We start from the raw sequence: 72,089 nt of genomic DNA on the forward strand, positions 1-72,089 counted from the left end.
TCTCCTGTTCAATATTTCCCAAAAGGATAAAATTAGGTAACTATATGACAATGTTTTGTCACCCACAGATGAAGAATCACTTCTTGCTTCCTAATCACTCCGTGCTTCCTTTGTACAACTGTTTTCTTCAAACATTTTCTGTGAATCAAATTCAGATTTAAAAGTCCTGGGGATGCTCACAACTTAAGGAAATCTCATGGTGAAGAATTTTGTCAAAGGCAGACCTAAAAAGAATCACTCATGACTTTTCTGAGCCTCCACATTGGGTTAACTTAGATGATGATGTCAAACATCATGAAACCAATCTTGTTTCATTTAATAGTTTATGGGTTTTCAAGCCACTTTCACACACCTGTCATGTGATGCCCATAACCATGACCAGGAGTTCGTGGTCAGACACGATTGTCCTCAGTTGCCAAGAGAAGAAGCTGAGGCACAGGGAGTTAATGATACACAGTTAACGGATCTGTGTTGAAGGTTTGGATGGTGTCAAAGCTCTTTCCCTAACCTGTGCAAAACAGCTCGAGGACAAAAAAGCAGGAATCATCTGTGTTCTGCAGACATGGAAATAATTTTCTGTAAGCATTCATGCCCTCAAACCCTTAAAATTCAAAAGTCAAAATCTCCAAAACATAAAATTCTAAATGAATAGAGGAGACTGCTGACATCTTCAAGGCTGAAAGGCAACAAATGCAGTATCACCATGATAAAAAATGATTAAGTGCTAATCATACCAGCTGGGATATCATCAAATTTTGCATTAGCAGCATAGTAGAGTTATTAAGTACATTATGTTAAAAGTGCATCCTGCCAGAATCTTTGCATTTTTCCACCAAAAATAAAAAGGACCTTAAATCAACGTTAAAAGGATAGAAAGTAAAAAGATAAAATGATGTCATTTACACACAGAGTTGGGGAAGTGGCCTCAATGAACAGGCAGTTGAGGCCTGCAGTTTCCAAATGTCAATTTGGAGAATGTATTAGGCAGAGGTGGGGCGGCGGCCAAGAGGAGCAACCCAACATCCAAGGAGCAGTGGCTGCATGGGTGCAGGAGGGCTGAGAGGAGCTACTCCACATTCAAGGTCAGCAGGGGTGGCGGTGAGGAGATACCCCTCGTCCAAGGTAAGAGAAACCCAAGTAAGATGGTAGGTGTTGCAAGAGGGCATCAGAGGGCAGACACATTGAAACCATACTCACAGAAAACTAGTCAATCTGATCACACAGACCACAGCCTTGTCTAACTCAATGAAACTAAGCCATGCCATGTGTGGCCACCCTAGATGGACGGGTCATGGTGGAGAGGTCTGATAGAATGTAGTCCACTGGAGGAGAGACTGGCAAACCATCTCAATATTCTTGCTTTGAGAACCCCATGAACAGTATGAAAAGACAAAATGATAGGATACTTAAAGGGGAACTCCCCGGGTTGGAGGTGCCCAATATGCTCCGGGAGATTAGTGGAGAAATGACTCCACAAAGAATGAAGGGATGGAGCCAAAGAAAAAACAATACCCAGCTGTAGATGTGACTGGTGATAGAAGCAAGGTCCAATGCTGTAAAGAGCAATATTGCATACAAACCTGGAATGTCAGGTCCATGAATCAAGGCAAATCGGAAGTGGTCAAACAGGAGATGGCAAGAGTGAAGGTCGACATTCTAGGAATCAGTGAACTAAAACGGACTGGAATGGGTGAATTTAACTCAGATGACCATTATATCTACTACTGTGGGCAGGAATCCCTTAGAAGAAATGGGGTAGCCATCATGGTGAACAAAAGAGAACGAAATGCAGTACTTGGATGCAATCTCAAAAATGACAGAATATTCTCTGTTCGTTTCCAAGGCAAACCATTCAATATCACAGTAATCCAAGTCTATGCCCCAACCAGTAATGCTGAAGAAGTTGAAGTTGAATGGTTCTATCAAGACCTCCAAGACCTTTTAGAACTAACACCCAAAAAAGGTGTCCTTTCCATTATAAGGGACTAGAATCCAAAAGTAGGAAGTCAAGAAACACCTGGAGTAACAGGCAAATTTGGCCTAGGAGTACGGAATGAAGCAGGGCAAAGACTAATAGAGTTTTGCCAAGAGAACACACTGGTCATAGCAAACACTCTCTTCCAACAACACAAGAGAAGAGTCTACATATGGACATCACCAGATGGTCAACACCGAAATCAGATTGATTATATTCTTTGCAGCCAAAGATGGAGAAGCTCTATACAGTCAGCAAAAACAAGATTGGGAGCTGACTCCCAGTCATGAACTCCCAGATCATGAACTCCTTATTGCCAAATTCAGACTTAAATTGAAGAAAGTGGGGAAAACCATTACAGCATTCTGGTATGACATAAATCAAATCCCTTATGATTATACAGTGGAAGTGAGAAATAGATTTAAGGGACTAGATCTGATAGACAGAGTGCCTGATGAACTATGGACGGAGGTTTGTGACATTGTACAGGAGACAGGGATCAAGACCATCCCCATGGAAAGAAAATGCAAAAAAGCAAAATGGCTGTCTGAGGAGGCCTTACAAATAGCTGTGAAAAGAAGAGAAGTGAAAAGCAGAGGAGAAAAGGAAAGATATAAGCATCTGAATGCAGAGTTCCAAAGAAGAGCAAGGAGAGATAAGAAAGCCTTCCTCAGCGATCAATGCAAAGAAATAGAGGAAAATAACAGAATGGGAAAGACTAGAGATCTCTTCAAGAAAATTAGAGATACCAAGGGAACATTTCATGTAAAGATGGGCTCGATAAAGGACAGAAATGGGATGGACCTAACAGAAGCAGAAGATATTAAGAAGAGGTGGCAAGAATACACAGAAGAACTGTACAAATAAGATCTTCATGACCCAGATAATCACGATGGTGTGATCACTCACCTAGGGCCAGATATCCTGGAATGTGAAGTCAAGTGGGCCTTAAAAAACATCACTACGAACAAAGCTAGTGGAGATGGTAGAATTCCAGTTGAGCTCTTTCAAATCCTGAAAGATGATGCTGTGAAAGTGCTGTACTCAATATGCCAGCAAATTTGGAAAACTCAGCAGTGGCCACAGGACTGGAAAAGGGCAGTTTTCATTCCAATCCCAAAGAAAGGCAATGCCAAAGAAGGCTCAAACTACCACACAATTGCACTCATCTCACACGCTAGTAAAGTAATGCTCAAAATTCTCCAAGCCAGGCTTAAGCAGTACATGAACCGTGAACTTCCAAATGTTCAAGCTGCTTTTAGAAAAGGCAGAGGAACCAGAGATCAAATTGCCAACATTTGTTGGATCATAGAACAAGAGAATTCCTGAAAAACATCTGTTTCATTGACTATGGCAAAGATTTTGACTGTGTGGATCACAAGAAACTGTGGAAAATTCTGAAAGGGATGGGAATACCAGACCACCGGACCTGCCTCTTGAGAAACCTATATGCAGGTCAGGAAGCAACAGTTAGAACTGGACATGAAACAACACACTGGTTCCAAATAGGAAAAGGAGTACGTCAAGGCTATATATTGTCACCCTGCTTATTGAATTTATATGCAGAGTACATCATGAGAAATGCTGGGCTGGATGAAGCACAAGCTGGAATTGAGATTGCTGGGAGAAATATCAATAACCTCTGATATGCAGATGATTCCACCTTTATGGCAGAAAGTGAAGAGGAACTAAAAAGCCTCTTGATGAAAGTGAAAGTGGAGAGTGAAAAAGTTGCCTTAAAGCTCAACATTCAGAAAACGAAGATTATGGCATCTGGTCCCATCACTTCATGGGAAATAGATGGGGAAACAGTGGAAACAGTGTCAGACTTTATTTTTGGGGGCTCAAAAATCACTGCAAATGGTGATTTCAGCCATGAAATTAAAAGACACTTGCTCTATGGAAGGAAAGTTATGACCAACCTAGATAGCATATTCAAAAGCAGAGATATTACTTTGCCAACAAAGGTCTGTCTAGTCAAGGCTATGGTTTTACCAGTAGTCATGTATGGATGTGAGAGTTGGACTGTGAAGAAAGCTGAGCGCCGAAGAATTGATGCTTTTGAACTGTGGTGTTGGAGAAGACTCTTGAGAGTCCCTTGGACTGCAAGGAGATCCAACCAGTCCATTCTAAAGGAGATCAGCCCTGGGTGTTGGTTGGAAGGACTGATGCTGAAGCTGAAACTCCAATACTTTGGCCACCTCATGCGACGAGTTGACTCATTGGAAAAGACCCTGATGCTGGGAGGGATTGGGGGCATGAGGAGAAGGGGACGACAGAGGATGAGATGGTTGGATGGCATCACTGACTCAATGGATATGAGTTTGGGTAAACTCTGGGAGTTGGTGATAGACAGGGAGGCCTGGTGTGCTGTGATTCATGAAGTTGCAAAGAGTCGGACACGACTGAGCAACTGAACTGAACTGAACTGAACTGAGCCTTTGTGCTAATGAGATTTTAGATAAAACTCTGATGTAAATACAACATTATCTCCCTCCACCAATCCCTCCCAAAATATCTAGAAGGGCATGCAGTGGCAGAAAATTGTCCATTGCCAGGAGAAATATATCCTACTGTGAGTTTATCCAAGCTCTTCTGAAAGATGAAAGATGGCCAGAGCATTTCCTTATTGATCAGATGGGGCCAATTTTAACTTTGTGTAAGTCAGCCTAGGATGCATGTCCAAGAACCTCTTCATCCTCTGATGCCCCCATCTTCTCTTCTTTTCCTTTATTTTTGCTTTTGAACTTTTTACTTTGTGCTGGGGTATAGTCAAAAACAATGTTGTGATAGTTTCAGGTGGACCATGAAGGGACTCAGCTATACATATTCATGTATCTGTTTTCCCCCAAACACCCTAATCATCCAAGTTGCCACATAACATTGAGCAGAGTTCCGTGTGCTATATTCTCTCCTTTTCTGATCTCCCACCTTCCTCCAGTGTCCCAGTGTATCCATCATTTTCACCCCTTCATTTGGACCACAAAGATGAGGATCCCTGCTCATTTTAGGGATGGAGAATCTATAAGGAATCCTTTTATCAGTAATTCCTTTAAGTTTTCTGTACGCATTATCTGTGGTCTTTCAGCTTCTTCTATGTAGAATGACTACAAGATGAACAAGATTTCCTGTTGGCAGTATAGGTTGTTTCTTATAGCCATCTGTACTGGCTGACAGCAGATCATGCATTGTAAAGCTAAAAGTTTTCTTTCCTACCAAGAGTAAAGAAAAGTGGCAGAATAAAGGATGTGTGGAGAATAAGAAAAACCCATCCTGTCAAATATACCTAAAGACAAGTGTATGCTTGCATAATAACTTTTTTTGCACCATTTAATTCAAATTTTCTACCTCCACCATTCCTTCATTATAGTTTCTCCCAATGGAAGATATGTTTGAAATCCATACACCTTATCATTGTTTTTTTTTATATAAATTACAGTTAAGTCATTTTTTTCAGTTGCTAAATGTTGCTAATAAAGGCCGCATCAACACCCACTTCATGCTTATTTGATAAATTCCAATAGATGATATAAACAACTGTGAGGCCAGGAGCGATCAGGGCCTTGATGCAGTCTGTGACTGAGCAGCTTTGTGGTTGGAATGTTCCTAGCTTCCAGCAACAACACAAACTCACAGGACAATGTATCAGGTTCCAGACTGTGCCTGTGGACATTTATTTGAAAAATGTTAGCTCAAAGGATTCTGAAAATGAACCATCCCCAAATATGACTTTCCTTAATGAAAGGGAGCATAGCCTGTGCATTTGCAGCCATTAAAGCTGCAATTCATATATGGTCTGCAAGACTGGATTCATTTATTCTTTAATTCAAATATTTGTTGATTGCTCATTATTTGTCTTTTCATACTATTTGTGGGGATCTCAAGGCAAGAATACTGAAGTTGTTTGCCATTCCCCTCTCCAGTGGACCACATTAAGTCAGAACTGTCCTCTATGATCCATTCAAGAGGGTGGTCCTGCACGACATGGCTCATAGCTTCAAAATTGGGGAAGGAAACGTCAAGGCTGTATATTTTCACTCTGCTTATTTAACTTATATGCAGAGTATATCATGTGAAATGCTAGGCTAGATGAATCACAAGCTGGAATCAAGATTTCTGGGAGAAATATCAATAACCTCAGATATACAGATTATACCTCTCTAATGGCAGACAGCAAAGAGAAATAAAGAGCCTCTTGATGAAGGTGAAAGAGGAGAGTGAGAAAGCAGGCTTAAAACCTCAACATTCAAAAAACTAAGGTCATGGTATCCAGTCCAATCACTTCATGGCAAATAGATGGATAAAAAACAGAAAAAGTGGCAGATTTAATTTTCTCAGGCTCCAAAAGCATTGTAGATGCTGACTTCAGCCATGAAATTAAAAGATGCTTGCACCTTGAAAGAAAAGCTATGACAAACCTAGACAGCATATTAAAAAGCAGAGACATCACTTTGCCAACAAAGGTTCATATAGTCAAAGCTACAGTTTTCTCAGTAGTCAGGTATGGATGTGTGAGTTGGACCATAAAGAAGGCCAAGTGCTGAAGAATTGATGCTTTTGAACTGTGGTGTTGGAGGACAGCATAGAGATCAAACCAGTTAGTCCTAAAGGAAATCAATCCTGAATATTCATTGGAAGGACTGATGTTGAAGCTGAAGCTCCAATACTTTGAGAAGTATTGTGAAGAGCCAACTAGCTAGAAAAGACCCTGACGCCGGGGTAGATTGAGGGCAGTTGGAGAAGAGGGCAACAGAGGATGAGATGGTTGGATGGCATCATTGACTCAATGGGCATGTTTGAGCAACCCCCAGGAGATAGTGAAGGACAGGGAAGTCTGGCATGCTGCAGTCCACAGGGTCACAAAGAGTCAGACATGACTTAGCAACTGAACAACAACACCATTATTTGTCAAATGTTCAAAATTCTAGGGGTACATCTGCAAATAAAACAAGACAGACTGAATATTTGTTCTTGAGGTGTTCCTGATCTAGTAAAGAGAAAAAAATAAATAAACTAAAATAATTACAAGTACTGGTAAGATATAAGAAAGAAGCAGGAGACCAAGGTGGGGAATCAAAGGAGTGGGATACAACTGCCTTAGACAGGATGAGGAAGGAAAGATGTTCTGAACAGTGATATGTAAATTGAGCCCTGAAAGATGAAAGGATGTCATCTATGCAGCAGAGCAGGGAGAACACTTTCAGTAGAAGAAAATAGCCAATTCAAAGTCTCCTAAGAAGTTTCAGGGCTTGGTGTGTTCATGGCATTGAAAGGAATTCAGTGCAAGCAGAATGTGTTCAGAGAGGCAGGCAGGTGCAAGACTGCACAAGATGTCAAAAGCTATGATCAGGAATTTTTACTTTATTCTGGGGCAGATCAGAAGCTGTTGGAGATTGCAATAGGAGAGGGGCATGAAGTAATTTATGTTCTATATTGCATGGCTACTGTGCAGACAATGGACTGAAGGAGGAAATGAGTGGATTTGGGAGACAGGAAACTTGTAATAATCCAAACAAGAGCTAGAGAGCCTGGCACAGGAGTGTAGACATGAGATGGGGAGCAGAATACAGACTTATCGTTCATTTTTGAGGTAAAATCAAAGGGACTTGCTGGTAAGTTATATGTGGAAGCTGCAGGCATGAGAGGAATCAAGGATAATTCTAAATTTTCTGCTTGGTGGGTGGTGGTGCCATTCATTGAGATGATGACAACTGCCCCTAGTTTCTTCTGTTCCAGTGCAAAACCTGTGGTACAGCAAGGCCCTTCCCCATGTGAAGCCCTAGGGTGATTTCATTTCCCTTCTTGTAGAACTTCCTGTGAAAGAGCTTTCTTGACTCTTTTGTAGTGTCAGGGAACTAAGAAATAAACCCCTGAGTTAGCCAACACAGTCCAAAGGACACCTGAGACCTATCTCAGTCCCCACCCTGGATTTCCCAGCCTCAGCTAATATGTACAGTGACAGCACACAAGACCAACTGTAGCTTATGATACTGAAGAGAATTAAAAACAACATGACAGGATAACGTCACATTTTTTCCTGGGGATTAGGCCTTGGGTACCAAACTGTGGGCCTAGGTTGCATTATTGGGTGTGTTGAGATGAATTCACACACATACACATACAGTGTCCACTAGTATCAAGTTCTTTAAAGAAAACTCAAATCAAAGATAAACAGTTGGTCGTGGGAGAGAGGAAATAATTCTTTCAGAAGGGCACTGAGAGACCAACTGAGGGTCTGCCTTCTGACAGATGGGCTTCTCCATGGCTGTGTTGTCAAACACCCTTCTGGCCAGTTAAATTCATCTGTATGGAGCCTAAACCCAACTTGAAGGCCATCAGCTTAAGGGGGATTATGGAGCTGAGGTCTAATCCATTAAAATAGCCTTGGGGGGTGGATACCATTTTTCTATTCCACAGGATTCCAAACATCTTTCCTGCTATCTGTGTGGCTCTTAATGGGAACACAACTGACATGGAGTCATTGGCCATATGTTCTTCCTTTGCCAATTTACACCATCAGTACTTACACCATCTCATAACTGTGAAAATTTTGATTATGAGAACTATTAATGGAAATCTTGCAAACATAAGGACATTGCAAAAGAATATCTCCACACCGAAAGGAGAAATAAAAGGAATGCAGACCTCATTCCATTGATCTGGACCCTGATCCCAGATCCCTACTTACTAATTAATAAAACCTCTCATCAAGATAAGGGAGTTTCCCCAGTGGTTCAACAGGTAAAGAATCCACCTGCAATGCAGGAGACACGGGTTCAATCCCTGCTTTGGGAAGATCCCCTGGGGAAAGAAATGGCAAACCACTCCATTATTATTGCCTGGAGAATCCCATGGACAGAAAAGCCTGGTGGGCTACAGTCCAAAGGGTCACAAAGATTTGGACAGGACTGAGTAACTGAGCAGCAGGATCAAGACAAGACTTCTAGGAGAAATGGAAGCACTGCAGTAAAGATACCTAAAAAGGGAGCCAGGCTTCGTACCCATCCATGGAAGAAATAGAAGGTATTAAGTGTAGAACAATTTTACAAGGTATTCAAAAATATCAGTGTAAAGAAGTAGAATTCTTAAAGCTAAAAGTGAGAACTCAGAGGTTCAGGAGGATAAATTTATTTACTTATTAAACTCTGTAAAATAAATCAGCTATTTCTAAAGAACAAAATCAACATTAATCACAATCAAAATATTGATTCTGAATACATTTAATTCACTTAATGTTTATTAGAAACTGAAAACAACATCTATTTATGGATTAATGTCTTTTCAGCTCTGTAAATATTTATATCTATACAGTATAGAAATGTAAAGAAAGAAATGCCAAGCAGTTCAGTAATTATTTTCTAAAGTCTTAGAAAAGTAGCATTTTTTTACTGCCCTCCCAAGGAAGAGGAAATTATCATTTTTAAAAAATCACAAAAATATCAAAACCTACAATCAATTCTTTCCCCTCAAAAAATCCTTTTTTTTTGGAACAGCATTTTTCTGCTATTCAGAATAGCAGATATTCTGAATATTATTTTTCTGAAATACTATTTTTCTGCTATTCAGAATAGCATTTTCTGAATCTTTCTTTCCTCAGGCTAGAGATAGGACCAGTTCCTTCTTCTCCAGGCTCCAATAGTAAGACATCTTTAATTAGCAGGTCACTAATTAGGTCAATTGACCGTGTTTTCACTCCTTACCGTGTACTTGCAGGTAGGAATTTTTCCTTGCTGCCCTGCTTTTTCTGCATGAATACACACAGGATTCTGTCTTTATCAATTCCCAGACTGTACCATCGTGTGGGCTGATGATCACAAACTTGTCTGGGACACAGTATGTTCCTGCTCTCTGCAGAGTCTCATCTCTATCTCGGGAAAGTTCTCACCCTTCCATCTGTAAAAGGCTTGTAGTTTCATCCATTCTATTCTATTCTTTATAAGCTTCTATTGCATGTATTGCATGTATGCAGGTCAGGAAGCAACAGTTAGAATACTGGCGTGCTGCGATTCATGGAGTCGCGAAGGAGTCGGACACGACTGAGCGACTGAACTGAACTGAATTGCATGTATGCTAGATATTTCTGTCTTCCTTATCGATCACCTTTTCTTTAACCATTTCTATTCTTTCTTTTCTTTTTCATTTTCTTTTGAGTGATTTCCTAACCATTTAACCCTATGTTTTCAATATTGTTTATTCTGCCTTTTTTGTTGTTGTTTAATGAGACTTTTATCTCTATGTTGACTTCGTTTCCCATGAGTTCTTTCATTTTTACTGAGCTCTACTAATTTGTCTTTTATTTTCTTCTATTGGCTTATCATCTCGTTTTCAGTCTTTGTATATTTTTTCTGTGCTTTTGTCCCCCAGAGAGATCATGCTGCCTGTAATCTCTTTAAGATTCTTTGTCAAATTCATGGAATAATTTCTCTTTTTTTAATGTATGTTGTCTGACTTCTGCTTATCCTTTCTTTTTTTATTATTCTTATGCATACAACCTCATTTATTCCTTTCTACATTCCTCTAGAGCCCATAAGCCTGAATAAAGGATCCTCTGGACTTGAAGAATGTAACATATACTTTTAGAGAAGTCTAGTTCTGCTGAGATGGAGAAGGCAATGGCACCCCACTCCAGTACTCTTGCCTGGAAAATCCCATGGACGGAGGAGCCTAGTAGGCTGCAGTCCATGGGGTCGCTAAGAGTCGGACACGACTAAGCGACTTCACTTTTGACTTTTCACTTTCATGCATTGGAGAAGGAAATGGCAACCCACTCCAGTGTTCTTGCCTGGAGAATCCCAGGGACAGAGGAGCCTAGTGGGCTGCCGTCTGTGGGGTCGCACAGAATCGGATACGACTGAAGTGACTTAGCAGCAGCAGCAGCAGCAGTTCTGCTGAGAAGGTTGCACCTTTTCACATATCTATTGGCTATCAGTATGTGTTCTTTACAAAAAATGTCTATGCAATCTCTGCCCACTTTTTAAATCAGATTGCTTATTATTTGTTCTTGTGTGTGTTATTCATATATTTTGCATATTAACCTCTTATCAGGCATATGGTTTACAAATATTTTCTCTCTTTCAGTAGGCAGCCTCTTCGTTTTGTTGATGATTTCCTTTGCTGTACAGAATCTTTTAGTTTGATGTGGTCTCATTGCTTACTTTTGCTTTTGTTGCCTTGCTTTTAGTGTCAGGTCCAAAAAATCATTGCCAAACTTTTCACTGTTGAGTTTGATGTTAGTTGTGGACTTATCATATAAGGACTTTTGTAATATTGAGCTACATTTCCTCTATACTCACTTTGTTGAGAGATTTTATCACAAGTGGACGTTGAATTTTGCCAAATGCTTTTTTTGTATCTGTTGAGATAATCATTTTATCCTTCATTTTGTTAATGTGGTGTATCACTGATTGACTTGTAGATGTTGAACTATCATTGCATCCTTGGAATGAATTCTACTTGATCATGTTATATGATTTTCTTAATGCATTGTTGAATTTGATCTGCTAATATTTTGTTGAGGATTTTTGCACCTATGTTCAAAGATATTGGCCTGAAAAAAATATCAGGGTAATGCTGGCCTTAGAAAATGAGTTTGGAAGCATTCCCTCCTTTTCTATATCTTTGAAGACTGATTCATAGTAGTCTCTTTTGACCCTTTCATAACCTCTCTTCTTTCATTTTTGATTTTACTTATTTAGATCTTCTCTCTTTTTTTCTTGATGGGTCTAGCTAAAAGTTTGTCAATTTCATGTATCTTTTCAAAGAACCAGCTCTTGGTTTCATTGATGTTTTCTATTCTCTTTTTCATCCTTGTTTCATTTATTTCTGTTCAATCTTTGTTTTTCCTTCTTTTTATTAAATTTGGGCTTTGCTTGTTGCTTGAAATGTAGTTTAGAATCTCCAAAAACAGCTTTTGTATGAATTATCATAAGGATGTTTTCCCAAATTTATATAACCATAAAACTCTCTTTGATATGAAAGTGAAAGTCACTCAGTTGTGTTCAACTCTTTTTGACCCTATGGACTATACAGTCCTGGAATTCTCTAGGCCAGAATACTGGAGTGGATAGCCTTTCCCTTTTCCAGTGGATCTTCCCAACCCAGGGATCAAACCCAGGTCTTTTGCATTGCAGGCGGATTCTTTACCAGCTGAGCCACCAGGGAAGCCCAAGAATACTGGGGTGAATAGCCTATCCCTTCTCCAGTGAATCTTCCCAACCCAGGAATTGAACCGGAGTCTCCTGCATTGCAGGCAGATTCTTTATGGAGACCTCCAAAAGCCTAAAGTTCCAACACAGGTTTTATGTGTTCTTTTACCAGTGCTTCTCAGATTTTCATGTGTATGTGAAAAATTCTGAAAGAGATGGGAATACCAGACCACCTGACCAGCCTCTTGAGAAATCTGTATGCAGGTCAGGAAGCAACAGTTAGAACTGGACGCAGAACAACAGACTGGTTCCAAATGGGAAAAGAAGTACTGTATATCCAGGAGTCAAGGCTGTATATTGTCACCCTGCTTATTTAACTTATATGCAGAGTCATGAGAAACATGAGAAATGCTGAGATCATGAGAAATGCTGGGCTGGATGAAGCACAAGCTAGAATCAAGATTGCCGGGAGAAATATCAATAACCTCAGATATGCAGATGACACCACCCTTATGGCAGAAAGTGAAGAAGAGCTAAAGAGCCTCTTGATGAAAGTGAAAGAGGAGAGTGAAAAAGTCGGCTTAAAGCTCAACATTCAGAAAATGAAGATTATGGCATCTGGTCCCATCACTTTATGGCAAATAGATGGGGAAAATAAAGTGTCAGACTTTATTTTTGGGGGCTCCAAAATCACTGCAGATGGTGACTGCAGCCATGAAATTAAAAGACACTTAGTCCTTGGAAGGAAAGTTATGACTAGTCTAGACAGCATATTAAAAAGAGACATTACTTTGCCAACAAAGGTTCGTCTAGTCAAGGCTATGGTTTTTCCAGTGGTCGTGTATGGATGTGAGAGTTGGACTATAAAGAAAGCTGAGCACCAAAGAATTGATGCTTTTAAACTGTGGTGTTGGAGAAGACTCTTGAGAGTCCCTTGGACTGCAAGGAGATCCAACTAGTCCATCCTAAAGGAGATCAGTCCTGGGTGTTCATTGGAAGGACTGATGTTGAAGCTGAAACTCCAATACTTTAGCCACCTCATGCAAAGAGCTGACTCATTTGAAAAGACCCTGATGTTGGAAAAGATTGAGGTCGGGAGGAGAAGGGGACAACAGAGGATGAGATTGTTGGATGGCATCACCGACTCGAAGGACATGAGTTTGGGTAAACTCTGGGAGTTGGTGATGGACAGGGAGGCCTGGAGTTTTGCAGTCCTTGGGGTCACAAAGAGTTGGACATGACTGAGCGACTGAACTGAACTGAACTGAACTGATGAATCATTTGGTGATGGTGGAAAAGTTCAGATTCTGATTCTATAGGTCTGGGATGGAGGTCTAAGATTCTGCCATTCTTAGAGTTTTCTTGAAGCTGGGAGTACTGTTGGTCCTCAAGCTCACTTCCAGTGCCTAGCTTCTAAGCCAAAGTCTTTATTCCATTACTCATGTTTCTCTTCCTATATTTTCTATCATGGTTAATGGCATCACTATCCACATAATTGCTCAACTAGAAACTTGGGCAGCAAATTTCCTTTTCTTCACTCCTGCTAAACTCACCTCCAGTACTGATCACTATGTTGTATTTGTCTCTTGAATCCAATCCATCATCTCCATTCCCATTATCCGAGTATGGTACTTCAGTATCTTTCTGTGGACTATGAGACGATTCCTAACAAATCTGTGTTCCATCTTTTCTGTCCAAACTGTTGTCAGACACAGACTTAATTAAGACAGGCCCTCACTTTAAAATTTACAATGATGCCTCACTGCCCACTAAATAAAACCCGAACTCTTCAGGACTGAGATCTTACAGGTTCTACCTTTCTAAGCATTCTGGAGCCTTCCTCCCACTACCAATCCATGACACAATGTGCACTGTGCTCACTTTCTTCTGAACACACCATGCATGTTCCTATCTTCTTAACATTTGTCCAAGCTTCTTCCCGGCCAACAAAGTTCTCCTACCTCCTCTGTCTGGAAAGAAACTCTCATTCTTCCAAGTTTAGTATAAATATAATCTTCTTTGAGAAAAATTCCACAATTTTAATTATTTTATCTGCCTTATGTTCTCAAGGCATTTTGTTCATAAATTTGCTTATAGCACCTTTAATGCTACCCTGTAACAATTTACGCATGTGTTTTTCTAGCTAGCTCTTCAAGGGCAATGATCATGCATGGTGCATAATAAATGTTTATTTATTCAAAAAATTTGCCAATCTTATATATGATGAATGAGTAACTAAGCAAACAACCATGTTAGATGGAAGCAAGTCAACTGACTATAGATTCTTTTCAAAGTATAGACAACAGAACATCTAAATAAAATCCAGACCTACATAATCAAAAATCTGAGGAGGAAGGATCTAATATTTAACAAGGAATCCATGTGATTCTTATGCAGGCTAAGGTGTAAGAACCACTGCCTAAAATTTAAAAGAAGAAAGTTCATTGGTACCAACTTGTGCTACCAATAATCTAAAAATAATTGAGGAAATTTACCAGGAAATTCTCCTGGTAAAAGTTGAAAATTCTCTGAAGCAATGAAAAAAGTTAAGAAAGTTGATCATCAGTAAAGAACAAAAATAATACAACAATTTGGAGAGTCTTTTGAGCAAAAAACTTGCGTTGAGACTGTGACTTTTCTTTTTAATATCTTCTGGCCAACAATTTAAAGCATGTGTGTAATAATAATGTTTCAGTAAAATTAGGCTATTCCAGTTGCTGTGTTTTTCTGAAACAGAGGAATTTTTTAAAAATTCTGTCTTCTTTCTGAGGAGTATTTAAAAACCAACTTATTCCTAACTCATAGCTAAAATCACCTACTCTTCATTACTGAGATCCACTCAAAACTGAGGGCCATCTTGATGAATATGAAAGCTAAATGAAAGTTAAATTTGTCACATTCTTTACCATGCTGCACACTTTCAGAGTTTCATTAAAAAAAAATCCACATAATTAGTTTAGCTTTACCAGAAAAAAAAATGAATGACAAGGTCAGGCTCCTGACCTTTTAGTAAATTAGAGAAGATTGCCATAAATTGCACAATATAATGAAACACCAATTTGCATATTTGCTGCTATATTAAAAGGGATCAGTTTTAGCTCACAAAGCAGAACAAACAAAAACATGCATTTTAATAACTCAAATTACTCCCAGGAAGTGACCCTCAGCAGAAAGCCTGATTATCACTACTTAATTAGAAGCCTTGGCAATCTAAATCCTCCTTTAAATCCTATTCTGGGTACAGTGAAAGATGAAGCCATGAGTTTTGTCTAAGATTCAATATTTACTCTTTACTAATATGTTTGCTGGAGAGGCTTCCCAAGCATTATATAGACATGCAAGAAAAAATTTAATATTCAAAGAAAGAGTGCACAAAACCTGTATTGGCTTGCAGGTGCAAAGCAATTAACAAGCTGGCATTTACAGTACTTTTAATTAATTAATTAAAAATGCAAAGCTGACTTTCATTTCTTTAAATGTTTGAACATTTTATCCATCAATAATAAAGCACTACATGCTGCTGGGCGACAACATCTGGCAAATGAAAAAAGTTAGTCCAGTGCCGAAGTCGGTGAAGAGAGCTTTGGAACTGGCTTCTGCATCCCCATCGCTTCCTTTCCCTCCCCAGCCCATCCCCACTAGGTATTTTACTAAATTTAGTGTCAAATGAGAGGGGAAATGGCCTGTTGCCTACTCTGCATTGTGAACCACAAGTGACAATATTTGATGTGACATGGTAACCTTGAATGGGAATGAAAACCACAGGCTTATTACAATTATAGTCACCATTAAGGACTTGTCGTTCTGTTTCCTTAGGGGAGCAGAGTTGTTCGGAATGAATGCTATATACCTCCATCTTGTTTATAAAGGTTAAAAACATAATTAGCAGAGGGAATTTCAATAATTTGCAAAAGAAGTGGGTAATGGCTTCTAATGCAATGCTACTGTGACTAATTTTACAGCTGGACGCTGCTCGAATACCGACTTTACTATTCCCCATGAACACATTTTTGGTCAGTACATATTTAAAAACAACACCATTAATGTACTTTAATTAAAACATAAATACCACAGTGCTACCTTGCTAGGCATTCACTCAGCTGGAACTAACTGTATTTGCTTAATCTACAATTTTAGATGTATTAGCAAAAATAAATGTTGGTGAATGTAAGAGCCTGATTACATATCTTGGGTAAATTGGTGATAATGAGTCAAGAGACTTTGTGTTCATTCACATATATTAGAATAAGAATCATTATGAAATTAAAGCTAAGATTAATCCTGCTAATGACACCACAGAGCATCTGGGAATAAGATAACCCAGATGTCAGATTCACTGTGCTACTGTGCTGCTATTTGATAGAGTAACCCTTGAAGTGTTCTTCTAAGGCAGATAGCTGCTACCCCCCCAGTCCCAGCACTTGAAATGCAAATGAGTGACAAGATAGTCTAATAATGAGAGCAGATTCTAGCAGTAAAGAAAATGAATAAATTAAAAAAAAAAAAAAACCTCTGCACCACTGATAAGAACAAGCAGCAGGCACCCTGATGTCCTCAATTAGGGTGGATGACATCTGCTGAGCATTTCTCTCTAATAAAGCCCTCACTCAGTATTCCAAAGCACACGATTCTAACACTGTTAACATTTTAATGTCCTGGGCGTGCGTGGTAACATTAATTACAAGATGATTTGGATGACTTCTGAATCTCTTTTATGTCTTCCGCAGAAGAGAACACAGCGATGCAGCTTTGATTTCATAAATAAAATGGGGACGCCTGCCAAGCATGAAAGGTATCCTGAAGTCAGTGGCGTCTGCTGGCTTGTCCTGAACCTCTGTAGCCAGATGAACACAATCCTCTGGGCATTTACAGAGGGGCAGCAGCTATGCGATTTAGGGGGAAGCTACGTGGCTCACAAAGATTTTTTTTCCCCTTGTGCTAAAGGTGAACAGTTTTGTTGCTGTTTTTAATTCCTAATGAGCTTAAAGTCCAATTAATATTTTTCTAAGCACAGTTTGCCTTCCTAATAGCTATTTTCATGAGCTTTGGCAAATGTCACCAGGGCTTTCTTGTTTGCAGGCAGGGAGACAGGGGCAGTTTCTCCCCTTATTTGAAAGACTAATGCAAAGTACTGGCATCACAGAGAACCCCAGGTGGAGGCGAGGCAGAGAGGCACAAGAGGAAAGAAATTTATTGCGTATCCTACTCCATAACTGGCACTGTATCTCCATGGCTTATAAAATACTAATATTATTTCCTTTATATGGAGAGGCAACTGGGTCTAGGAGAGAGAAAATGCAATTTGCTTGCAAAGTTATTAAACATCTAATAGGCAGAACCAGGATTAACTGTTTCAAAATTATTAAGAATTCACCTGTCAGTGCAAGAGACGCAAGAGACACATTTTCGATCCTTGGGCGGAGAATATCCCCTAGAGGAGGAAAAGGCAACCCACTCCAATATTCTTGCCTGGAAAATCCCATGGACAGAGGAGCCTGGAGGGCTACAGTCCATGGGGTCACAAAGAGTTGGACATGACTGAGCTACTGAGCACACTCACACGGACTGAGCTCAACGTCCACTATTCCTCTTCATTACATTCCTGGCAGTCATTAGGACCAGTCCCCAATGTTCTTGGTCTCATCCTTCTGGGTGTATGGTAATGTTATGGGGTTTTGCCCTCCTTTTGAGTTAGCATGGCCTTGTAAACATCTTTGACCAAAGAAAAGTAAATGGAACCTTGAAAAGTCCTGTGTGGTTCACACTTGTCCCCCTTTCCCTATAAGGAATCCTGAATGTGTCTCTCATCCTGGATCTGAGGATTTCTTGGAGTAGAGCCCACAGCCAACCTATAATGGACATAAAGAGTAAACCAGATAAATCTTTGTCACTTAAGCCTCTGAGATTCTGAATCTGTTGGTTACACAGCATAACCTAGCATATCCTGACAAATACAGTACAATACACCCAGCAGACAGCCAAATGCAAATCCGCAAAACCCCCAACTGGCCTCAGGGATGGATGAAAAAAGATGGGCAAAAATAAGAGTGAGGAGCCATGTGACTCATACTGTGGCCCAAGAACTATAAGACTCGAGGTGGGGGAGGGGGAGGAGATTACCATTTAAATAATCCTAGTGGGTGCCATTTACATCATATGTGAGAATGGCTCCCCCTAGAGTTTGGCAGTAGCTCAACCTGCAAGATCTCTCTAGGTAGCCATGCCATTATTAGCCCTGCTAGTCTGAGATCATCGTTCCCTTCTCCTTTTACAGATTAAGCCAGATTTGCAGGATATGCTGGGGAATTCACGGATCAGCCAATGGGCACATGCCCAGCCTAACAAGGAGTTTGCTCACTCAAAACATCAGGGACAGTTCATCAGCCTATGTCTTAGGGTTCTTGGCCATAAATCAAAATTAATTCCAGATGACAGATTGCTATTACTATCTGCATATACTAAAACGATGTTATGCAGTCATAAACAAAGATGTTTTATCCAAATGTGAACAGAAGAAGACAAAAGACTCTTTGGCTTTTCATAATTGACTCGCTGTGATACTGATTTGCTGCTACAGGTTCAGGGATGTCTGGGGAAGAAAGAGAAAACAAAACAGAGCAACAAAGCAATATATTAACTTGTGGGAGTCCAGCCCTCTTTCTTGTATCTCTTTTCTGGCTCCGTTTGGACCACTCCAGTGAAAAATCCTGATTCTTTCAGCCAACTCACCATATTCAAATGACCTGTAGTTTGCCCAAAGAACAACTGAGCAGCGGGTTCAAAGTTCCCAGTCATCGAGCAAAAGTTCTCCAGCATATCACGCAGGTTTCCAAAGCCCGTGAACTGGACAGAGCAACTACAGCGCTGAAGAAACTAATAGCACTTTTAGGAACAGAGCCAGATTGGATCTCAAGCAGACAAGCCACAGATCAATGCAGGTCACTACCCCTATACCTTATCCAATCGCTGCATTTACTCAGGGAGCAAACCAGCCTCTCTGTTTGGCAACCCCAAGTTCCATCTGTCCACTTCCACTTATGAGAGTGCAGGTTAGCAAGAGTGAGAATGTCTAAGAAAGTTCTCACCTTTATTAGGAGTGGGAGATCCCTCTAAAATAAGATATGCAGAGCAGCTCAGCTGCTTCTAAACAGGTAGGAATAAGTTCCACTTAGATCTACATTGATACTGAAACCTAGCCACTCCCCAGTGAAAGGGATTAGATACCAAAGTTTATGCTCTGGAAAATGAAGTCACTTGATACAAACACTCATGAAACCTGCTCTATATCACGAGGAGGTTTCACATTACTTTGGCTTTACGTGGGCCATTTGCTTCACCAAGAATACCTTCCCCTGGGACTTGGTGAACATCTACTCATCTTTCAAGATACAACTCAAGGGACTTCCCTCATGGTCCAGTGGGCAAGAGTCTGCCTTCCAATGCAGGACAGGCAGGTTTGATGCCTGATCTAGGCAACTAAGCCCATCCACCACAACTTCTGAGCCCATGTGCTCTGAAGCCCGTGTGCTCTGAAGCCCGTGTGCTCTAGAGCCTGAATGCTGCAACCAGGAGCTCATGCACCACAGCAGAGACCCAGCACAGCTGAAACAAGTAATACAACTCAAGTGTGCTTATGAAGCCTTCTTAGACCCACTCCACTAGAGGTGCACACCCACTTTTGATCTGTACCTCTTTGGAATCCCTGAACTTGCTCTACTGTAGTGATGGTGGTGGTTTAGTTTCTAAGTCATGTCCGACTCTTGTGACCCCATGAACTGTAGCCCACCAGGCTCCTCTGTTCATGGGATTCTCCAGGTAAGAATACTGGAGTGGGTTGCCATTTCCTTCTCCAGGGGATCTTCCCAACCCAGGAACCGAACCCAGGTCTCATGCATTGCAGGCAGATTCTTTATCGACTGAGTTATGAGGGAAGCCCTAACTGTAGTGATATCGTCACACATCTCTCTCCTCTACAGGACTGCAAGGGCCACTGGGATAGAGGTGGTGATGCTTTCCCTAGCCCCATTCAGAATGCCTAGCATGTAGGAGCAAGCACTCAATACCTACTTACTGAAAGTGTTCTTTGAATATTGATAGTAGGAGGCAGGTTTATGATTCTGTGCCATCTTGAAAGATAAATAAGATCCTATATTTTCTTATCAAGTACTTAAGGACTGGTTCAATTATTTCTTTTGACATATGTATAAAACTTTTTATCTCCCTTTCCTAAGGCTTCTGCATCATCTTTATACCTTACCAGATATTTCTTTTAGTTTCTTAATAAGGTGCCCTTAGATAAGCTTCATCCAACGATCATTATTTTGTGCCCGTCTGTGACAAGATAACTGAACAATCAATAAAACAAAGGCTGAATGGCCTGAGTTCTCATGACGGAGTGGACTCCTAGGTGTCTTTTATGCAGAATAATTTATGGAAACACCCTCTAAATGCAGACATTTCCATCTGTTTCACCTTCATTCTTGAGGAGAAATGAAATAGGAAGATATCCAATTTGTTTTCCAATCTAATATATTTAGCCTCTTCTTCTCAGTATTTGGAACTCTTAGTATCACATATTTGAACAATAACAAGGGTAGAAGATGAAAACCACCATATATTGTTTGTCAGCTCGATGCCAGGCACTGCGCTAGGGATTTCAAAGGCTCGATGAACTTAGTCTGGTGGTGGGAGAATACATAATAGGCATCTTCAGTTCAGTTCAGTCGCTCAGTCGTGTCCGACTCTTTGCAACCCCATGAATCGCAGCACGCCAGGCCTCCCTGTCCATCACCAACTCCCAGAGTTAACTCAAACTCACATCCATTGAAAAATCTTAAAAGTTACTAAATAGAGATAATCTCCAATAAGAAAGGATATGGGGGGCAGTTGGGGTAACATTTGCCCTAGGCAGTAAGGGAGGTAGAGAAAGAAAGACTAGGCAGGCGAGAAGAAAGAGATTCTAAGTGACATGTCACACGGGGACTAGTGATACCACAGGACAAAGTGGCAGAAGAGGTGTGAAAGGCCGGTGGGAGTCATGTCAAAGGGGCCCTGAGTGTCCTACTGAAGAGTCTGACTCTACTGATAATGCGGATCATCTACATTTTGAAAGAAGAGGGTGACATAGCTCAACCTGTGCTTTGAGAGGATATTTTTAGAGAATATTGGGGAGAAGGAGACAATTTGGGGAGAAGGACCACTAGAAATCTTTCACAGAAGCTCTAAACAAATAAATATTTGAGTTTTTACTTTTTTCTAATCAGAATTAGTACCAATTGTCTATGTGATGGCTTCATTTTAAAAAAATATAAGCTCCGAATTGGATCTAAAATGGCTGTGAAAATGGAATCCTAAAAAAGATTGTTAGGCCTTAGTCTAAAAATGCTGTAAACAGTAAGCTTCTCTTTTAGAACATGCTCAATACCAATGGCAGAGGGCAGCCCACCATCAAGGAAAGGAGAGAGGAGAGAGGTAAACACACAGTCAGAATGTAGCACATGCCCTCATAGTGGTTTGTACATAAGTATGTAGTTGAGATGGAGAAGGCAATAGCACCCCACTCCAGTACTCTAGCCTGGAAAATCCCATGGATGGAGGAGCCTGGTGGGCTGCAGTCCATGGGGTCTCGAAGAGTCAGGCACGACTGAAAGGCTTCACTTTCACTTTTCACTTTCTGCATTGGAGAAGGAAATGGCAACCCACTCCAGTGTTCTTGCCTGGAGAATCCCAGGGACGGGGGAGCCTGGTGGGCTGCCATCTATGGGGTCACACAGAGTCGGACACGACTGAAGCAACTTAGCATAGCATAGCATAGCACGTAGTTGAGAAAAGGAAAGGATTGGACAACTATGCAGGAAATAGGATCAGTCAGAGAGAGTCACAAGGATAACCTAAAGTAGGCTGTGAAGCATCAATAGGAGCTCATCAGCTAGACAAAGTGGGAAGAAAATCATGCTTTATATAAGGAAGAGGGGGCAGGCCACAACTATGGAGATAAGGGTTTAATTCAGAGAGACAAAGGCTGTCCTTGCCCAACATCAATCCTGGGATTAACAGTAATCTGTCAAAAAAATCAGTATTTTCTTTAATTATCTTTCATGAGCCTGCCATTCATGAATTTCTCTTTACTTCTTTAAAAAGTCATTTCTATTTTCACTTACTAAGATAATGAACTCAATGCTTATTATTAACTGCTTCTAATTGAACTGAAATTTACTTCACCTCAAATCCTAGGAAGTACATTTTTACTAGTCCTGCTTTTTTCCAAGATTTGTTGACAAGTTCATATTACTTCTGTTCCTCACCCTTCGATATCAGAGAATCTGAACTTCTTTTGTCTTTTGTTTTTGGGTGGGGTGCTTATTTTCTCATCCCAGCTCCAGGATCATTTGGACCAATGTACATTCACACCATCCACTCTAGCCATCTATACACTTATTTTGATGAGATAGGAACATCTCTCTACATGTCACACACATACCTCTGCCACTTCACCCCAGTCACTGGACATTATTCCTTGTTCTAATGCCTATTAGTACATCAGGCCACTTTAATCTGTATGTTAGCTTCTCAACATTCTTGAAAGGATGTATCACATGCAGAATTCAATCCAAGAGTTCTAGGGAAAAAGAGCCCCAAGGACCATGTTACATGTGGCATCATAAACCTAGACTTCTAATTATTTGACCTGCTCCCCTTGTGCCCAAATTATTTCCCAATATTTCTACAACTATTCTTGGCAAGCAGAGTGCACACTAACTCTTATTTAACCACAGTTGGTTCTTTACTGTCTCTCTTCTTTCTTTCCTTGGGTAAGAGAGCGCCTTTAATAAAAGTGATCGTCTCAGAGGAAACTTAAATCCCACTGCCTCCCTCCAGTGCTGCACTTAATGTTGTGTGTTTAACAACACCTTGGGGATTACACTTAAAAATCCTGGAAAATCTTTAAGCAGCAACACACTGGCAACAGGAAACTCTTCCTCCCCTGAGATCTCACGGACAGGGAAGAGCCAGAGTGATGGGCTCTCTTCGGGAGGGTGGACATCCAGAGGGTGGGGTGGAGATGACCTGCAGGCTCTCCCTCCACACCCTACAGATGGACCAGGTACTGAGGGTCCTGAACATCTGGGATTCCCAGAATAAAATCAGCAGAAATAGTCTTAGGAAGAAAGATACAGGTAGTTAGCACAGCCGTGTGCTTTCATCCCTGCCCACAATCAAAATCTGACTTATACCAACCCAAAGAATAAATCTGGGAAACTTTTAAAGATCCTTTCCCTTAGGAGAGTCACCAACACACACCACATACACATACCCACATATGCACACGCCATTCCTCAGTCCAGGATTTAATAAACTTCGCTAGGGGCTTCTTCATTGCCTCCAACCAAATTTTCTCTAGCTAATGCTCAAACCCACTCTGGTTTTGTTCTTCCTTCATTGTGGAAGGAAACAGCTGGTTATTCTTTAGAAATAAACTTTTAGGATGCAATGAAATAAAAGATTCATTTTCTATATTCTTCTAAGCCAGAAAACCACCTGGTCCTTTGTGTGTATTCAGACTCTGCCCTGGCAAGAAAGTTTGAGGACAATAAACAAGTGATAAACCAAATAAACATTTTGCATTTGAAAATCCATTTCATGTTTTACCACCTGAAATACCAACGCTTAGGAAAAAGCAGTTTAGGGGCTCCCCTGATGGTCCGGTGGTTAAGAATCCACCTTGCAATGCAAAAGACGCAGGTTTGATCCCTGGTTGGGGAACTAAGATCCCACAGTCCTCAAAGCAACTAAGTCTGCAAACCACAACTACTGAGCCCACATGCTCCAGAACCCATGTGCCACAACTGGAGAGCCCACATTCCACAACTTTTGGAGCCAGCTCACTCTGGAGCTCTCACAACACAACTACTGAGACCACACACCACAACTAGAGAGTCCATGCACCACAACGAAAGATTGCTCATGATGCAACAAAGATCCCACATACTGCAACTAAGAGCCGATGCAGCCAATACATAAATTTAAAAAAGAAAAGGCAGTATTTATATGAAAGAACAAAAAGAAAGATGTACCAGAACGTGTGTTTATCTTGGGGGTTATGGCATATCAGGACACAGGATTGCCAAAACCAGCACGTACCTGAGGGTTTTTTTAAAGGTAAAGTCCAGCATCTAATTAAATCTGTTTCAGCATTTTCCAGGCTAGCTTTAGTAGATGGAGTAAAACTCTGGGCCCTCAATTACACATTTGTTTTGACATTTGAACAGATTCTAAAGTATTTTCTGAGTTGAAATCTGGGCCCATCTATAGATGCTCCCGTGGCTTCTGTTCAAGCAAAGACAGAGCCTTTCTCTCCAAGTAGGCTTCCTTGCTCAGCTTTCACAAGTTGCCCCTTGCTTAACTGTCTGTTAAAATAGACATAACTATTAATGTGGCACTATATACCAGCTGCTCTGCAGGTACTTTTCAGGAACTACATCTTATCAAATATTTCAGCTAAAAGAAATGACTTTTGCAAGAATTTCCTGGAGAAGAGAATCAACCATGATCTCATGGTTCTACTCCTGGGTTACACCAGGTCACAGAGCACTAGGACAGCACAGTTTCAGCTGGCCGTGGTGAAAAGTCTTTACTGAAATTGCAAATTGGCAAGATGTAACTGGCACATCTTCAGGGACTGAGTTTAGGTGATATGGATGCACTTGAAAGCAAAGACTTGAGAAATATTTAGGTAATAAAATATTTTGGTCTTGGGGACTGATTGGATGAAGAGAAAGAAAGAGAGAACCGATTTCTTTTTTAAGTTATTATAAAGTATTGGCTCTATTCCCTGTGATGTACATTACATTCTTGGGTCTTATTTATTTCATACCTAGCAGTTTGTTCCTCTGATTCCCTTCCCCTATCTTGCTTCTCCTACCACTTTTCTCCCGACTGGTAACTACTGGCTTGTTCTCTGTATCTAAGAGTTTGTTTCTCTCTTGTTATAGTCTTTCATTTGTTTTATTTTTGCCTTTCTCTGTCTGACATTTCACTAAGCATAAGATACTCTAGGTCCATCCATGTTGTCATTAATGGAAATGTTTCACTCTTCTTTACGGTTGAGTAGTATTCCATTGTGTATATATTACCACACCTTCTTTATCCATTCATCTGTTGATGGACACTCAGGTGGTTTTCATATCTTGGCTATTATAAATAGTGCTGCTGTTAACATGTTGTTGTTTAGTCACTGTCATGTCTGAGTCTTTGAGACCCCCATGGACTGTCACCCACCAGGCTTCTCTGTCCAGGGGATTCTCCAGGCAGGAATACTGGAGTGGGTTGCCATTTCCTTTTCCAGGGATCTTCCCAACCCAAGGATCAAAGTCACACCTCCTGCTTTGGCAGGCAGGTTCTTTACCACTGAGCCACCAGTGAAGCCCCACTATCAGGATACATGCATCTTTTTGAGTTAGTGCTTTTGGTTTCTTTGGATATTATATCCAGAAAGTCAGATTTCTGACATGGATGATCTAACAGGTGATGGTACATCCAACATTAATAAATTGAGGCTCAGAAGAGGATATTCAGAGTTTGATGTACAGGTGAGACATCCGAGTACTTGTGTTAACATAAATGTGTATTTAAATAAATGGGTTAGAGAAAAGCAGTGCTAGAGCAATGGGCCAGGAGGAGAAGATCTGGGAACATCAATGGTCTAATAATACAACATAGGAAGAAGACCCAAGGAGGCCATTTTAAAAAAATCCAATGACACATAAACCACAACATCAGTATTCTTGAATAAGAAATCATTTGACATCAAATAGCCACTGGCAACCAACTCCAATACTCATGCCTGGAAAATCTCATGGGCGGAGGAGCCTGGTAGGCTGCAGTCCATTGGGTCGCTAAGAGTCGGGCACGACTGAACAACTTCACTTTCATTTTTCACTTTCATGCATTGGAGAAGGAAATGGCAACCCACTCCAGTGTTCTTGCCTGGAGAATCCCAGGGACGGGGGAGCCTGGTGGGCTGCTGTCTATGGGGTCGCACAGAGTCGGACACGACTGAAGCGACTTAGCAGCAGCAGCAGCGTGAAATTAATAATGTGGTTGATCAATCTAAAAAGAAGAGAGCCCCGAAATTTCATTATGTTTGTGAGTAAACAAAAGACTCATGCATGACAGCTTAGTTCTCACCAAATAAACATATATCTTTATTGACTTCTCCCTTAATGGGAATATTAAAAAAAAAAAAAAAACAACTAGGTTGTTTGATCAAAAGAAAACTATGATTTCAAAGAGGTCATCCACTTTTCAAGGGAAAATGTCTGTCACAAATATACAACAAATTATTAACAAATTATTATCTCTTGGGTGTGTGGGTAAAAAGAGACTTCCATTTTCTTATACATATTTGAAATTTTTCTATTAAGCGTTTTTAAGGAGAAAAAAATTAAAGATTATAAGCAAACAAAGTGGACTCCTACATATCATTTCAATAAACTTTCTCTGCTGCCTCCTTCAATCCTCACCAACAATTTCAGGAGAACTGCTTTTATTTTACCTTTTTGGGTCTGCTGCCACAGAACTAAGGTTGCCGCAGAACACAGATGCCAAAGGACTCAGTTTTAGGGGGAAAATGTGACCTCCAGTGTAAGAAACTAGAACACAGCCTGTCCTCTGGCGGGCCCGCTGGTTCTCCACAGGGGATTACTCAACAGAAATGGAAAGCAGGCTCCTGGTGAATCCACTATCTGTTATCCACACATAGCCCTGGCCCTCAAAGCCCTCCAGCCAAGCAAAAATGAAGCTTTCTGTCCACATCAGCAGACGCTTCCTCTCACCCCAGTCTTTTCTGAGATCACACATTCATGCCATGCTCTAAGCCCGCAGCTCTGCAGAGACCGTATCTGGGACTGAAAGGTCAGCCCACCTGGATCAAGAGGGCATCTGCCCCTTGCCCTGCACAGTTGTCAGTTTCACATTTTCAGAGAGAATTCACCCCCTGTTGCTCACACTGATGAACCTAATGGTTTCCTGGCATGTCAAGATTCACAGCCATCTGCTCTGCTGGCAGCCAGCCCACATCGAAGAAGGTATGCCATGTTCAGACAGGCTGGGCCATGGAGAGAACCAAAGAGAGGTTTTGAAAGTAGGCCCAGTGACGCAGTCAGTGATGCCTTATTTGCAAGAAGACCCCCCGGTAGGGAACAGAGCCATATGGAGAACTCAAGATTTGCTGGTTTACAAGGTAGCATATCTACTGACAGTCACTGGAATGATATCATCAAAGCTGGTTTTTATTCTGTATTCCTTTTTCTAATTTGTCATCAGACACAGAGTTATGGGGTTAAAGGAGGTGAAGCATGGACAGCCAGACTTCTTCTGGGTGACAAACCACAGGTCAGAGGCTAAAGGACCGTTTGTGGGAACCTTCCCTGAAAAGTGGAGATGCAGCTTATTAAGCTGTCAGCAGGGCTGGGTCCTCACCTCTGGAGAGGCTCCCTTGAAGAGAAATGTGACTTTGTACAGGCCTCTTCTGTGTGGTTGCCATCTATACAACATGGGAGATACTTACACTAAAAAATTACTTGTTTGTTTGAAATTCTAATTTAGCTAGTGCTCTGAGTTTTTATTTGCTAAATCTGGTAACTCTACTGTTAGATCAAACTTTTTTTAAAAAATGGAGCCAAGGAAGAAAACTTAAGAAGATTTGGAGCAAGCTTGGGACAATTAACAGAAGTTACGTCTTAGGATCAGGATGGCTTGGAGAAAATACCCCTTACTTAGGCCTGATGTCATTGACTGCTTTTCTAAAAGCATTTATTTATTTACTTTTGGTTGCTCTGGCAACCATTAAATGGCAGATGTTAAATGGCTCTGTGCACGGGCGTCCTCTAGTTGCAGCGAGCGGGGGTTACTCTCTGTTGCAGTGCACAGGCTTCTCATTGCGGTGGCTTCTCTTGTGGCAGAGCACAAGCTCTAGGCTCATGGGCTTCAGTAGTTGAAGCACATGGGCTGAGAAGTGGCTCACAGGCTTAGCTGCTCCAAGGCATGTGGAATCTTCCCAGACAAGGGATAGAACCCATGTCCCCTGCACTGGCAGGCAGATTCTTACCCACTGTACCACCAGGGAAGTCCTTCATTGACTATTGAAGGGCTTCAATAGTTGTCTTGTTTCAAATGCCAGCATCATCTCTTAAGCTTTGTTTCATTATCCCCTGTCACACACCTGTATATATATGTGTAGGTGAACACACACATACACACACACACACCCCTCCAGCCAAACTGTAGTCCCTACCAGTCTTTTCAATGCCACACACAGTCCAGTCTCCATGGCTACCTGGAGTGGCTCCTTCCTCATTTGTACTTTACATTAGACAAAGAGAGCAAGTACATTGACCTTGGAGCCAGTTCAACCTAGGTTTGAATTCCAGATTTGCTGCTGAATATTTGCAAGTCCTGGCAAGTTTCTTCATCGTTTCTTAAATGGCAAATTCTAAAATTTTATTTCATTATCCTCAAAGCATGAGTCATAATCCTGCTCCACCAGGTTATTGTGATAATTAAATATGATCATGTACAAAAGTGAATTAACCAACATATAGCAATTACTTTTTTAAAAAAGAAAAAATGTTACTACTACTACTGCTGTTATTGCTGTCAGTGTACAATTCAAGGTTCAATTCACAAACACAGAGATCCAGGAATTGACTGCATAGGCTTGAATTCTGGCTCTTGTTATTCTGCAGATCTGTGCCTCAGTTCACTGATATACAGAAGGAGCATACATACCATGCCTGGAAAAGGGAAGTACCAGGTAAGCTTACCAGGTAAGCATTAGCCATCACATCTATCTCCCTATAAAGTGTACCCAACCCACCCCAGACCAGGATGGCACAGTCCTGCTCTGACTTTCTCCTAGAGTATGTTCCCAGTCCCACAGGCATTTGGTTTATATGATGTGTCTTGTCCTCCCACCGTGCCCGTAATGGGAGCTCCTTGAGTGATGATGCTAGTAACGAAGAGGAAGCAATTATGGAAGGCACTGACGTGAGGCAAGCACCCAGTCGTGAGCTCCAGATGCTGAGCCTGTGCAGACAGACAGAACAGTCTTTTGGACTCTGTGGGAGAGGGAGAGGGTGGGATGATTTGGGAGAATGGCATTGAAATATGTATAATATCATGTATGAAATGAGTCGCCAGTCCAGGTTCGATGCGTGATACTGGATGCTTGGGGCTGGTGCACTGGGATGACCCAGAGGGATGGTATGGGGAGGGAGGAGGGAGGAGGGTTCAGGATGGGGAACACATGTATACCTGTGGCAGATTCATTTTGATATATGGCAAAACCAATACAATATTGTAAAGTTAAATAAAATAAAATTTAAAAAAAAGATTCCCTCTATTTACTATGCCTACTGTGTGCCAGGCACTGTGTTAGGTACCATATATGTTCTCTTTCTCTTAGTGCCACCTTCACCTTTTGAATTAGGTCATCATTTTTGGCTTTTACCAATGAGGAACTCAAGCTCAGAAAGGTTCAGTAGCTTGCCTTAGTTTCTACAGCCTGTAAGGCATTTTAAGATTCATTCTCAGGCAACCTGAAGCTGGAACCAATGCTTTAAGCTACTATACTTAAATTAACTGAGCCTTAGTCTCCTTGACTGTAGGACAAAAGTGATAATGGTAACTCTGACTGGCTGTGAGGACTAAACGAGGTCATTTATATAAAGCGCCCAAGTCTGGTGCTGGTATGTGCTCACCACACACTCAACAAGTCCTGGGTGTTAGCAGTGCATTTACACACCACATGTGGGGATGGAACTTCAGTCAGTATGCCTCCAAAGTCCAGATTATTAACCCCTGCCCCTGCAATGCCAACTGACCAAAGACTGGAGAACACATAAAGAAATCCCAAACCTCTTACTCCAGGACCAATTCAATAACTGATAACTTTGGAGGTCTGCCCTAGTGCTTCTGAAAAGAGCCTTCATTGTTAAACTACCACCTCTGTAACATGTCTCTCTGGAAGGGGTTTTGCTCACACACTTGGGGAGGGTAATTTTCTCTGAGACAACGGCCCTACCGCCCCAGGTGAGGACTGCACTCAGGACCACCAGGAGTGAGAGGCAGACCCACAACCCTTGTGTCTCCTTCCCTACACATGAGCTCCAGCTTTAGAAGGTCTTCCAAATCCCGGGGCAGCTTCTGAGGTGCCGCTGGTCTCCAGCGCAGATCAGAGTCATGCCATTTAAATGAACACTTACCTGTCCCTTTCCCAGGTGAAACCACAGGCTCTGGTTCAGAGTTCCCCTCTGTGTGCTCCTGGGCCATTTACCAACTCCTTTTTAACCTCAATTTTTGCCTTTTTGAAATCTGTGGAAATAGGTGACTCACATTGCTAGAGTGAAAATCAATGTGACATGACGTCTATGAAAATGCCAAGTTCACAATAGGTATTCAATATTTTATTTATAAACATATTTATTATTATGTTAATTAAGAAGGCACAGTTCTAATAGCTTTACAACCATCAACTATTTGATCCTTGTAGTAACCCTATTTAGATAGGGATTATTTTTATCCCAAGGATGAGAAGCCTGGGGTACAGAGAGGCTCAGTCATCTCCCCAATGGGCACAGCTAGCAAGTAACAGGGTTGAGATTAGAACCTAGGCAGGTTTCATATCTTTAACCACTATTCTGAGTATTAGTTCTTCTCTCTCTTTCCCTTCATTGTCGATGCTTCTCTTTGATCCCTTGGGTCCCCAGATATGTTGTCCCAACAGTAATAATGTGGGGAGCCCCAATTGCTACCCAGGTTGATAACAGGGGCAACTAGAGAGAAATGATATTAAGGTCTTCAGGAAAGCCTTTCATGATTAAGCGCCTGCCTAACTCTCCAGCCTCCCTAATTCCACAAAATTTCTCTGTTCCAAACAAATGTGACTATTTGTAATTCCCAAACCTGCAAACTGTTTTTTGCTTCCATTACATCACACAAGCTTTTGCTTCTGTCTGCAATGCCCTTCTCCCCATCTTCATTCTCTCCTTCCTCTTGTAACTCCTACCTGTTCCTTCATGCGTCATTTACTAGGCAATTCCTCCCTTATCCTTAAGAGTTTAGATGCCCATTCCCGATGATTCCATAGTATTCATAGATTGTCTCCTATCAAAGCACTTGTCACTTTGAACCACAGTAATGAATTGACTCCTTTATTGCCTGTACTTGACTATGAGCTTTTTGAAGGCAAGAATTGTGTTTTGTTTTTTTTAACCTCTGCATCTCCAGTGCCTGGCACTCTACCTGCCTGAGAGTAGGCATCCAATACATGTTTGTTCCTTGTCTTGGAATTCTCTTTCTGCTTTCCAACATTTGAGCCTCTTATTTTGTCCACAAACATATATTATCTGAACAGAGAGTCAGAGAAAGAAGTAGAAGCTATCAAAAACAAAAAAATAAACAGTGAGGAGGACAATCTATGGGTCACTTGGCTTACCAATGGCTCCCACTCTCTGGGATTACTAAAATTCATTAAACCATGTAAATCTAAATAGAAGTTTAGTATTTGATCACTTGCTTACATCTCAGAATTATCATTCATCAAATTTAATTGGTTAGATTATTTCCACTTGATCTTTTTAAAAGGAGAGACAATGCTCTCTATCAGAAGATTACATTCTAATTCTGAAAAATGTGTAAATATTAATATCAAATGTGTTCTGACTCATGAGTAAAACAGGGTTGGCCATGGAGCAATTGGAAGTACAGTTTAGTTCAGTTCAGTCGCTCAGTCATGTCCAACTCTTTGCGACCCCATGAATCACAGCACGCCAGGCCTCCCTGTCCATCACCATCTCCCGGAGTTCACTCAGACTCACGTCTATCGAGTCAGTGATGCCATCCAGCCATCTCATCCTCTGTCGTCCCCTTCTCCTCCTGCCCCCAATCCCTCCCAGCATCAGAGTCTTTTCCAGTGAGTCAACTCTTCACATGAGGTGGCCAAAGTACTGGAGTTTCAGCTTCAGCATCATTCCTTCCAAAGAAATCCCAGGGGTGATCTCCTTCAGAATGGACTGGTTGGATCTCCTTGCAGTCCAAGGGACTCTCAAGAGTCTTCTCCAACACCACAGGTCAAAAGCATCAATTCTTCAGCGCTCAGCCTTCTTCACAGTCCAACTCTCACATCCGTACATGACCACAGGAAAAACCATAGTCTTGACTACCCTTTTTTGCAAAGAATGTTAATTTATGAAGTCCATAAAACACATAAAGTGGAATGGACATGGTCCAAGTTTCTCAAGTTGAACCGCTAAAGTGAGTAAGAAACGTGGTGGGTACCAGGAGGCACTGTTTGAATACAGGCACAAAGTCTAAGGAACACAAAAATTTAAGGATCTGCTCGTATGCCTTCTGCAGTAGCATTTCTGCTTTCAGATTTTTCTTTGGCTCAAGAACGATACTGTTCTAAATTACCTTCTTCAGCAATTGCAATGTTTAAGAAACTTAGTTCTGCTTATTTAGTCATCAGAAGCCCAGTAGAACACCTCCAAGGAGCATTTTAAAGCCTTTTGATAATTCATCTGAACACAAACTGAAACAGGAAGAACAAGTGTCTCTTTCTGTTATAAATATCCAAATGTGGTTTTCTTTTTCACCTAGAAAATATGTCACAACTAAAATAAGTTTAAATCAAAATTTGCAAATATAAATTCAAGGACACATTATATACATTTGTGTATGTGTGTCTACACTTGGATATTTGTGGGTGTAAATTTCTTTTTGAGAGTGTTTGAACAGTTTCTTCAAGCAATAAATCACCATATTTTTTTCAAGACAATGTAATGACCACTTAAAATAATGCTATTTTCTCCAATGTTAGCTTCGATAACAATGGTCTTATTAACAAATTGTAGGATGTAGTTGAATAATTCTCTGCCATACTTAGTCTCCATGAAGAGCTATGTAGCCCAGATGTGTCCACTATACATTCAGCTGTATACTGGAAAATAAAAAAGAGGTTTTATACCAACAGTGATGGAATATAATGAGAACCAAGCAATGGTTTACTCTCCTGACCCTGAAAATCAAGGATGAGGCTACTCGTTAAGTCTTAAATCTCACCCAGTGGACCAGCCCCTGGGCATGCTCTCTGGGATGTGGAAAGCATTGGTCCCTGAGCATCTTCTGTTATCCTCAAGGCTCACATCAAAGGAAGACCATCTTCCGCAAGACAGCTCCTCCACAAGTTGTTCTTGCAGTGATCCACATCACTTCTGTAGGGCCCACTCTTGAAAACAAAATTCCAGGTGAGATAAATAATATAGTTAAAACACGTAAATAGATGTGATTGGAGAGGTGACAAAATAAAGAAAGTTTATAAACCAGCAATTCCATTTGTGTTTTATTCAGTTACAATAATAAATAATTTAATATAATAATTTATGTGCATTTAAAAGGGTAGGCAATAGAAACTCTAGGGTAAGCATGACTTCCACGAATCTGTTATAATACCTACCTTAAAACAGTTCATATTTATTAGTGGAAAAAAATCCCTAAAATTCATTTCTAAAGGCTTATCAAACCAGATTGGGTCCCAGCCCAACAAAAAGAATTAGAAATCCATGTGAAGCTGCTAACCAAGTCATTAAAGTGATATGCATGGATACTCCCAGTCCGCCAGGAAACCTTATTTGGACACTTAGTCAAATGCTGCCCTCTAGTGAGAAACTTTTTAAAAGGCTCTAGCAGTCCCTGGGAGTACAAAATATAACTAGGGATTTCAAATAAGAGGCCTGAATAAGATAATCAAGTAGAACTTTCAACTAGAAACCATAGTTACTCTAGATTTAAAAATCCCTCAAATTAAAATAAATAAATTTAAATTAAAAAAAATCCATTTCATTCCCACTTTGTTGATAATGCCTAAATTTTCTTTATAAAATTATGTTAGAACTGGGAAATTATTAAAATTACAGTAGGAGAGTATCTTGACCTCTGTGACATTTAAATATTTTTAGTCTCTCATATTTGATAATCTACTAATAGTACTTAATATTAAAAATGAATATATTTATTTATTTTAGCTAGTGATGCAGCTAGAGAATTTAGGTGCAATTAAGTATACCATAATATGGCTTCCTACTCTGTCAATAAAAAAAAAACAAAAACATAGAAGATAAATTCTAAAAGTTAATTTTGTATGCTGACAAATGGTAACTAGACTGATTGTGGTAATCACTTTGCAATGTATACAAATATCAGATCATTAAGCTACATACCTGGAAACAATATATTATTTTTCAATTATACCTTAATAAAAAAAAAAAATTTTTTAAACACAGAAAAAATGGTGAATATTTGCACTAATAAAGCAATTCTTTACTTCTAGATAATTATTTTGTCATAACTGTGTCATGAATTATAATGTTCTTAATATAGAATTATTGCTCTATCCTCAAATAGAAATCTCATCTGCTGCTGCTGCTGCTAAGTCACTTCAGTCGTGTCCAACTCTGTGCAACCCCATAGACGGCAGCCCACCAGGCTCCCCTGTCCCTGGGATTCTCCAGGCAAGAACACTGGAGTGGGTTGCCATTTCCTTCTCCAATGTATGAAAGTGAAAAGTGGAAGTGAAGTCGCTCAATCGTGACCAACTCTTCGAGACCCCATGGACTGCAGCCCACCAGGCTCCTCCATCCATGGGATTTTCCAGGCAAGAGTACTGGAGTGGGGTGTCACCACCTTCTCCGAGAAATCTCATCTAGTCACTTCTAATTCAATAGAGGGAAATAAAGGAAAATCTCTACTTTCAAACTTCATAGAATTTTAGTACACTTTACTCATTTAGCAGTAACAGGCATTTAGCATTTTTGAAGTGTGTGCTAAGTTTTGTAAATCCTGACAGTGCAAATTTCCTCCTAAGACACAATCTTCCTACTGAACATTCACTCATCTTTTAACGAATCGTTATGACTACTGGCCTAGTACCTGCACTCTGTTAGTCACATGGAATACAACGGTGGAAAAATGGACCTGGTTCTAAAGCAATGGCTCCTATGGCCAAGTAGGGGAGACAGACACACTAATCAGGTTATTCGGAAACACTGTCACGAATGCTTAAGATGGGGATAGACTTGGGGCTGTCTGGAAGCAATAGGAGCTACACCTTATCCAGTACTGGGAAGGCAGGAATGCTCGGCTCCCCAGGGCAGTAAGGAGCTTTGACAAGGTTCCACAGCCCTTGAAAGTCCTTTGAAGGTAATGCAAGACAAGACCAGTAACTCTCTTCAGATGCAGTTCCAACAAGATTATGACACTGTCACAGTTTTGTGCTTTCATCAATATATCATTCTCAGTTAGATATGCAGTAATGGTCGTTCCACACTCAGCAACCAGTCACGCACGAGTATTTGAATTAAATCTGTCCATAAATGCAAAGTGAAATATTCCTATTTTAGTAAATTTACTTATCAGAAATTTTATTCTCCTCTCTTAGTTTTGAACATATCCACACAACAACATGCCTCTCTTTTTTCCTGAAAAATAAGAAAATTTAAAATTAAATTATTTTGTAATTACATAGTCCTCGTGTGCTCTGGTGTAGCTGCTAGAGCCATCTTGGACAAGTTATACATCTACAGTCTAAGATCCCTTCAGTTCAAATACTCTGTAAGTTAATGAGCCAGTCCATAAACAAAAATTTCTCTTCATTTTAAAGCACTGTATTGTCTGTTGAGTATTATTGACTTTCAGATTTCCTTCCTTCAATGGTCATCTTGGTATGTAGGAGAAAACGTCTTTCTTGAGAAAGATTTAATCTTTTCCTTTCTAATCAAATGCTTTAGTCGTTGAAAAGAAAATAGAAATTGAAGTTTTGGGGGAAAAGTTTACTGAAGTCCCCATCCTGGATAAAAAAATGTCAGCAATATGTCAAAAGCACATTTCTGTAAAAATAGTTAAGTTCAGGAAACTTGCTATGTGAGAGACCCTTAACGTATTTTCTGAACTTAAATATTCTTGGGAAAAGATTTGTTGGGAGTTTCGGTATTCATCTATTAAAATGTCTGTTTTTTAGGCAGTTATTTCTTGATTAATGTCTTGAAACTAATTCGAATCCAGAAAAAAATTTTAAACAGATACACACACACATACATTCTCAACTTAAACTATGTGTAGGTTGGTTCCATTTCAACTGTTAAATCATACTCCATGCTTTGGAGAATAAAAAGCTGTATAAATCAGAGGCAAGACCTTATATGAAGATTTAGGAAATGCTGGGTTCTATATGAGAATGTAACAACCTTAATGCAGTCATTTAACCTCTCTTATGTTTGAATTCCCTCATTTGTCCTGTCTCACACGTGTCACTGAGTTTATGTAAGGATCCCATGAGCTAATCTTTGCAGAAGTACATTGAAAATTACAGCAAACTGGCAGCAAGCTAAATATACATCAGCAAGCTAAATAAAAACAAAATGTGGTACACTCATACATGAAATACCACACACAAAAACGAACAGAATAACCTGGAGATAGCCAGATATAGACACATAAATGTAGATGCAGATATTCTTGTGTCAACATAGATTTCAAATAAACTATAGCATTGAGTAAAACATGCAAGATGCAGTATGAAATACCGTTGTCCCATTCATATTTTTATGAGGCCCTCAAAACAATATGATAGGTTGTTCGTGGATTGTATATAAATATATACATACAAATTGTTTAACGGACAGTGGTTGTCCCTCAGTAGAGAGGGAAAGAAACAAAACTCAAGGTTAGAAGGTACTTCAGCCAATTATATAATTATTTTAAGAGACTGGAAAAGAATATGACAAAGCTAACAATTTCAAGTGCTAGGAATAAGATTCCACTCCCCTTATTCTCTGGTACTCTCCTATACATTTTAGACTTCTTTTTTAAATTATTTTAAGCTGATAAAATAAGAATAAAGAACAAGAGTAAAGCCCTCAGTAAAAAGATTGAAATAGTGCTGGTGCAGTGACCATAGATTCCTCCAGTCTTTAAGATCTTCATTGGTAGATGAATATATGTCAACTGACTATAGGGTCAATCCGTATTTAAAAGAAGATGCAAGAAATATCTACATATCCTAGGATCTACGTGCAGAGATGCATTCTTCTAAAAGTCAAGTTTTGAGATACAGAGCTTCAAAAAATATCCTTTTTCTGGTCTCTGCTTCAAATCTTCAAATAAAATCAGGACTCCCATAATTTAAAAAAAAAAAGGGCTCAACCAAATCCCATTGCATTCATGTTCATATCATCTTGAGTTGGTTTTTTCCCAATACTCCTATCCAAACATTTTAAAAACTAACTGGAATCTCTAATGTCAAAGCCCAGATTCATGAGCTTGTAGAATCAAGCTGGAAAATACAGGTTTGGGCTTGTTCAACAGAAGTAACTGGAGATATAAACACATTGTTCACAGGAGATAACATACAAATGGCTGTTAAATACATTTTCAAATGTGTCCTCAACTCTAATGGGAGGATTGTGATTTAAATTATACTGAAGTATCTTCTTTTTACCTATCAGATTGACAAGATTCATTGTTTAACAATACCACTTACTGCATGCTCAGGATGTGAGGAATCAGACACTCTCATCCAGCACCAGAGGGATTATAAATCAGTACAACCTCCATGGAAGATAACTTGCTAACATCCATCAAAATTACAAATCTACAGTTTCTTTGACCAGCAATTACATATCTAGGTATTGTTCATACAGATGTTTTTGCATATGTGTGACATAGCATATGTACAAGGGTATTCTTACTGCAGTGTTTTTAACTGCAAAATGTTAAATTTCCATCCTTTGAAAAGTAAATTTTGTTACAATTATAATGGAATAGTACTGCCCACCCCCCCCCACCAAAAGGAGAAAGCTCTCATGATTTGAAATGGAAAATTCTCCAGGATCAGTTAGTAAGAGAATGAAACCAAAGTACAGAACAGTGCGTGAACACTGTCATTTGTAGAAAAGGGGAAAAACAAAATGGGCCTAGGATGTTTCTGAAAGCACAGACAAGAAAATGCTAATTCCAGTTACTTCTGAGGAGGAGCACAGAACCCGGCATCTGGGACACAGGGCTAAAAGCTAGACTTTTTACACTATATTCTGAATATTGAGCTATGCGAGTATGCTGCTTTTTAAACTAAGTTAAAATTTCAAGTGGCTACATAATTTTAGTTATAGTGGTGGGAGAACTTTGAAAGGTGTCCTAAATTTTAACTAGAGGCTCTAGTAATATAAAGCGTTCCCCTTGCAACCTCTCCACCCACAAAGTGTATGAGAAGAATTATGTCCCAAGGAGGAGCTAGGCAGGAAAACTTCCTCAGAGCGTGGAATAATTTTGTCAATTCTAGTAAATTATCTCTGGAGAAGGAAATGACAACCCACTCCAGTACTCTTGCCTGGAAAATCCCATGGACAGAGGAGCCTGGTAGGCTGCAGTCCATGGGGTCGCTAAAGAGTCGGGCACAACTGAGCGACTTCACTTTCACTTTTCACTTTCATGCATTGGAGAAGGAAATGGCAAACCACTCCCGTGTTCTTGCCTGGAGAATCCCAGGGATGGGGAAGCCTGGTGGGCTGCCGTCTATGGGGTCGCACAGAGTCGGACGTGACTGAAGTGACTTAGCAGCAGCAGCAGCAGTAAATTATCTCACCTGAAGCTTCCACACAATCAACGCGTGATTTCTTAAAACCATGCCTGACTCAAGATACTAAGCCAACCCCTGCTAAATGAAGCCCAAATTCAAATCTGTAGCAAAGTTTAAGAGAAGCCTGGCAGGCTACAGTTCCATGGGGTCACAAAAGAGTTGGACACAATGCAGCAACTAAACAACAATAACAATAAAGCTTAAAAATCCGATAGACTCTATCCCTACCTGGTTTTCAGTTTCATTGTGAAACTCAGCAGGTAGAACATAAAATACAGAAATTATTTTCTCTTTTGGAAAAGCAAAAAATTCATCTTCTTAGCTCAAACATCCATCAACATCTGTTGTGTAGAACCAATAGCTAAATCTAAACAACGTGAGCCAAACGTTTGAAGTAGATGAAATCCAGCACTCACGAAGCATGAGCCATATAAAGGGTCACCCTGAAGCAACAGGGACTGAGGCTTTATCTTACGTATCCCTGGGGGAAGCTGTTCACCTTAGCAGATAGTTACTGCTAATTTGCATCTAAATATTGGTATATGTTTTATTTTAGCCCATTAACAGGAAGGCTATTACAAGGTTAAGAATTCTACAAAAAAATTAATAAATAAGAAATGGTTATCTCCTTAAACTGGAAACCTCACAGTGGATATTTCTGTTTTCTGGTACTATATTTGACTATGTTTTTATTACAGAGGAATCAATTGCTTTTGAAATGTCTGTATCATCCTGCCTTGTCATGGTTATTGTTATTTTTAATTTCTTCAGATGTATTGCTACCCAGTAACATGTCATCATCCAAACTGGAGAGCCAAAAATTATGAGCCCTGCCTTCCAGCTCTGACTGCTGCCATGGGTCTCCTGGCCGCCATTTGACAGTCTCTTACTGGATGAGGGCAGTTGAGTTTTTCTTCTGCTCTCAAGAGCAGTCAGTTCCTGTTTCCTTTATGAAGAAATTTCTCTTTCTTTGTGAAATTCCAGGCAGGAAACCCTTCCCAGGGTCTCCCTGAGAAGCTCGGTATGGAAAGGGAATGCCTTGTCTGTTAATTAATCAGCATTGACCTGACAGAGTGAACAGAGGAAAGAGAAGAATCTTATCGACTGACCTCAGTGTCATAGAATTAAATCTATATTAAAGGAAAATAGGAAAAATTTCAGTTTCCAATAAAATGACATTTTTCTACAAATTGCAAAATGTAATGTCCTAGAAATACAATGACAATTTCCCACACAGGCTTTCTTTTTAGAGACATAAAAAGACTTTTTAAAAATACCTGCCAAATGGACACCCGCACATCTTGAGAGTCACCCATGGAGCTGGCTTTGCAGTAAACTTTCGGTGCTTTTACTTAGAATGATACCACCCAGCACTCATTCATTTCAGCAAGCTTCTATCCTGTAAGACTTTAAAAACGAGTTGCCTGACCAGTCTTTGCCACAAGCCCCCACCCCACCACTTCCTCACTTTCGAAAACCCCACGGTCTCCCTGATTGATGCACCTGGCAGCCTGGCGCTGCCTATGATAATAGCTGTGACACTCGCTTTTCTTCTTCTGAAGCTGTGGATTCATTTAAGAGCAAGCATTGCATCTTGCTAGAGAATGGGGTTGAGCCCACATTGAATGTTTGTATTCCTTGGCTACAAATGACAAATATAAATGACACACACAACCACATCGAAGCCTTCTGCAGATGCTACAGACCTGCTGCTACCCATGGGTGCCAGCCTGAACCAGGACCTGTCGGTGGACTGCTACTCACAGTGTACACTTAAAGGTACAGTCTACATTTAAGGAAATAAATCCCCTTATCGTCTTTATTGACGGTGCTTGTTGCTTTGCTTTTCTTATAAAATTCACCCCCTGCAACCTTTATCATTTTCTTTTCTCGGTGTTCACTTTTTGAAAGAAACTGGAGTTCTGTATACAAAAGTGTATTTCAAACCTGTGTCCCCCCTGGCCACTTGCCTGGGCTAAAAATGGCCAAACTGACTTGTCATTTGGCTAAATAAAATAAATAAATAAATAAAATGTTCCCAGGTTAAGACCCTGCATTGCAAGTTTCAGCCCAGAGTGAATTTGAACGGCCAAGTTATAAACCCCTGAAAATAGGAAACTAATACCATGAGGATTTAAAATAATAGAAAATGTTTCACATAATATAAATCCATAAGCAGTGTATTATATTTAAGTCTTAATATCTACATACTCGGATTATCTTCTATCTTGACAATCACACAAAGTAATCTCGCTCCCTCGCCCCCTCCCTTTGACTCTGGGTTTCATTCCTATGTTTTAACAATGCTGTGGGCCATAAAATACTGTATTAATATTAGTTTGTCACAGCAGACTAAATTTAGAACAACTCATTAATATGAGAGAGTTAAAGGCAGTCAGCCAAGACTACCAGGGACTGTAAGCTCTTAAGGCTATAAGTTATGCAGATATGCCACTTGAACTGGAGAGCAGCCATTCTTTTTGTGACTAATAAGAGATTCTATTAGTTCTAAGCTGATTCTCATTCTAATTAAGAAATGTGGGAAAAGGCAATTTTGCCATTGTAGGTATAGTTGATGTGCGACTAGCATCAGCCTTATATCATCCCGCCTGGCTTTCTGGTCGCATAAGATTAGTGGCACGGGGCGTAGAATGAACATTCCTCCTACATCCACATTAAAAAAAACACACACAACTTTGTTGCTGTATTTGTGATGCTGTAATCATAATCGATGTTCCTGGAAGAAGTCTAGTAATCAGTGATTTTTCAAAGCAAACCTTTTGTGGCTCAGAATCACCCCAGTTGGACAAAAAGTTTTGACTTTTTACAAATAAAAAAGCTTTCAAATGGATACTTCTGGACCTGTTATGCCTTTCTTTGGGCTTGTCAAATATTAATTTTTTTTAAATTTAGTCCCTTGCTAAGCTACAAATATTCATGTTTAACACCAAGTAGCAGTTCAGGGGCTGACAACTTGGTATGTACCTTTTGAATGATGCATAGAAAGCAGCAGTTAGCACAAAGAAAAAGCCACCAGATTGGTCTCAGGGAAACCCAGTGTCTGAATTTTTCATGACTCCTCTAGCACTTAAAGAATAAAAAAACTGGCTACTAGTGTTGGGAGACCAACGTCGGGAAGGTCAGAGCCTGGAAACGTGCAAGAGATTCCAGACTTGCCTGGGGAAAGTCAAAAGGGATTTAAGCTGCTTAAGAGAATTAGAAGGGTGGGGGGGAAGAAATTTCTTTTGCTTAGTTTTAGTATTTTATGAACACCTGAGTAGCAAAATAAAAGCTATAAAAAGGTACACAGTCCTCTCTCTCCCTAGGACTCCTTATTTTTATGTCTCTAGGGACCCCCAAAACTTACCTTCACTTGTGGGTTTATGAGGATTATTGTTAAACTTCCCCAAATCAAACCTTTGCTGGCGTACGTGCTCACTCATGAGTTCTTTCTCCTAAGGAAACCTGCGAAGAGTGGGAGAGGAGAAACAAGTCAATTATTTGTTTCCCTGGATGTGCTTGCAAACATCTCCCATGGAGGTGAGGGGCAAGTGGGGAAGACAATGTCTTAATCACCTAGATGCCCGTCAACTCGGGACTGAAAAATGTTCCCCTTTTGATGAACTTTTTCTGCGTTTGATAACAATGGATAGGAAATCTAAATCAAATCCAGGAAAACAAACGAGTGACTCCTACAGAAGGAAAAAAAAAAAACAACTATACAGTGTTTAAGCAACTGATGACTTCACCTGTCACCATCTCATTAAGCTCTTAATGAGTTCTTTTCTATTCTTGGTCACATCTGATTTTTTTTTAATATAAGTCCCTTTGAACAGCTGGGAGTAAGAATCACCTTTGATCACTGAATTCTTCTGAATTTTCAGTCAAAACGAGGCCATTTTCATCCTGACTTGGGGTATTTTTATGAGTTTATTTCCCCCCAAGTACCTTCCTGGGCATAGCTTTCCAGGCTGAGAAGAGCCTGAACAATTAATGTATACATTTTTACATAAATGTTTATAAATTTAACAAAGGGAGAGAGCTTTGCCACAAGAAGCCTCAGCTCTTTTGAAGGCGGTTTTCTAATGATGACCCTTGGCGTGTTGGACCACATGGGATTCCTCTGAGAAGAGTCGGATGAAAATGAGTCTATTCTCATTTCAAACAGAATTTTGCTGAAGTCCTGATCAGAGCATCAGCATGGAGTCCAGGGAGACAACACTCGCTACTTGATTCCCTCTGCAGCCTCCCTCTCCTGCTAATTGTTGCAGGAACACACAGTGACAAGGCTCCAGGATGTGAGCGGTCTGGATGTACTCCGGCTGTTACGCTCTGTTTAAAGATTTAAACCATCAGGGTATGATAAGGCTTTTTGATGTTCATTGAACACGGAGCTTGGGTACAGAAGAAGGGGAAAGGGCTTCACCAGAAGGCAATCATCTTTCAGAGCCACAGTAAGACAGAGAGAGGTGGGGAAATCTCAGCCTCAGCATAGACACGGAACAAAGGGAGATGAAAGGGGCAGGGTGAGGAAGGGGCCAGCTCTGGCTGTGAGGCAGAACTCGCTCTCTCAGAGTTCGACGCCTTAAAATGCAGGCAAAACATTTAGTGATCCTCTTTCATTAAAACACACTCCTGTTTGGATACGGAGGGGATAATGCCAGCTGCAAATTTGGATGGCTTCGGTTGACCCTGGATTTTAAAGAGCCTGCCCGTGGCTTATTTTGAATTTATTTAATGAGTATTTATTTTGAGTCAGATGAATGTCATTTCCAGCACTCACCCCTGCAAATCTGGAAGAAGACCTTGCTGAAATTATGTTTTTAGGACCCTCACAGTGTTTTCTTCCCCCAAAGGTAAAAACCTGAATATTTGTCTTAAAGAACATAAACATCAGGAATGGGGAGGGGGGGGGAAGTGCCCCCTACAAAACCCAACCCTATTTCTTCATATCCTCTTCTTTAGCAAAATGCTGGCTTTTTCATCCTGCTCACAGCCCTACCATGCCATGCTAACCAGGCCTGCACTTTGACTGTATTAATTAGACAAGAACCAAGATTTCTCCATCTTTTGTCTCCCTAGCCCCTGGCAAGCTTGCTGCACATACCAAAGTCTTAACAAATGTGTGTTGAATGAATGAATGTAAGACCCTGAGAAATGACGGGATAGATTTCAATTTATTTTCTGTGCCTCCATTTAAAGTTTCAGAGAATTGTTGCACATAGAAAGCAAAAAGTTGTGTTTTTTTCCCTCTTGCAAACTAGCACCAGCAAACAGCATGGCCAAGGCATGAATGCTGAGAGCTGGTGCTTCAGCTTCAGACATATCTGGAATTGAAGGAGGCATGGCTACTTACCTTAGGACTCTGGGAAAGTTATTCCACTTTCCTGAGCTTTGTTTTCCCCATCTTCAGAATAGGAATATTAAAAAAGAACTCCCTCTTTGGAGTGAGAAAATCTATGTAAATATCATGTACAATGTTTGGTGTACATTAACTTTCCCCCCAAAATGTAAGTACTATTATTAGTATTATTTCTATTATTAATATTGCTCTCCAAAATGTTTTTAGACATGGTGGCATTAGAAGGGGATTTTAGAAATATACAATCATCAGTATAATTAAAATGGAGAATATTATAATGACATACTGTATTGAAGAGTTGTTTCCACACTTGTCTCTATCGTGGCATGAATAAAATGTGCTGTGACCTGCTGACCTCCCCTGGTTTGACAATGTGCTCTTGTTCACACCTCACATAGATGTTCTCTAGAGAGGAAAGATCCTCTTCTCTTGGCTGTCAGCAAAGGAGCTAGAAGTGAGTTTGACCAACCAAACACCAGGAAACCAAAATGCTTTTTCCAGTCTCTTTGAACCTGGAAAGGGATAAACCAATCAAAAACAACACATACAGTGCTGCACCCACTCCTCCACATATTCCAGTTGAGTACAACATGATCACTGCTTCCAAGCAGGCAGAAAGGAGATGAGAGTCAGAAGCCAATTCCATCCCATGGTGGCCATAGCCCGCCTGAGCCAGGTGCCCATCCCCAGGGAGCTGTGTCCCAGGAGAAGCTACCCAACACCACCAGAACCTCTCATCAGTCCTTACAACAACCTTTGAGGAAGGTAGAGTTCACAGATGAGATAAGTGTAGAATAACAATATCAAAAAATGACTTTTACTGCCATTTTTTATTCCTCTTTTTACATTTTGCTTAGCTCTCTACTCGGAGAAGGCAATGGCAACCCACTCCAGTACTCTTGCCTGGAAAATCCCATGGATGGAGGAGCCTGGTAGGCTGCAGTCCACGGGGCCGCTATGAGTGGGACTCGACTGAGAGACTTCACTTTCACTTTTCACTTTATGCATTAGAGAAGGAAATGACAACCCGCTGTAGTGTTCTTGCCTGGAGAATCCCAGCGACGGTGGAGCCTGATGGGCTGCCGTCTATGGGGTCGCACAGAGTCGGACACGACTGAAGCGACTTAGCAGCAGCAGCAGCAGTAGCTCTCTACTAGACTGGAGTAGAGCGTTCATTCTCTCTGACCCTCTGTACAAAGCCCTCAATTTCCCTGGATCACAGTGTCTTCATCTGCTTCACTGGGGTAAGGCGATAGGCATGGGGGTTTGTTCGAGCTCCACAGTCTATGATTCGTGCCAGGCAGCTGAACAACTCTGATGACACAAAAATCTCTGTGAGAACCACAGACTTTATATCATGATTTTCCCCTCTAGTTTCCCCTCCCTTTCCCACCTCCCATACAGGAAATGGGAGCATAGCAGCCATTACCATTACATAAAGAGTTTGTTTTAGCAGAGCTCAAATCTAGGGAGCATTATGGCCAAATAACCTGCCCCATGATTGAGACATAAGGGAATTACTATTTCCTTTTCTCTAGCCTGCCAACACAGAGAAAGCCAATCCTCTAAAAACAAATTGATTGATGATATAGCTTTAATATCTTCATCTGCTTTCTAGTGGCAGAATCAATCAGCTGCTAACACAACCATCCAAGGTGGAGAAAAGAAAAATTGCACCAGTTGCTTTTCTTTTATTGCACTTCCGGGTACTCTAAGAAAAAACTCTCTCCAGAAAATCAATAAGGCAGATTGTGCCCAGCAGTGCCCCATTACAGAATTAAATCCATATGCCAACACAAAACAATGAAGAGACTCAACTAGCAAGGGATCCATTTGCTTTGTTTGACTTTGGCTGCCAGAGAATGAGACCACAAGACTGGCTGTAATTTAATGCAAACCTTGGCCTATCCTGGTCGTGCGTATGACTGACCCTCAGGGCACGACCATCAATTTTCTATTAAAGATCAGAGATTTGACATATCAAAGTCAACATCTAGCTGAATAACTGCAGTAACTTGATAATAATTCTTTTGTGGATTTCAGAGTGGCTTTTCAGTAAAGTATCAGAAAGGTAGCCGATTTCAATCCTGACCTGGCAAGATCTGAATATGAAATAAAGGATTTCAGCTTGATCTCCCCATGATGTGAGGATGAATGTTCTGGTAAATGTTAACTTAGTGCTCTGAATAGCTCAGTAATAGATGGGTTTAGGCGGTAATAGGTTTAAAATGTCAACTTATTGAATAATAATTTCATGTTGTACAAATACTATGTGTAAGAAGGGATTTGTTTTGCAAATTTTGAAATAAATGAATGGATTTATAATGTCCTTGACTGTTTCATTGTTCCCATCAGAATTTTACAGGAGAATCAAAACTAGTTTTTTCTTTCTCTAGTCTTGCTGTTTTGCTGCATTCATCTCTATGCAGATTTCATAATTACTGGGTCTCCCTGAATTCTGGTCATTAATTGAGCTCTTCCTTGCTTTGGTCCCCAAAGCCAAGCTGATAACATTATTTTCTAGTGAAAAAATAAAAACTCAATTATCCCTCACTGTAAAATGTTTCATGACACCAATAGCATAAAAACCTTTCACCAGCCCAGCCATAAAATGCTCAACTGTTTGAAATACAAGAACCGAATAAAATTCTGTTTCCATAACTGAACTCAGACCTTCTGTCCAATTATAAGCTGACAGCTCTATAAATCCTGGTGGAACACAGTGTGGGTAAAACAGAATTGTGATTGGGACCCTGAGGACCTGGGACAAACACTTCCATCACAACCTGTGGGAAAAGCCTTAGGTTTTGCAACTGCCCACGATATACACTTCCAACCGATCAGCTAAAGTAAACATGTTCTCAGGGAAATGGGAGAGGCCAAGAAACCATCAAGGTGACCTCTCTAAATGCTTCAAGGCTGATGCTTGGCCCTTCAACTTCCTTCAGTTTCTCAGAAGACTCAGGAGGAGCCCACTCTTGCAGTTCACCAGCCTAGCACTTTGAGCAGAGTTTATCTAAGGTATAAAGGATGTCTTAATTTCCACAAACCAAAACATCCTTCAGAGGTTTATAAGTGCTCACACCTGGAAAATACCTGCATGAAATGGTCCTAGACATTTCTGCTCAACCGTTGAGTTAATTGGTTGGCTGCAACTCTCACCTTGAAACCACAGAGAGGCTCTGTCCTAGTCCTTGTTCTTCCAGCAGCTATCAGAAGACAAGGATATGGGTGCTTGTAGTATTTGGCAGGTGAAGGAAATATTGGCAAGAGGGTAAAGGAGTAAGTCAGAGGAGCAAAGGCAATCAACAAAAGCCATTATCAAGCCACTTACCATTTAGATAACTGAAACTTAGTCCCACTGGGGAGACTCTGAGACACTGTAGGCGCTAGAGTATTTTTACACCACCTCCCCTGTCAGTCACTGGTTGAGGGTGCTCCTGAAGGTCATTCATTCTTTGATAGTTCCAGCCTACCATATGGGTAAATGGCTTCCCAGATAGCTCAATGGTAAAGAATCTGTCTGCAGTGCAGGAGACACCAGAGATACAGGTTCAATCCCTGGGTTGGGAAGATCTCCTGGAGGAGGGCATGGCAACCCACTCCAGTACTCTTGCCTGAAGAGTTCCATGGACAGAGGAGCCTGTTGAGCTACAGTCAGACAGAGTCGCACAGAGTCAGACACAGCTGAGCTCACACACACTTAAGGGTAAGTAGAGAGCTTCAGAGGCCAAAGAAAATCCTCAGGAAAAAAATCCAGATGTTGGACTCTTGAAGTCAGGCAGTGTGCACCGAAATGGAAAGGGAAAGGAGTGGGAAGGGCACTCATAGCCTCTGTTGTAGACTCTGGCCTTTTACTAACTTTTGTAACTTTCCTAACTTGTTTTTAAGTTATGAAAGCTTATATGGCTCATGTAAAACAGCATCAACATATTTAATCAGTATAGAAAAACATAACTATCATTTATTTATTTTTTGACTGTTGGCTTTTCTCTAGGTGCGGGGAACAGGGGCTACTCTCTAGTTGCAATGTGCAGGCTTCTCATTGCAGTGGCTTCTCACGCTGTGAGCATGGGTTCTAAGGCACTCGGATTCAGTAGTTGTGGCACACAAGATTAGTTGCCCCATGGCATGTGGGATCTTCCCAGACCAGGGATCCAACCCATGTCTCCTGCATTGGCAGGTGATTCTCTACCACTGAGCCACCAGAGAAGCCTAAGCATAACTAGTTTTTAAGGGACTTCTTCCTTCCAGCCATTCAGTCTGATTCTCAAGGATAACAATCTTTTACAGCTTCATTTTTCTCTGTATGTAAAACCTATATGTATATAAACCCACATTAGTTGAGTATCCTGTTTCTGCTCACAAATAAGGTCATATTTGACATTATTTCCTCTGGTTTGCTTTTTTCACATAATAAAATATCTTAGATATCCTTGCATATCAATATCTCTATATCTGTCTCAAACCTTTTTATGGATACTAATATGAACATATCATAAGTCATTAGGCATTTAGTTATTTGTTTCAACTTATGTGTGTGTGTGTGCATGTATTCAGTTGTGTCTGACTCTTTGCAACCCCATGGACCACCAGGCTCCTCTGTCCACGGAATTTTCCAGGCAAGAACACTGGAGTGCGTTGCCATTTTTTACTCCAGGGACCTTCCCCATCCAGGGATCAAACTGTGTCTCTTGCTTCTCTTGCATTGGCAGGTGGATTCTTTACCACTGTGCCACCTAGGAAGTTTATATATATATATATATATATATATATATATATATATATATATATATAAGCTGAAGCTTCAGTACTTTGGCCACCTGATGTGAAGAGCCAACTCATTGGAAAGGACCTTGATGCTGGGAAAGATTGAAGGCAAAAGAAGAGGGTGGCAGAGGATGAGGTGGTTAGATAGCATCACGAACTCAATGGACATGAACTTGAGCAAACTCTGGGAGATAGTGGAGGATGGGGAAGCCTGACGTGCTACAGTCCATGAGGTTGCAAAGAGTTGGACACAGCTTAGCGACTGAACAACAGCAACATGTGTGTGTGTGTGTGTGTGTGTGTGTGTGTGTGTGTGTGTGTGTGTGTGTGTGTAGGGCTTCCCCAGTGACTTAGTGGTAAAGAATTCGCCTGCACTGCAGGAGCTGTAGGATACGTGGATTCAATTCCTGAATCAGGAAGAACCCCTGGAGGAGTAAATGGCAATCCACTCCAGTATTCTTGCCTGGAGAATCCCGTGGACAGAGGAGCCTGGCAGGCTACAGTCCAGAGGGTCGCAAAGAGTCGGACAAGAATGAAGTAACCTAGCATGCATGCATATAAATATATACTTGTATATACATGACGCTGGACTGGAAGAAACACAAACTGGAATCAAGATTGCTGGGAGAAATATCAATAACCTCACATGTGCAGATGACACCACCCTTATGGCAGAAAGTGAAGAGGAACTCAAAAGCTTCTTGATGAAAGTCAAAGTGGAGAGTGAAAAAGTTGGCTTAAAGCTCAACATTCAGAAAACGAAGATCATGGCATCCGGTCCCACCACTTCATGGGAAATAGATGGAGAAACAGTGGAAACAGTGTCAGACTTTATTTTTCTGGGCTCCAAAATCACTGCAGATGGTGACTGCAGCCATGAAATTAAAAGACGCTTACTCCTTGGAAGGAAAGTTATGACCAACCTAGATACCATATTCAAAATCAGAGACATTGCTTTGCCAACAAAGGTTCGTCTAGTCAAGGCTATGGTTTTTCCTGTGGTCATGTATGGATGTGAGAGTTGGACTGTGAAGAAGGCTGAGCGCCAAAGAATCGATGCTTTTGAACTGTGGTGTTGGAGAAGACTCTTGAGAGTCCCTTGGACTGCAAGGAGATCCAACCAGTCCATTCTGAAGGAGATCAGCCCTGGGATTTCTTTGGAAGGAATGATGCTAAAGCTGAAACTGCAGTCCTTTGGCCACCTCATGTGAAGAGTTGACTCATTGGAAAAGACCCTGATGCTTGGAGGGATTGGGGGCAGGAGGATAAGGGGACAACAGAGGATGAGATGGCTGGATGGCATCACTGACGATGGACATGAGTTTGAGTGAACTCCAGGAGTTGGTGATGGACAGGGAGGCCTGGCGTGCTGCGATTCATGGGGTCGCAAAGAGTCGGACACGACTGAACGACTGATCTGATCTGATACATATATATAATTCCTGAAAGTGGAATCTCTCAGTTAAAGAATATACATATTTTAAAATTTGACAAATCATGTCAGTTATTTCTAAACAACATTTCACCAATTTACACTTCTACCTACAGTGCAGAAGTGCATTCTTTTTTCTTGTATGTATGCCAACAAAGGAAAAGATCACACTTTTTAATCTTTGGCAAATTAATAGGTTAAAATAGTATGTCACTGTCTTTGTGCTTTTTTAATTATGAGTGAGGTTCCTCAATTATGCTTCTTTGCATCTTCACACACATCTTACTAACGTCCTCTTAGTCTTTTTCTTAATATTTCAAAAGCACTCTTTATAAGCAATTACTTTTCCAGGTTGGGTTTTTTTTTTTATTAGTTTGTGGCTCTTTTATCTGTAAAAAAGTATTAAATATCTATGTTTCCAAATTGTCAATATTTTTATATTTTCTGGGATTTTGTTTCATAGGTAATATGCTCTTCCTCATTCAAAATGATTTAAAAAATGCAACTATGAATTCTCTAGAATATTTACAGTGTGATTTTTATATTTAAGTCTTCAATCTTTTTTTGATGTAAGACATGAAGTAGAAATACGGTTGAAATTTTTTTCCAGTGAGCACTTGTCTCCAACCAAATCTTTTACTAAATTTTTTTTCAGCATTGATCTAACTCTTTTATCAATAATCAACTTCCATATTGGTTTAACTCTTTTTCCAGAATATCTATGTTGTTTTAAATGTTACAGATTTGTAGTATAGTTATCTCATAATGTTTGTCTTTTCTTTTTAATCCCTAGAATTTTTCCAAGTTTATTTTTCCAAATGAATTTATAGTATCATTTTGTTAAGATCACAAAAAAGCTTGGTGTTTTTATTTAATTACTTGAATATCTAGGTTAATTTAGAAATAACTGTCATGTTTACAACATCCAGTCTCCCTATTTAATAACAAAATGCATTTTTCCATACATTAGTCTTCTTTTATGTCTCCTGGCAAAGTTTTCTTTTGGCCTTTTTTGAAAACTACCAGAAGGGGTAGTGCCCACTTTAACAGCTGATCTTAGGCCAGAGAAGGAAGGAAGATTCTCTAGAGGACACATAATTTCTCTTGACTTGACCACAGGTATGGAAATGGGTGCAATTCAATTCAAAAATATGTATTGAACACCTATGTATGTGATGAAACTATATAAGGGGGAAAAGCTCTTGAAATTAGTATGCAAGGCAAAAAAAAAATCTCACATGTTACTCTATCAAACTGTTGAAAGGGACTTTTCAATTATCTTGAAATTTAAACTGAAGCCCAAAGCAGAAAATAACAAATATTCATTTTAAAAAATATAAATCCTTGAAAGATACAAGATGGAAAAACTAGTTTTTTATTTGTGTGTGTGTTCAGTCGTGTCTGACTCTGTGACCCTATGGACTATAGCCCACCAGGCTTATCTGTCCATGGAATTTTCCAGGCAAGAGTACTGGAGTGGGTTGCCATTTTGGCTGTGATCAAAATCCAGGTTTATAAGAGAATGTAAGATATTAGAGATGAAGATTGAGAGAATCACTGAAATTAAAAAGCCATCAAATGAGTCAGTTATACTGTGGCGTTTCCCCTAACTCTTTTCCTAGGTGACCCCTCCTAAGCCAAGTGAGAAAGAAGATTCAAGAAAGTCTTCAAGAAAGAAAATTCAAGAAGTGAGTAGTCTTACAAGAAGAGACAACAGACACAATAGCCTCCAAAAGAAATGCTGAGGTGAAGAGAGTGTTTGGTGACCCTGGACCAGAGCTGAGCCTGGGCAGTTCTTGGGAGACACTGACAATGTCCTTGCAAGGGAGATAAAAACATGTGTAGACCACAGTAACAAAGAAAGACAGCAATATGAGTGGTTTGTCCTTCCAGAATTTGGTGGGGGCAAGGTTGCTGAGCTTTCCTCTGAACTAAGGGTCCATCTCACTAGCTACTGTCTTGAAAGGTCTCCTCTGAAGGAAGCTACATGTCAGGGCAAGGCAACACCAGCAGAATGAGACTGTCAGTCTACCATCCTAAGCAAGAGCTGAGAGAACAGTTGTAGGAGCCTAATTAGAGAATGAATCTCCCACACTGAGCGTCAGTGCAGTGCCAAAGATCCCCAAAGTGATCTCTGAAGAACACATAAAAATTTCCCAGAAGGAGAGAACCAACTCTCAGCTTTCTGCCACATGGAAGGTACCACAGCCAAATTTCATCCCCACTCATCGAGTACAGCAGTGCCTTAAACTCTCATCTCACCCTGCTTGCCCTAGCACAGGAGGAGCTGGAAGAATAAAGGGGTAAGAAAGATAAGTGAATAAAGCAGAGCAATAGTGAAGAAGCAAGATACTATACATCTTCACCTGCTGGATCTACAGATTATTGAATGGGGCTGAAGTTTAGTGGGAAGTGGATAAATGGAGATGCTTGAAACCGGATGAGAGAATGAAGCTGTGATTTGAATGGGACTGGCCATTTTAGCACCTTAAAATGAGAGAATTCTGAAGTCAAAAGTGCCTGGAAAAGCTATGGGATATGCCCAAGATACTGCCAAGGTGTGAAGGAGACTCAACAGTCCATATTTGAAGGCAGAGGTGAGACACATAGCATAGTCAAAATTATGCTTGAAAATCTCTCAGGAAGGGTTGACGTTGGAGATTGACACCTCTGCATCTTTCAGTAATTCTGACAGAACAAGTTTTTCTTCAGCAGTGGAACAGATTGCAGCTATTTCAGCTGAGCAGAGATGAAGTAGTTGGCTGAGTTTAGCAGCCATGTTGCAGGAAAATTATGTACCTTTAAACATGAGAATCACACCCAGAACAGCAATATGCTCACTCTACAAGAAGCATAAGGACAAGGGGACTGCATGAGAGAATGGAAGCTAGAGGTGAGAGACTCCTAAATGCTGCTTATTCAGACCATTAAATGCAATAGTGAGTGGTATCACCTACTTTCCATAATGAAATCTGCCTCCTTCCAGTTCTCAGCCTCTCTCTCTCGCTCCACCTCTCTCCATCTCTCCCTGTTTCCATTCTCTCTCTCCATCACCACCCCAGGTACGTACAGTGAGATGCATCCGCACAGGAAGGATTCACATACAATGCAATTCCACTTTACCTCACCATGCGAAGTCTCGAAGATGAGTAAGCCTTGCTTCTCAACAAGTTCCTGGATAAGTGAGAGAGAAAACTATGTAAACAAATGTCTAATAGGTCCACTAGTAAGCGTAAGCTTAGAGATACAAAGCTTGTCTTCACCCTGAGGAAGAGAGAGATTCTTCAAGAAAAACAAAGTGTTCTAGCACAGCCCACCATCCTGAACAATCAGTGCCGACGCCCCACAGCAGCAGTCTCTTCCTTCCTATTGAACTTGGGAAAGTCTTAGAATGGATAGCAGCAAAAATGGCATCTTTTATTTAAAAAGATTTGACAGTAGTTTCTCCATTCCTTTCAAGGGGTTGGGTGAAAAAAATTGCAGAAGAGATTGCATTTTGCATGAAGTTGGCAGATTTGGGAACCAGACTATGCAAGCAAGCCAACTTCTTATTCCATGCTCCATATCTCACTGCCTCTGAAGCAGAGAGCCATTAACAAAATTTTAAAAACTTATTACTCCTAGAATAATATTGTATTGACAGCAACTGTAATCAGTGATTCATGTAACTACAAAGAGAAAAGAATGTGCAAAGCTTCAAGCATTAGAGGCTCCTAAAATGACGCTAATGGAAGCATAAGTCTTATGTCAAGGACAACCTCATCTATGGGAATATCAGGTCTCTTTTTTCAGCTTTGTTGATGTATAATTGACAAATAAGATACTTAAAGTGTATATCACGATGATTTGACATACATGTAATACATTGTGAGAGAATTCCCCTCATTTAGAGAATTAATACATACCTCTATCACTTCACTTTTTTTTTTTGGTGAGAACATTTAGGCTCTATTTTGTTAGAAAATTTCAATCATACAATACATTTTTATCAACTACAGTCATCATGTTATGCATTAGATATTCAGATCTCACTCATCTTACGGCTGAAAGTTTGTACTCTTTTATCAAACTCTCCCTAATGTCCCCACCTGCCCCACCCTCTGGCCACCACTTCAGGTCTTGACTTACAACCTTATTCCCACCTCCATGCAGCAAGGTCAGATGTACAGTATCAGTTCCTTTGCTCTTTTGGAGTTGTTCCTCCAACCACGTGGGACCTCACTTCTGCCCTCTGACCTCCAGCACCCCTTTGGGAACACTTGGAGAACAGGATCCTGGCTTAGGAGTCTCTCTTTTGAGAGGTCGTACATGTAGTGCGGCCTGGAAGCTTCAGTTCTAGCACAGGCCTTGAACTAGCCAAACGATTCAGGTAAATTCTCTGGGCCTCCGTCTCATCATCTTTAAAACTGAACTAATAAACCCAGAATAAGTATTATCGTAAGTATCCCTGAAATCCAGCCACTGACTTGTTCCATCAACAAGTTCAGGGTCTTTACCTGCTATCTCCAGGAATAGAAAGAGGAATGTGCCCAGGATTGTGCCAGTCTGAGAGTACCAAAAAGGTACCAAATCGGTAGCCTTGTGGAGAGAGACACCCTTCCTGGCCAACCCAGCTAGCCACCTGTAGAAAGCATACAAGAAGCCGTGTCTTCTGTTGTTGTTGTTCACTCACAAAGTTGTGTCAGACTCTCTGTGACCCCATGGACTGCAGCTCACCTGGCCTCCCTGTCCCTCACCATCTCCTGGAGTTTGCCCAAGTTCATGTCCTTTGAACTGGTGGTATCATCCAACTATCTCATCCTCTGTTGCCCCCTTCTACTCCTCCTGCCCTCAATCTTTCCCAGCATCAGGATCTTTTCCAATGAGGTGGCTCTTCACATCTGGTGGCCAAAGTATTGGAGCTTCAACTTCAGCATCAGTCCTTCCAATGAATATTCAGGGTTCATTTTCCTTTAGGAATGACTGGTTTGATCTCCTTGCAGTCGAACGGACTCTCAAGAGTCTTCTCCAGCACTGCTCTGCGTTTCTTTATGGGCCAACTCTCGCATTCATACTTGACTACTGGAAAAACCATAGCTTTGACTATATGGGTCTTTATTGGCAAAGTGATATATCTGCTTTTTAATACAGAGGTTTAAAATTAGGTTTTAAAACCTAATGTCTAGGTTTGTCTTCTGACTCTACATCAACTGCTCTGCCCACTCTACCTCAGAGTTCAAACCCCTTAGAATGGAGTTTAGGTCCCCACTGATTGATCTTGATTTTCTTGTCTTGCTGTCAATCTGCATGATTTTATGCAAATTTTTGTGGCCTCCTTACTGTGTCTCATTCTCTTTGTACCATTCATAAGCCTTTCCATCTTGTACATAACTGTCTGACAAAACTCTAATTGTTCTTTATCAGTTCAGTTCAGTTCAGTCGCTCAGTCGTGTCCAACTCTTTGTGACCCCATGAATCGCAGCACGCCAGGCCTCCCTGTCCATCACCAACTCCCGGAGTTCACTCAGACTCATGTCCATCTAGTCAGTGATGCCATCCAGCCATCTCATCCTCTGTCGTCCCCTTCTCCTCCTGACCCCAATCCCTCCCAGCATCAGGGTCTTTTCCAATGAGTCAACTCTTTACATAAGGTGGCCAAAGTATTGGAGTTTCAGCTTTAGCATCATTCCTTCCAAAGAAATCCCAGGGCTGATCTCCTTCAGAATGGACTGGTTGGATCTCCTTTCAGTCCAAGGGACTCTCAAGAGTCTTCTCCAACACCACAGTTCAAAAGCATCAATTCTTCGGTGCTCAGCCTTCTTCACAGTCCAACTCTCACATCCATACATGACCACTGGAAAAACCATAGCCTTGACTAGACGGACCTTTGTTGGCAAAGTAATGTCTCTGATTTTGAATATGCTATCTATGTTGGTCATAACTTTCCTTCCAAGGAGTAAGCATCTTTTAATTTCATGGCTGCAATCACCATCTGCAGTGATTTTGGAGCCCAGAAAAATAAAGTCTGACACTGTTTGCACTGTTTCCCCATCTATTTCCCATGAAGTGATGGGACCAGATGCCATGATCTTCGTTTTCTGAATGTTGAGCTTTAAGCCAACTTTTTCACTCTCCACTTTCACTTTCATCAAGAGGCTTTGGAGTTCCTCTTTACTTTCTGCCATAAGGGTGGTGTCATCTGCATATCTGAGGTTATTGATATTTCTCCCGGCAATCTTGATTCCAGCTTGTGCTTCTTCCAACCCAGCATATCTCATGATGTACTCTGCATATAAATTCAATGTACTCTGCATATAGTTCAATATCAGGGTGACAATATACAGCCTTGACGTACTCCTTTTCCTATTTGGAACCAGTCTGTTGTTCCACGTCCAGTTCTAATTGTTGCTTCCTGACCTGCATACAGGTTTCTCAAGAGGCAGGTCAGGTATTCCCATCTGTTTCATAATTTTCCACAGTTCATTGTGATTCACACAGTCAAAGGCTTTGGCATAGTCAATAAAGCAGAAATAGACGTTTCTCTGGAACTCTCTTGCTTTTTCCATGATCCAGTGAATGTTGGCAATTTGATCTCTGGTTCCTCTGCCTTTTCTAAAACCAGCTTGAACATCTGGAAGTTCATGGTTCACATACTGCTGAAGCCTGGCTTGGAGAATTTTGAGCATTACTTTACTAGCGTGTGAGATGAGCACAATTGTGCAGTAGTTTGAGCATTCTTTGCCATTGCCTTTCTTTGGGATTGAAATGAAAACTGACCTTTTCCAGTCCTGTGGCCACTGCTGAGTTTTCCAAATTTGCTGGCATATTGAGTCCAGCACTTTCACAAAATCATCTTTCAGGATTTGAAAGAGCTCAACTGGAATTCCATCACCTCCACTAGCTTTGTTTGTAGTGATGCTTTCTAAGGCCCACTTGACTTCATATTCCAGGATGTCTGGCTCTAGGTCAGTGATCACACCATCGTGATTATCTGGGTCATTAAGATCTTTTTTGTACAGTTCTTCTCTGTATTCTTGCCACCTCTTCTTAATCTCTTCTGCTTCTGTTAGGTCCATCCCATTTCTATCCTTTATTGTGCTCATTTTTGCATGAAATGTTCCCTTGGTATCTCTAATTTTCATGACGAGATCTCTAGTCTTTCCCACTCTATTGTTTTCCTCTATTTCTTTGCACTGATCATGCAGGAAGGCTTTCTTATCTCTCCTTGCTATTCTTTGGAACTCTGCATTCAGATGCTTATATCTTTCCTTTTCTCCTTTGCTTTTACTTCCCTTCATTTTACAGCTATTTGTAAGGCCTCCTCAAACAGCCGTTTTGCTTTTTTGCATTTCTTTCCCATGCGGATGGTCTCTGTCTCCTGTACAATGTCACGAACCTTCGTCCATAGTTCATCAGGCACTCTGTCTAGCGATCTAGTCCCTTAAATCTATTTCTCACTTCCCCTGTATAATCATAAGTGATTTGATTTAGGTCATACCTGAATGGTCTAGTGGTTTTCCCTACTTTCTTCAATTTAAGTCTGAATTTGGCAATAAGGAGTTCATGATCTGAGCCACAGTCCACTCCTGGTCTTGTTTTTGCTGACTGTATAGAGCTTCCCCATCTTTGGCTGCAAAGAATATAATCAATCTGATTTTGGTGTTGACCATCTGGTGATGTCCATGTGTAGAGTCTTCTCTTGTGTTGTTGGAAGAGGGTGTTTGTTATGACCAGTGCATTCTCTTGGCAAAACTCTATTACCCTTTGCCCTGCTTCATTCCGTACTCCTAGGCCAAATTTGCCTGTTACTCCAGGTGTTTCTCGACTTCCTACTTTTGCATTCCAGTCCCCTATAATGAAAAGGACATCTTTTTTGGCTGTTAGTTCTGAAAGGTCTTAGAGGTCTTCATAGAACCATTCAACTTCAGCTTCTTCAGCATTACTGGTTGGGGCATAGACTTGGATCACCATGATATTGAATGGTTTGCCTTGGAAACGAACAGAGATCATTCTGTCATTTTTGAGATTCCATCCAAGTACTGCATTATGGACTCTTGTTGACCATGATGGCTACTCCATTTCTTCTGAGGGATTCCTGCCTGCAGTAGTAGATATAATGGTCATCTGAGTAAAATTCACCCATTCCAGTCCATTTTAGTTCGCTGATTCCTAGAATGTCAACGTTCACTCTTGCCATCTCTTGTTTGACCACTTCCAATTTGCCTTGATTCATGGACCTGACATTCCAGGTTCCTATGCAATGTTACTCTTTACAGCATTGAACCTTGCTTTTATCTCCAGTCACATCCACAGCTGGGTATTGTTTTTGCTTTGGCTCCATCCCTTCATTCTTTCTGGAGTTATTTCTCCACTGATCTCCAGTAGCATATTGGGCACCTACCGACCCAGGGAGTTCCACTTTCAGTATCCTATCATTTTGCCTTTTCATACTGTTCATGGGGTTCTCAAGGCAAGAATACTGAAGTGGTTTGCCATTCCCTCCTCCTTGGACCACATTCTGTCAGACCTCTCCACCATGACCCGTCTGTCTTGGGTGGCCCCACAGGGCATGGCTTAGTTTCATTGAGTTAGACAAGGCTGTGGTCCCTGTGATCAGATTGGCTAGTTTTCTGTGATTATGGTTTCAGCGTGTCTGCCCTCTGATGCCCTCTCGCAACTCCTACGGTCTGACTTGTGTTTCCCTTACCTTGGACATGGGATATCCCTTCACGGCTGCTGCAGCAAAGCTCAGCTGCTGCTCCTTACCTTGGACGAGGGGTATCTCCTCACTGCCGCCCCTCCTGACCTTGAACGTGGAGTAGCTCCTCTCAGCTCTCCTGCGCTGCACAGCCGCTGCTCCTGGGACATGGGGTAGCTCCTCTCAGCCGCTCCTGTTGGGTAGCTCCTCTCCGCCAGCTTCTGCGCGGTCCGTCGCAGCCGGCGCGCTTCTGCGCGGTTTTTATAGCTCAACTCAAGTGACAGTTCTCTAATGAAGCCTTTCTTGATAGCCTTGAGGGTGGGCTTTCTCCCTTATGCTGTTCCCTTGGACTTTTTACTCCTCTCAAAGCACTTAGACATCTTGCTTTGTGTCATGATTGCATATCAGTAGACTGCAAATTCCTTAGATCTATCCCAGTAACCAGGGTAAATTCTTCCACAAATAGTTTCAGTCTCAGGAAAACACTGCAACAATCAAGATAGACTAGGCTCTGCCAGAATTTAGGAAACAACATTGCAGTGTTTCACTCAAGGCAAGTTTATCAGAACATCACACAAGGGTTTCCCTGGTAGCTCAGTTAAAAAAATCTTCCTGCTGATGCAGGGGACATGGGTTCGATCCCTTGCTATGGAAGATCCCACATTCTGCGGAGCAACTAAGCCTATGAGCCACAACTATTGAGACTGTGCTCTAGAGCCTGGGAACTGCAACTACCACACTGAAGCCCACATGCCCTAGAGCCCATGCTCCTTAACAAGAGAAGCCACTACAATGAGAAGCCCTGGCACAGCAACTAGAGAGTAACCCCAGCTTGGCCACAACCAGAGAAAAGTCCGCCCAGCAACAAAGACCCAGCACGGTCAAAAAATACAAAATAAATAAATAAAACTATTTTTTAAAGAAAGAATCTCACGTGAAATGCTCAGTGCAAATTGTGAGTATGCTTTCATGATAATTTCTCAAGAATTAAGGAACATGCAGGATCAGTCTCAGATAGATTTACCAGAGCGTCTGTGATGCCTGCAAGGGACGTGAATGTGGAGAGCCAGTCCAGCCCTGGCCCTTCAGTTTTCTACCCAGGGGTAACTCATGCCGTTTCTTCTCACATTTCACTGACCATGGCAAGTCACATGGCTATGTTTACTGTTAGGGCAGAATGGAGAAGGGTGATCCTTCCATGTGTCTGGAAGGAATAGGAAAATCATAATATGGATGAATGTCTTAATGATACTACCACACATACCACAGTCTCTCACCCTTGACTTTGACCCATCTTGTCTCCTGTAACTGGCACACTGCACCCACCTTGGTTGCCCTTCATCTGAATAGCTTCTTCTCATCCAGATGTTCTCATTTAGAGTTTCTCTAAAGACTTTGTTGGCCCCACCCTGAACTTACAACAATTACCACCTCCAAACCTGGATAGAATGTGCCTGCAATGTGTCCCAGTAACACCCAATAACTCCAAGGGAAGACGGTCAGACCACTGAGTTGTGTTGCAGGTATTGTAGTTTGGCTTTTATTTGACTCCTTCCCACTAAACCAGAAACTGGCAAACCAGAGCCCAGGAGTAATTCCAGTCTGCTGCTGGTTTTTGTAAATAGAACACCATCATGCTCGTTTATTTACATATTGGCTATGGCTGCTTCTACCCTACAGCAGAGTTGGATATTGATACAGAGCCCATCAGGCCCCGAAGCCTAAAATATTTACTATCTGGCCCTATAAGAAAAAGTTGGTCAGTCCCTGCACTAGACCAAAGCCCTTTGAGAATGAGGGTTACATTCTGAGGACCTCCTATAACCCAGCACTTAACAGAATAATTGGCTCATATTCAGCATTTGATAACCATTGCTTGGATAACTGAAGAGTGGGCACACAAACGTTCACTGAATTAAAATCACCTTCAAGAACAGAGGACAGAAAAACCAGGGAACAGAGAGCATCCTAACTTCAATTTTTGGCAAAACAAACTCTTATGCATTCTCTGTTACAGTACATATCCTATCACTTTTTAAAAAGTGAGTAAGTACTGGGAACCAACATTAATCCTCTAAGTGTCAAGGCAACTAGAATTTGCCACAGTCTAGTTAAAACAAATTAAGCAACTGTGACACTTACCAAATGCTTTAAAATTACAAAATTACTAAATCCACATTCATTTGCTCTGTAGAATATTTCATTCTCTTTGATTAACAAATCTGACTTAAATGAGGTACAGACCTTTCACACAGTATTGTACCATTTTCAAAAGTACCAGAACCGGTATGAACTGCCTCCAAGCTGAGTGTCTGTGAGGTAACGTCAGTACACTGGCTCAGAGCTTCTAGAAGTAAACATACAGTGTCTGGGCCCTGGTGATTTTGCAGTATATGGGGGGAAAAAGTCTTAACATACAGACAAATCTGGAAAGTACAGCACCCCAGCTTGTTTATAACAGCAATTTTAGCTAGTACAGATCCACAATTTATTTGCAAACAGATTAATTAATGTTTCAGCAGCTGTTTGCAGCCAGTCTGTGATCTCACTGAGCACAGATGACACTTTTTTCCTCTTCTATTCCATAGGGGCAATTTCAGCAACACTTAGATTAGGTTTTTATTATATCAACCCACATGATAAAATAAGCTGAATCCTGAAGCAGCCAAACTGGCTTTACAAGATCCCCAGGCCCGCCGGGCTCTGGTGATTCCCCCATGCCACCTTTCCTGGGCTTCCTTTTTATTATGCCCCCCGAATGCCAGTTTGCAAACAGATCTGCCAGATCAAAACCTGACATTTTAAAAAATTGGTTTTTTTCCTTCTACTTTTGGGTCCCTTAGGGTTGGTGTTCGGCAATGTGCACCACTGGGTGTAATAAAAGCAAATGCTTGAATATTTTTTCAGTAACCTGACAGAGAATAAACAAAGAGAGGAACAAATGCCAAAGAACTTACAAGAAACACCGTGTAAGCCGGGTAGATGGTTCCCGACAAAGCAGTGCAGCTCTTCTGATGATATTTCTCTTCTTGGAGGAAAAAGAAACAGGGAAGACGAGACGAAATCCCCAAAGCCTCACTAGGCTAAATTTCCTTCCTCTCCTTTGAACAGACTACACAGATTTTGTTGACTAATTGAGATCAATCCCAGTTGTAAATCGCCTCACTATCCTACAGCTTTAATTAAGCTACCAGAGGGAGCTGTTTATCAATTAACACTTGTTACAAATTATTAGTAATTATATGGACTTTGTGTGTATATACCATAGCCTGCAAGACCAAAACCACTTCCTGGTTGTTAGGGAAACAAATCGAATAGTTAATGGGCTGTTTGGATGAAGGCACCAGTTATCACCATAATTACAGAACTCCTTTTCTGGCAGAAAAATGTAAGGTAAGTTCCAGCACTATCAGCACTAGTTAAATAAACACCATTTTAACTATTTGTTTTGTCAGGGCTTTGCCAGATTGTATTAACTGGTGGACTTTCTGATATGGATTTCGGGTTTGTATTTACTTTTCTGAGGAACAAAATAATGAAGATGGGAATGTTAGGTAAAAGTTGATAATGTATTCAAGCATTAAAGCTACCTATTGCGGTCTGCACTGCATTCTGTGATAACTTTAATTGGCTTAATTGAGATGCGCAAGCCTGATTAATGTTTAATTCCTTTATATTAAAAAAAAAGAGTCAAGTAGTTCGACATTTCTTCAATTATGTTAGATCTTTCTAGACTTCAAAGGAATGTTACATTAGACAGCTAGATACGGGCGAACTGATTAAAGAATAAAGACTGCTCATTATAATCTAAGAGTACAAAATTGGTTTGTGTAGCCTTTGAAAGTCAAAATTATGAGCTAAAACTTGAGCTACAGTAATTAACCCAATTTATAGTCATTCTTGCTTATCTATTTGCTTATGATTAGTAATTTTAAATGATCCATGAGATTGATTTACAGATCTAACACCCATTCGGGGACCCAAAATGCTTTGTTCATTAATCTTAAAAATGTTGGAGGAATGTATTTAGTAGCATTGGTAAACACCTATCAGTCAGTAAAAAAAAAAAAAAAAAAAAAAGTATAAAAACACTTTATAGTCAACATCATTATTCTAGATGATACAATACTAAAATATTTGTATGATGTAATCTACTTGCAAAAAATTTTAATTAAACTTGCATTTTCTGTGACTGACTGGAAAAAAAGAAATCAGTATAAAGTGTGGATTTCTTAAGGTTCAGATCAGATCAGTCGCTCAGTCGTGTCCCACTCTTTGTGACCCCATGAATCACAGCACGCCAGGCCTCCCTGTCCATCACCAACTCCCGGAGTTCACTCAGACTTATGACCATCGAGTCAGTGATGCCATTCAGCCATCTCATCCTCTGTCGTCCCCTTCTCCTCCTGCCCCCAATCCCTCCCAGCATCAGAGTCTTTTCCAATGAGTCAACTCTTTGCATGAGGTGGCCAAAGGACTGCAGTTTCAGCTTTAGCATCATTCCTTCCAAAGAAATCCCAGGGCTGATCTCCTTCAGAATGGACTGATTGGATCTCCTTGCAGTCCAAGGGACTCTCAAGAGTCTTCTCCAACACCACAGTTCAAAAGCATCAATTCTTTGGCGCTCAGCCTTCTTCACAGTCCAACTCTCACATCCATACATGACCACAGGAAAAACCATAGCCTTGACTAGACGAACCTTTGTTGACAAAGTAATGTCTCTGCTTTTGAACATGCTATCTATGTTGGTCATAACTTTCCTTCCAAGGAGTAAGCGTCTTTTAATTTCATGGCTGCAGTCACCATCTGCAGTGATTTTAGAGCCCAGAAAAATAAAGTCTGACACAGATGAGCTCGATAAAGGACAGAAATGGTATGGACCTAACAGAAGCAGAAGATATTAAGAAGAGATGGCAAGAATTCACAGAAGAACTGTACAAAAAAGATCTTCATGACCCAGATAATCACGATGGCGTGATCACTGACCTAGAGCCAGACATCCTGGAATGTGAAGTCAAGTGGGCCTTAGAAAGCATCATTACGAACAAAGCTAGTGGAGGTGATGGAATTCCAGTTGAGCTATTCCAAATCCTGAAAAATGATGTTGTGAAAGTGCTGGACTCAATATGCCAGCAAATTTGGAAAACTCAGCAGTGGCCACAGGACTGGAAAAGGTCAGTTTTCATTTCAATCCCAAAGAAAGGCAATGGCAAAGAATGCTCAAACTACTGCACAATTGTGCTCATCTCACACGCTAGTAAAGTAATGCTCAAAATTCTCCAAGCCAGGCTTCAGCAATATGTGAACCGTGAACTTCCAGATGTTCAAGCTGGTTTTAGAAAAGGCAGAGGAGCCAGAGATCAAATTGCCAACATCTGCTGGATCATGGAAAAAGCAAGAGAGTTCCAGAAAAACATCTATTTCTGCTTTATTGACTATGCCAAAGCCTTTGACTGTGTGGATCACAATAAACTGTGGAAAATTCTGAAAGAGATGGGAATACCAGACCACCTGATCTGCCTCTTGAGAAATTTCTTAAGGTTACCAACTCTTAATTTCTCTGACAAACATGTTTTTTAAAGGAATATAGATTAAAATGTTCTATGCAGTGGCATTAGTTTATATGTATCACTAATACTTCTACTAGAGTCACCTCTCTGACACTCACGTATTTTCCAAAGTGTTCTAAGTTCATTTCAGGAGTTGGGATTACAACAGCTTATGGTAGAAGTTGGGGCAGGAACCCTTGGGGAATCAGGAGATAGTATGGATGTATCTGTCAGAAATAAATATTTAGAGTGATTAGCACATTTGTTCCGGTAGTCCTGGGCTTCCCTGGTGGCTCAGACAGTAAAGAATCTGCCTGCAATGCAGGAGACCTGGGTTCGATCCCTGGGTTGGGAAGATGCCCTGGAGGAGGGCATGGCCACCCACCCTAGTATTCTTGCCTGGAGAATCCCCATGTGCAGAGGAGCCTGGCAGGCTACAGTCCATGAGATCACAAAGAGTTGGATATGACTGAGCAACTAAGCACAGCACAGCAGCACATTTGCTAAAATTTAAACATCTCCACTACCTCATTGTTACAGAGACAGGAAAACCCCAAGCCTTCCATTTGATCAGGGACACATAGAAACCTGGGTCAGAGAGAAAAATATAACTCACACTTTTTGGGCTTCTTTCCTCTACAGAAAACACAAACCACTTCATCAGGTCTTCATTCAGGAGAGTTCAGGGGCTCAGAGCAAGTTATGTTTTCTGGGACATTTTTGTATTATGACTCTATGTGAGTGAATGAGTTATGTAACAGCATTTTCCAAAGTGGTTTTCATGGAACACAAATTCATCTAGATGATCCATAAAAAGGGGATTCCACAGAGAAGTGAGTCTGGGAAATTTTGCACTATATCCTTTTCTTGAAAAGTGATAATACCATATTTGGCAGAAAACAACAAAGTTCTGTAAAGCAATTATCCTTCAATTAAAAAATAAATTATTTTTTTGAAGTTGCAATACCCACTAGCATATTCAATACTCCTGAAATATTTCACCTGAAGCTGAATCTCCAAAAATTTGGCTATCTAATGTGAAGGGCCAACTCATTGGAAAAGACCTTGATGCTGGGAAAGATTGGAGGCGAAAGGAGAAGGGAGAGGCAGAGGATGAGATGGTTAGATAACATTGCCAAATCAATGGACATGAATCTGAGCAAACTCTGGGAGACAGTAGAGGACAGAGGAGACTGGGGTGCTACCGTCCATGAGGTCACAAAAAGTCAAAAGTTGGAAATGACTTAGCAACTGAACAACGATGACATATATTTTGCCACAGAACATTTTTTTCATTGAATATAATTACTGTTAACCAACATGTATATTATAATAATATGTATCTAAATAAAATACTGTTCCTTGTTTTTTTCAGATCAATATTGATCATGTATGTCAAAATAATTGAACTTTTCCCATCTCACCTGCCTCATCAAGGGAACAAGATCAAATATCATGGCATATTCTGATGCCCATAACCTTCTGCAATCAAACCCTGGAGACCAGTGAGACTTGCACTCTCCCATTGTTCCTGGTTACTTACATTGATCTATATTTGTAACTCTATGTCACACATGTTCTAGAGTTTGCAAATGTAAAATAGATATATGAAATGTGTCCAGGAACTGAGGAGGAAAAGATGAATATTTTTTAAGCCTGATGAAAGTATGAATCCTAGAAATTTTTTAAAGTGTTAACCAAACAAAATAATAATTCCTTTTTCATTGCCCTGTGAGCTAAATAAGCAAAAGGTAAGGTTCTCGAGAAATAGAAATAAGATATATGTCTATGAGTGTGTGTGTGTGTGTGTGTGTGTGTGTGTGTGTGTGTGAGTTCTCTGGTTATATTTACTGAGAGACTAGAAGAAATGATATTTCAGTATTGATGAATCCATCAGCACCCAGATCTTGGTTTCTAAATGCCATTCTTCACCAAAAGGAGTTAGAGCCAATTGAAGAAACAACTAGTTTCAGGACTGGGATAGGATATGTACAAGATAAGTCTACAACATTTTGCTATACTAGAGGGTAACGAAATATTAAAAGACTGATGGAGATAGATCAAAAGGATACAGAATCAGCTTTAAAGGGCTCCCCGCAAGCTAAACCTAGGTCAGTTTGAGCATCCAAATAGGTACTTACAATAACGAATGACAACATAGAAGAGAACAGTCTGTGAGACCATAAATATAAATCAATCAGAAGGGAAAACTTTCCTTGAAGTAAAATTCCAATCAATAAATATAGAAGAAATAATGCAATTCAAAATCACTATTGACAACTACCATGGTAATAATAGTCTCAGGCAAGAATCATTAATGAATGCTAAATTTACTGGGTTATACCTTCATGAGAAATAAGATGTTTGCATAGTCTCAAAGTATCTCTCCACAAGATACCTATTGATTACCAAAGGAGAAATTGTAACTTTATGGTGGAGAAATCTAACCAAGTGATACCATGCTGACCAAGGGATCGTTAATGAGACATGACCAGTACTATAGCTGACAGCACATGCAAGCCAACGTGAAGCTGAGACTCAATCTGCCAAAAATTTACAGTCAGAATCTAATCATGAGGAAATACCAAACTCAAACCGAGGGACTTTTGAAAAAATAAATATCTTGTACTCTTCAAAAACGTCAAAGTCATGACAAAGAAAAATGATTCCAGATTAAAGAAAACTTTAAAAACATGGCAACCAAATGCAAAGAATAATCTGGATTGAATTTTGAATCAGAATTGTTTTTCTTTTTTTCATAAAGGACGTTAAGAAGATAATTGACAAGATTTGACTTGGGTTCGTAGATTAGACAATAATTAATACTGTATCCATGTTAAGTTCCTGATTTTGATAATTATTCTGTAGTTCAGTAAGATACTGTCATTGTTTTTAGAAAATACACACCTAAACACATAGGAGTAATGCGGCGTATTTGTGACATACTTTCAAATGACTCAAAAAAACATCGTGTGTGTGTGTTCAGTTTGTGTGCCTAGAAAGAGAGAATGGTAAAGCATATATGGTAAAAATAATCATGTTTGGAGGATTGTGAATATAAAAATGTGCTATTTTTGCAGTTTTTTCCATAAATCTAAAATTATTTTGAAATTAAAATGAAATAAAACGTTTAAAAAGAAGTGCTATGGTCTTTTAGGAAGGAATGAATGTGCTGGGGAAGAAGCCCTGAGATTTGTACACTTCATCAGCTATATGCAAGGTTTTTAGTTAGATTCTCCATGGATGTGTCACCTGCTACTTGAAGGTGGTCCCAGCTGCTTGGCCTCTAAAAACACCTCTCTCTGCTTTCCACCCTCACCCTTTCCAAAGTCCAGGTCCTAATAACTGCCTGCAAGACCTCATGGAGAAGGCAATGGCACCCCACTCCAGTACTCTTGCCTGGAAAATCCCATGGATGGAGGAGCCTAGTAGGCTGCAGTCCATGGGGTCACTAAGAGTCGGACACGACTGAGTGACTTCACTTTCACTTTTCAGTTTCATGCATTGGAGAAGGAAACGGCAACCCACTCCAGTGTTCTTGCCTGGAGCATCCCAGGGACGGGGGAGCCTGCTGGGCTGCCGTCTATGGCGTCGCACAGAGTCGGATACGACTGAAGCAACTTAGCAGCAGCAGCAGCAAGACCTCAACCCTAAAATTCACTCTGCACCTTCTTCAGATGATTCTTACTTATAGGTATGTGTACCCAGGGCACATGGCAAACCCCAGTATCAGCTCTCTCCCTTTCAAAACCCCATTATGTTTTATAATGTGCCCTATTACAGCAACAACAAGCTAGGGAAGGAAAAAAATAATCAAACACAAAAGCAAAAAAAAAAAAAAAAACCTTGCTATGAATGAAACAAGATGGTAATTGCATGCTGTGTTAGTTGCTCAGTCATGTCTGATTCACTGCAACACTATGGACTGTAGCCCTCCAGGCTCCTCTGTCCATGAAATTCTCCAGGCAAGACTACTAGAGTAGGTTGCCATTCCCTTCTCCAGGGGATAGCTAAAAAATGGACACCAAGAAACAGAAAACTTTTTCCATTGGGTCCCTGAGTGTTCAGCAAAACAAACTACCAATATCAGGAAATTAATGAAAAAGATACCTACCAAGAAGAAATTAAGAGAGAGCACAGACTTCTGGACTAGAACAAACTTTAGCTCCTGCCCCCTCCCTCTTGTGTCTTCATAGACTGAATGCATAAAAAATATATACTCACTGAAGGTGAAAAATTTGAATACAGATTTTTTTTGAGGCATCAAGCCTTTATAAGTATTCTGCAGATTTAAGGATTATTCTATAACTTCCTTTCAGTGAAATTTCTCTAAATAAGGGATGTTACTTATGATGGAAAGCAGATGTCTCCAGAATTGCAAAGAGGGAGTAAAGGTATGATTTCTAGGACTTGTGCAAAGACCTCAAGGAAAAGCACAGCTGGAATTAGAATAACATATCTACGTTAGGAAACTTAAGTATAAATCAGAATCAAATTGTATTTAATCAGGGGATATTTGGGACTGTAGAGAAGCTAGAAAAAAAAAAGTTCCTTAAAAATGGGTTCTCATAATGATTTTGCTACTAAACCATTGAAAGCTTTGAATAAGTTATTCAAACATTCCGGGCTTCCACCTCTCTGGCCACTGAATAGAAAACTGTGTAGAATGACAAGAAGGTATGGGGGGATTAATTAGGAGTCCGTTTCTCTAATCCAAGTGAGGACTGATGGTAGCTAGGGCCAGAATGGTGACCACATAAGTGTCAAGTGAGGGAGCTGAACCAGAGTCAGTAACTCTGCAAACCTGTGAAAGTATCTTTAGTACCTTCTTCCGACTAAAGGAAAGGGGGAAAACCAAGGCTATGCCTTAGGTTCCCTAGGCTATTTATATCAACTGATTCATTCACTCAACAGCAGGCAATGGTTTATTTTACTAGGGACCAAGACCTGTGTTAGCTAATAGGACCTGTAGAATGTTAAGTAAGATAGATATCATCTCTGCACCCTAGGAGTTAACACCTACTTGCATTCATGACAAGAAAATCAGCAATTACAGAGCAGTGTGACAAAGATGTGGTGGGAAAGTTCAGGAGCTGGGCTCACACGTGAGGTCCAAGCAACTCAATTTTGGGATAATCAGAGAAGACTTGCTATAAGAGTTGACATCTAGACTGAGACCAAAAGAATGAAAAGGTATTACCTGTTAAAGAAAGGTAGGTAGAATGAAGGGAAGATATCTGGGCAGACAGAACAGCAGGTGTTAAGGCTCAGAGAAGAGAAAGATGGCAGACTGGAGGAGCCACAAGTAGTTCAGGATGGAGCAGAGTGTGTAAGGAAGGGGATGAGCCTTGAAGCCCGTGTTAAGAAAGCTGATCTGTATCCTGAAGGCAGTGGGGAGGGTTTGAAAGGTTTAAGCAGGAGAGTAACAGTTATTTGTTCACTATGGGGTCGCACAGAGTCGGATACGACTGAAGCGACTTAGCAGCAGCAGCAGCAGCAACAAATGATTAGTGGCCATCTACCATGTGTCAAAAACTGTTCTACAGACTTCCCTGGTAGAAGAGTGGCTAAGACTCCACACTCCCAATGCAGGGGACCTGTATTTGATCCCTGGTCAGGAAACTAGATTCCACATGCCACAGATAAAGATCCAGCATGCTACAATAAAGACCCAGTGCAGCCAAGTAAATATTTTTTAAAAGCCAGTTCTGAATGCTGGGGAAACAGCAACTAAATACAATCAGATTTGTGTTGAGAACAATAATTCTGGCTACCAAATGGAGAACTGTGTATAGAATGGCAAGTAGAGAGACAGGGAGACCAGTTAGGAGTTTGTTGCTGTTGTTTAAACATGGATTAGGCTTGGGCCTGGGAGGTGATGGTGTAGGTGGAAAAAACGTAAAGGCTTCAAGATTCACTGGCTCCTCAGACAAGAGTTTTTACTGCTGTGCTTAATAATAAGAGAAGAAAATTCTGTGATGAATAGTATTTAGTATGCTACACACTTCATCTTTGAGGAGAACAGACTCTTCAAGCCTCCTGGTGAAGCATTAAATTATTGCTTTGACATCCAGCATTTCATCAAGAACTTTACTCAATTCTTCTGTACTCACTCAGACAAACCATTATTAAAGTACTTGAAATCGGAAAGAACATCAGCCTGCCAGCATACCAGGTCTCCCTCCATGTACAAAAGTAAATACAACTCAGAAAGTGTCTGCTAAACATAACCTTTTTCTAAGTCACCAGAAATATTGTTGGCAGCTGTTGGTGACAACTTATTTCATTACATTCTAATGATGTAAACTGCTCCCTCAGGATGATTCAGCTCACTGCAGACAAATGCTTATTGCTTCTTTACTCGGGTAGAACACAAATGATCGCTGAGAAACTCAAACCCAATACTGAGGATTTTAAGCTCACCTAACAAGCCAGCAGCATTCTGTGGAGAATAAAGACGATTTCACAGGAATACCTTTCCCAGCCCACACCACATTCTACACCTGCAGGGTATTAACCCAGGTTTCATTTTGAAGCCCAAGGTTTGAGAAACCAAGGGAATTCTTCGGCATGGTTCCAATTCTTCCCTAGTCAGATCTAGGTAATCAATGGATTCTTTATCAACAGCTGTGGGAAGAAATGCCTGCATGAAAACCCCACAATGCCTCCAGTGGGTGGGTGGCTTCAAGGTGTTAAGAGTTAGTTGCTCAGTCATGTCTGACTCTTTGTGACCCCTTGGACTGTAGCCCTCCATGCTCCTCTGTCCATGGGATTCTTCAGGCAAGAATACTGGAGTGGGTAGCCATTCCCTTCTCCAGAGGATCTTCCCGACCCAGGAATCAAACCTGGGTCTCCTGCACTGCAGGCAGATTCTTTACCATCTGAGTCTCCAGGGAAGCAGGCTTCAAGGTGGAGGTTTCTAAATACCTGCCAGAAGACCAGATGCTTCAGAATTTTCTGAGTTGATGGTTAAAAACATCGATTTGTTGGACATACCTGAGAGCACCTGAGATCCTCTGGAATTAGGACCTGGAAATTTGTACCATTAACAAGCCCCCAGGGAATGCGATGTGCGGCCAGCTTGGTCAGCTGCTTTCAGGGACCACCTGAGTAGGGCTGGGTACTTAACGCTTATCAGCATAACCCACAGAAACCAAAGCATCCAGTTCAGAGGTCTTCCTCAGAACAGCATGTTCTAGCACTCCTTCTTACTCTAGTTCTGACTTGCCCTGCATGATAAAGGCGCTCTCCTGCTGGTACCATATGTGACTATGGGCAAGTTACTTAGCCTTTCTGGGCCTCTGCTTCCTAAATACAAAAGCAGGGATAATGTCATAATCTGCAGGGTTGTTCTAAGAATTAAATACTACACATTAAGTACCTGATACATACTAAGCAATCAGTATTTATTAGCTGCTTTCATGTTTTTCTGGCTTTATGCAGGTCACACCTCTCTTTTCTTACTGGTCAACTCTATATTTGGTTTCTCC

This window comes from Bos taurus, chromosome 3, assembly GCF_002263795.3.
Source record: "Bos taurus isolate L1 Dominette 01449 registration number 42190680 breed Hereford chromosome 3, ARS-UCD2.0, whole genome shotgun sequence".
NCBI lineage: Eukaryota > Metazoa > Chordata > Mammalia > Artiodactyla > Bovidae > Bos > Bos taurus.